Raw genomic sequence first — 69,234 nt, 5'->3', positions numbered from 1 at the left:
GGGTTTGCACCAGGAGATCCTGGGCCCTGAAGACAGTGACATTGACTTGTCCCCAACAGTACCCTGACTGTGACTCACTTAAGGTTATCTTCAGGATGTTCCCTGCCTTGGTAAGTGGGTCCTGGGGCTCTACCTGGAGGTTTGGGAAGAGTTGAAAGGTTTGTGGGAGTCTAGAGGGTGAGGTAGTGGTGGCAGAGGGAGTCCCAAGTGCGGGGGAATCCCAGGAAGAGACATCATTAGGGAAGAAAAACTCACCTGTTCTTCTTGACTGAGCATATTACCTGGACTCTGCCTTCATGGGTATTTTTATGCTCCCTATTTTTCAGATGAAGAAACTGAGTCTCTGAGGAGTTATGTGGGTTTTGTCTGGCTCTCTAAGGCATGAGAGGTGCTGGGGGTGAGGGAGAGGAATGCAGCATCCCAGGATTGAGTTGGTGTTCCACAGAATGTGGGCTGCAGAGCTGGACCAACTAGGGTTCAGCTCTTTTCTTCTCTACTCATTCCTGGTGTGAGTCTGGGCAAGTGTCTAAACCTCTCAGAGCCTCAGTTTCTATCTTTATAAAATGGGATTAATGATTGGTGGTCGAATTCCCTAGAGGGAAAGGGACAGGGCTTGGCAACAGAAGCTCTGGATTCTCACAGAACTTGAAGTTGGCAGTGGGTGGCCCTCAGCGCCCTTTGTGCCCGCGGGTGGGCATCTTGGTGCTCAAGCAGATGCTGTAGGAGGAGAGCCAGTGGATTATGAAGATATGCGCCCTTGGGAAGCTCCTGCTGAGTGCCAATGGCTCACCATTCGTCTGCTCGGACTCCAGGTGGTGAGGGCTGCACAGGGGCGCCCTGTCTTCCTGCTCCTTCCCTCCCCAGCCCTGCTTCGGTGGCCCTTAGGAAAGGGCTGCAGGGCTCTTCCCCAGTGCCGTGTGAGTGACAGAGCTGCAGAGGGCAGGAGGGAGCTGCACGTCTGGGCAGATCACAGGAAACCCCACAGAAAGCGGGGGTTGGGGGGGTTCACCTCAGAGCCTCTCTTTGCCTTGCCCCACCCTCTCTTGCAGGACCTGGTCCTCCAAGTCATGTGTATGGTTTATGGGTGCAAATTCATGGTCACCAGGGACATGTCAGTTTCCAGACCTACCTCCTGCTTTGCCCTTTTCTTGCCCAAGTCCCGGGAAGCTGGGACTTATGAGGAGCCACATGCCCTTCTGAACCTGCTGAGAAAGGGGGATCCCACTGCAGGGTATCAACACCTTAGGAATGCAGGGGCCCATCCTGATGCCACTCACAGGGTTTTATTGGGGTGGGGAGTTGGGCTTTGTGTCCTTCTGTGGCTTAAGAACATAGGCTTTGGTGCCTGACTGATCTGGGTCCAAATCCTGAGTTGCTGTGTGACATAGGCAGGGTACCACCCTTCTATGGGCCTCGGTGGCCTCATCTGTCAAGGGGGCAGGGGTGGGAGGAAGCAGAGCATCCACCTCCTGGAGCGGGAGCTAAGGCAGGTGACAGGCTTGCCATGTCACAGTGATGGCATCTCATCATTGTCAAGAGCTGGGCAGGGCAGCCGGGTTCCACCAACACCAACACCACACCTTTGCAGGCTGCCTGGTGCCAGGGATCCTTCTGGCTCGTGTCCTCAGTATGGAACTGGTGGTGTCACCATGAAGATTATCCAAGTGAGCCCCCTGGGCATGGGTGCCCGCTGACTCCCCGCCTGCTTGCGTGCAGGAGCTCGGGGCTGGCCCTGGCCTGAGGCACCTCGGTCCTCCTGGGTGAGAAGCACTCTGTGTCTCCAAAGGCCCTTCCTACCTCTCCTCAGGGGAAGCCAAAGGGCAGGAAGCGGCATGCCCGTCTGCAGGTGTGGTGACTGAGGCCCAGAGAGGGACGTGGCTGGACCCCAGGCTTCCCACTCTCCAGACCTTGTCTCCCACTTGTCCATTCGCGGTGAGAGCCCCTGTTCTCCAGGGAATGCTACTGGCGTGACCCTGACCCTAGACTTGGTCATGACCCTCAAGGGAGTGTCCCCTTGAGACTTGCCCATCCTTCGTGGGCCTCATGCGACATCCGTGCCCTATTACAAGTAAATGCCCCGAGTTGTTCCCTGATTCCCAGAATGGGAGGCTGGGCTGTCCCCAGGGCAGGGCAGTTCAGGGCGTCAGCCCCCCTCCCATGGGAGGTTCACTCCTCCCACTTTGTTTCCGGAGCCCCTGCTGTGTGCGAGGCTCCAGGGACACGGCGCGGAGAAGATGAACAGGCGTCCCACGCAGCAAACAAGAGAGAATAGTAAAAATGATCAAATAATGTAGAACCCAATAAAACAGGGGCTGGGAAAGACACGTGCGGTGGGAGGGGACAGAGAGTTCATCTGGGCGCGTGATCGGGGCAGCAACCTGCAGGCCCCAGGAGCCAGCTGGTGGACGTTCCGGGGAAGAACCTTCCAGGCGGGGCACCGCTGACACACTGCTGTGCTGTGGGAGTGAGGCCAGCAGCAGGCGGCAGCAGGAGGCTGATGCAGAGTGGGCCGGAGGGGCGAGGGGGGCAGCCCGGCGGCAGGGCCTTGCGGATCAGGAGAAGGAGGGTATTCCAAGTAGGAGGGGCTGGGAGCCGCATCTGGTCAGATTGGAGCAGAGCCACGGAGGAGGCTGCTAGGAGCAGCCAAGGTGGAGCCACTGTGCGGAGAGTGGGGGGTATTCGGGAGCTGGAGGCGGGTGGTACCCATGGGCAGGAGTGAAGGGTGGGGCAGGGAGGTGTCTCCCCCCCATCCCTGGTGTTTGTCCTGAGACCCTGTGCACTGCAAGCCCCACCGAACTCTCAGATAGGTAGGCGGTCTTTCCCCCATTTTAGAGAAGAGAGTAGAGGCTCAGAGAGGGAAAGTGACTTGCCGAGGACACCCAGCACAGAAGCCAGAGTGGGATTTGCACCCAGGCCAGGCCGACCCATGCTCGCATGGCACTCCTGGGTGCCTTCCTGGTTCTGCTGGCTAGGTGACCATGGGCCAGTGGCTAAATCTCTTTGAAACTCAACTGGAAAGTGAGGCAGCCCCTCCTGGTGATTCAAGTAAGAAACGCCAATATCCCAATGGGTGGTACTTGACAGGCAGTCCAGGGCGAGGACCCGTCAGGGAGGAGGAGGAAGGAACCCCCTCTAAAACCAGGGGTGAGAATCCACAGAGTTCTGGGCTCCCGAGTAAACCCACCTCACCTGGGCTTGCACACCGCCTGGGACAGGGGGATCAGGCCCTCAGAGTTGGACTGTTAGAAAGTCCTTCCTTGGGGGATCCATTTCTACCTCCTGCTCTGACCCAGCTCAGCCCAGGAGGGCGACGGGGGGTGGGGTGCTCCCTTAGTTTCACACAGGCGGCAGGAGAGACCTCGCCATGCTGGGTGTTGGGGGCCCCAGCACTGCCTGCCTCACCGTCCCTGTGGACCCACAGCCTCGGACCCCCTACCCCTACCATCCCTCCTTTCCCAGCCACCAGCAGCGACTCCAGAGCCAGACAGCCAGCCTTGAACTTGAACTCCAGCTCTGCAGTTCACAAGGGACCATATGGGGGCCACTTCTCCCTCAGTTCCTCCCATTGTACGTCCCTCATGCGGCTGGTGGGAGAAGTGGATGTGGGGGTATGCAGCAAGCGCCCAGCTCCAGGCCCCGCGGGTCCCGCCCTCCGTGGAGGGTGCTTGTTACTTGTCATTTGTATGTCTCACCCACCCTTGCAAAGCGCAGGGTCTCGGAGCCTCCTGGGATGACACCAAGCATATCTGTGCTAATTGGAAAGGACTATTTGGGAACTTCTGTCCTGTCCCAGGGAGCCTACTGGAGGTCAGGCCATCACTTGGGCACATGGCTGGCTGGTGGCATTGATGGTAGATAAGCTGGCAAGGAAAGAAAGGAGAGGTCACTGGGGAGCTTTGCTATTCTGAGTTCTGGCGAGGGACCAGGCCTCCCCCTCCTCCCCTTTCCCACCTCAGACCCACTGCAAAAGCCGAGGGCTCAGCGGACTCAGGGCTGTGTGTTGAGGGGCAGAAGCTCCCTGGATCTGGGGCGGGAGGCTGGCCTAGCCCCTCCTTCCCCTAGTCAGACCCCTCCTGGAGCCCAGCCCCGGGGAACCACCCCTGAGAACTGAACAGAGCTGGAGGTGTTTTGCCACCATGAGGATTGAGCAACTTCTGTGTGCCCGTAGACCAGGAAGGTGAAGGGATTCTGGGGGCCCCAGAGTCTAGGCCAGCCTTCCAGGCCACCCAGAGCTTCCCATAAGCCCTTGGGCCCCATGGGTGGGAAGAGGGGTAGATGGGGGTGCCTCCTTCTAGGTGCCCCGCCTGTGACCATGACGCATGGTGACTAGCAGCATCAGCTCCTCCTTTCTGGACCTAAGTCATCCCCAGAGCCCTGGGAGGGTGACAGTGACCTGAAAAATGGCCATTGTGGGATTTCCCACTGGCCTGCCCGCATGGGGGCTTGAAGCTGGATTTGACTCGAGGAAATAACGTGGTACTTCGCTCACTCTGTATGTGAGGGGTTCATACCCATCACCACAGTCAACAAGGACCTCTCACATCAGCGGTTTGGGGGCCTCAGTCCACCACTGGCTGGGAGGAGGTGAGGACTAGCATCTCCTGGGTGCATATGCGGAAATGGAGAGTGACTTCCTCTAGGTCACACAGTGAGGGAGCACCAGGCAGGGGTGGGGTCCAGGGTTTTGTCTTATCACTGGTCTGGGGGTCTCTGAGTCTCAGAGAGACCGAGGCCCCTCCCATCTGCCCTACCTAGCCTGGTGTCCAGGGATTAGTAGGATTGGCTCAAATCCTGGGGCTTGAGCTAGGCTTATCGGAGGCGCCACTCCGGGGCCTTAGGGGTGGTTTGGCCCTCGGTAGCTCCGGTCCGCCTTGGTCACCGCAGAGAGCTTACTCCCACCTTGGCCGGCCGCCCACTTCCCTGCTCCAGTCTCGTGGGTGGGCCGAGGGGTGGGCAGGCAGCCAGCCTTGTGCATTGTGCACCGGGGTGTGGGGTGGGGGGGACGGAGGCCTAGAGGTAGCCTTTGTTCTCCTGCAGGATGCTGCCACAGCAGGGAGCCCTCCCAAGGGAGGAACCGCCCCTGACCCCCTGCTGGGCTGAATAGGTTTCTGTTGTGGGTCTTGGATGAGACTGGGTCCCTCTCAGGGCCTGTCTCCTTATCTGTGCCGAGGACCATTCGCTGTGGCCTGTACCCCCCAACCCAGGGCCTATTGACCTTGGAGGATGGACTGTGAGGCAAGTGAAGGGGAGCCCCACGGTGAATGAAGGGAAGCCTGGTCATCCAGGCAGGGGCTGAGCGAACGAAGAACGAAACGCCCCAGGGATTGGACGCCCTATCTGTGCCGGCTGTGTGATTGTCTCCGGGGGCCTGAGGGGGATGAGGAGGTCAGGCTGCTCTCAGGGTCCAGCTGGGACAAAACCCAGGATTCCTGCCCTCTACTCATGGTTCCACAGTCAGTCCACCCGAACCTGCTGGAATTTGAAATGACTGTGGGAAGGTTGAAGGGAGAGCAAGCCCCCAGGGGCCTGCGGGGTGGGTTAACGTCGCAGCTCCGCTATAACCCACCGTGTGAGCTCAGGAAGTCTCTCTGCCTCTCCCGTGCCCGTCTCCTCATCTGTGGGGACGCCGTGGGGATGAGATGAGGTGGTGGCGATGAACACACTTGTGCATTACGGAATGCTTGTGGGTGACAGGAGCGTGCGTCTAGAACACTGGGGAGGATTTACTTGAGTCCTCCAGAGGGTGGGGACCATGGAGGGAAAAGTGCCACATAAGTGTCAAATAGCAGGGGTTTCCTCCACAGCTGCTCTAACCACAGAAAAACGTCACTGAGGGCGAAGATCCCATTTACAATCGCCCTACCACTGGTAAGAGATCCGGGATTAAATCTGATAAAAAAGTGCAGAATGCATATGAAGAAAGCAATGACACTTTACTGAAGCTGTTGAAGGAAAACTTGAAGACACAGAAAAAAGACTCCATGTTCCAGGAAGAGAAGAACTGACGTGGCCAAGAGATTTATTCTTCATACATGAATCCATAAATCCACTGCAAGTCCAACTGTTAAAAAATGCAGCTTGGTTGACACAAGCGGATGGGAAAGTTTGCCTGGCAGAGAAAGTGTATGGGAAGCAGAAATAAAGAGCGGGGTGCTCACCACGGCACACACCAACACATGCTCCAAAGCTAGAGTAACTCGAAGGATATGGTGTTGGTGCAGGATGAGGCAGGGGGCTCAATGAAGTGAGAAAGAGACCAGAAGCTGTGTGTTGACCCTGTTTCCAAGCTACAGAGGAAAGATGGTCTATTCAATAATGGTACTGTACTGCGGCCTTTGGGTAGTCACTTAATAAAAATTTAACTAGATCCCTACCTCACACCATGCACAAAAATAAATTCCAGATGCATTAAAGAGCTTTTATACATCTGAAGCGTGTGTGTGTGCACTAAAGAGCATATCCATCACCTATCACATATCTATCTATTCTTATATTTGTAACACGTATATAGATATGTAGATACAATAAAATCCGTAGAAATGTAGGAGCATATTGCTATAATCTTGGAACTGGGCAGGTCCTTCCTGAAATGCATACAACTTAGAATCTATAAAAGAAAAAATGATTTAACTACATAAAGTTTTCAAAAATATCTGCTGAACAAAATACACGTTCAACAAAGTTAAAAGACAAATTACTGGAAGAAAACATGTAGAACGGTTGAGTGAGGCTGGGAGGGGATTTGGGGGAGGAAGTGGGGTGTCTATGGCTCTGCTTTTCATCAAATCTCAGTACGGTGCGGCTTTTTAATCACAAGAATGGTTCTCACAAAATCTACGGAAATAGTGCTGGGCTGGCTACCAGGTCCACTGATTGCGGATAGCAGCCTGGGGGGTGGCAGGAGTACGAGGTGACCCCTTGAAGGCCATCCCACAGTGGAGACCATGGGAGGGCAGGTCCTGGGGCCAGGTGCTGGTGAGGAGCCTGGCGGATGGCCAGAGGAACGGATTCTGCAAGAGGACAGGTGCCAGTCCAGGGCGCCCTCCCAGGAGACTAACATATTTCTGATTTATCCATCCTAATGCCTAGCTGGACCCTTACTAGCCTCTGTACCTGCCTGCCCCTTCCTGTATGAATCCCCTCCTTTGTAGGCTCCATTCCCTGGGGTCTTTCCAGCTTGGCCAGCCTGTCCCCGCCTCTGGGGCCCTGCTTAGGGGCAATGATCCCCTCTCCCACCACCCCAGGACTGGGCCTCCTATCACCTGCCTGGGGATGGAGGTTGACAGTCACCTTGGTGATCATTTATCTAGCACCTACCATGTGCCACGTTCTGTGCTGAGAGCTCTGTGGATGGAGTCAGGGTAGATACTGACACTAGGTACTGTTTCTAGCACTTCCGTAAGCTCGTGAGTAAATACTAAACAGGTGGGACTCAGCTAAGGCAAAGGTTATGCATGCAAAATGAGCGACTGCTTTAGGGAAGAGAAACTTCAAAAAATTTACATCTGCCTTTCTAATAGTACACAGTAATGATGGAATGTGCTATTGTAATTTATAGGATTTTCTTACATTTCTAAAGTATCCCAAATTGTCTCCATGAAAGGATTTAAGGTATTTTATAGCTCTTTTTTTTTTTTTTTTGCAAATTTTTATTGTGGTAAAATACATATAACATAAAATTTACCATCTTAACTATTTTAAAGTTGGCAGTTCAGTGGTATTAACTATATTCATAATCATGTGCAACCATCACCACCCGCCATCTCCATAGCTCGTTCTGTTTTGTAGAACTGAAACTGTCTATAATTAAACCTTTAGCTCCCCATTCTCCCCTGCCCCCAGCCCTTGGTAACAAGTCTACTTCCTGTCTCTGAATTTGACCACCCTCAGAAGCTCATATAAGTGGAATCATACCGTGTTTGTCTTTCTGTGACTGCCTTATTTCATTTAGCATAATGTCCTCCAGGTTCATCCATGTTGGAGCCAATTGCAGAATTTCCTTCCTTTTCCAACTGAACAATATTCCATTGTGTGTCCATGTCATATTTTGTTCGTTTGTTCACCTGTTGTCAGACACGCGGGTTGCTTCCATGTTCTAGCTATTGCGAACAATGCCGCTGTGAACATGGGTGTTCCGATGCCTCTTTGAGACCCTGCTTTCAGTTCTTGTGGGCATGTACCCAGATGTGGGATTGCTGGATCGGACTGCAATTCTAGTTTTAATATTTTGAGGAACCACCATGCTATTTCCACTGTGGCTCTGTCATTTTATGTGCCCACCAGCAGTGCACAGGGTTCTGATTTCTCCACCTCCTCATCAACTCTTATTTTGTTTTTTTTTATAGTAGCCATCCTAATGGGTGTGAGGAGGTATCTCACTGGAGTTTTGATTTGCTTTTCTCTAGTGATCTTCACTGTGCTTACTGGCCATTTGTATATTTCTTTTTCTTAAATGTATTTGGCAACCACAGTTTGTTTTAAAAGATTCTATTTATTTGAAATAGAGAGAGAGGGCATGAGAGAGGGGCAGAGGGAGAGGGAGAAGCAGGCTCTCCACTGAGCAGGGAGCCTGACGTGGGGCTCGATCCCAGGACGCTGGGATCACGACCTGAGCCGAAAGCAGACGCTTAATGGACTGAGTGACCCAGGTGCCCCCATTTGTATATTTCTTAAGAGAAATGTCTATTCAAGTCTTTTGCCCATTTTTGAATTGTTTTTGTTGTGGTGGTGGGGGTTGAGTTTTAGGAGTCTTTATATATTCTGGTATGAATCCTTTATCAGATATATAATTTGCAAATATTTTCTCCCATTCTGTGGGTTGCCTTTTTACTTTGTTTACTTATCATTTTTGGAGGCACAACATGGAATAGATGTGTGATACCTGGAAAAAGTGAGGTCCAGAGAGGGTGTGTGTCCTGTCTAATGCCACACAGTCGATGGTCTGTGTGATGAAACACTGTGGTGGACAAGGTGGGACTTCTCATCCCCCACCTCATCTGATACCAGAGCCACAATCTTGTTCCGTTGTACAGAGGGGGACACTGAGGCCCTGGGCGGGCTGGGTCTTGCTCACGGTCACAGCTGGGTCAGGGCGGAGTGTGACCAGCAGCCAGGGCGATGGCTTACGTACAGGCGTGAGACTGCCTAGCTTTAACTCCTGGTGCAGCATTTGTGAGCTGTGACCTCTGGCGAGTTTTTGCTCGGAGACTTCACTGTCCCCATCTGTGACATGGGGCGTCGTGGGGCTATTGTGAGGGGGCCTGGACACTCGGGACATGGTGGAGAATTGCTAACCGTGGCCTCAGACATCACATGTTAGCCCACCCTCACTCTTTGGAGCCAAAAGACACTCAGACTTGGGCTGAGCTATGAAGAATAAACTTTAATCTCTCTTGGGGTAGGGGCTCTAGTTCGACTGCTCTCTAGGGCATTCTAGGTGGGGTCACAGAGCCGTGCACACGCACTCGGTACAGGCAAGTGAAGCGGGGGTTCCCCCAGTTGCTCGATATCTTCACCTTGACAGCCCCAAAAGCTCGGACAGGCTGGTTCTGCAAGAGACTCAGACATGGAGCCATTGGCTTCCACTCTGCCTTTCCAGAGGGGTGTTTGGGCGTGGAAAGGAAGCCTCCCATTTCACAGGTGGGAAAACTGAGGCTCAGATAGGAGAATGGACTGTCCTGAAGCCACACAAGAAATTGATACTCAGGGGCTGGGGTGGAAGGTGCTGAGGCCAGAAGGACGGATATACTGTGATTGAGAAAGTGTCCCAGCCTTGGGGCCCTGGTACATATGGCTGTGGGACCCCAGGGCAAATCACTGCCCCCCCTTGGGGCCTCAGTTTCCCCCCTCTGTAAGATGGGAGGGTTAATATCTGCTTCCCAGGTTTGCTGTGGGCATGAAACAAGATCCTGGAGCTAGCTGGCCTGCCACCTGGTAGATGTTCAGTGAGTGCTGCCTCCTCCCCTTTTTGCCCCCCAAGAGGGGATGGAGCCCAGTGCAAAAGCTGGGGCCTTGGCCTTTGAGATCTCACTGGATGCTTTGAACCTCCCAGGGAATTACAAAGGGGAACCTGAGGCCTAGAGAGGAAGGGAATGGCCCAAGATCACGCAGATTTGTGGGGTCGGGGTTTGGGTCAGTGTCAGCCTGAGTCTCAAGGCCATTCTACTAGCTACCCCTTGTGTCCCGCTTCTGTTCCCAACTTCTGCCCCTTTAGGTCTCCATTGGGTCAGGAGCTGATAACGGGGTCTCCCAGGATGGAGACGCTAAGTTGGAAGCCAGCAACCGCGGCCCAGCAGGCCCCTCCTGTGGGTGGCCTCCGGGGCAGGTCAGGGGAACGATGTATTGCTAGAAGCTGGATGCATCTCCTCGGGGTCCCACTTTTTGCCCTGGGCAGTGGCTTCATGCTCTGAGCCTCAGTTTCCTCACTTGTCGAGTGGGCTAGTGACAGTTTTACACACCCGAGGCTACTGGGGGGACGAAATGGGGTTCCCTGGGGAAAGCCCTGCCCATGCTGTACATTCAATATGTGCTCGACATGGGCAGCTTTTCTCCGGTACCTGGAGCTGGAACATCTGAATGATGTTTTCCGGCTGAAACTGAAACGCCCCCAGGAACACCTCCTCCCTGGGAGAGCCTTCCATGCCCTGTAGAATCAGAACCAAGGAGAAAGTATCAGGTATGGGTAGGGCCTTCAGAGGCTGCTGCCCCTCTCCAGCTGAGACTTGCATACCTCCTGGCATGGGGAACTTCCTACCTCTTTGGGCATCATTCCACTGCAGCACAGAATAATGGATAGGAAAGAGCACTCGACTGGGAATCAAAAGCCTGAGGGTCCTCTTCTAACTCTGTCACTGACTTGTAGGATTTGGGTGTTACCCTGACCCTTTTCTGGACCGCAGTTTCCTTGTCAATGGTCTCTGAAGACCAAACTGGGCTCTGAAAAGCTTGGCTTGAAATAAAGTAGCTGCTTATCTCCCATCCTCAACGGCTGTGATCAGCTCCGAACCTGGTCACCCTCAGCCTTCACAAAGCCTCAGCCAACCCCTCTAGCCTGGTGGCTTGTGCAGACGGAGTGCCCAGAGTCCCACCATATGAGGCTGTCCCCTTAGCCAAGCCTTGCTCCCTGCTGGGGCATGCTCACGTAAATGACGAAGTCCTTGGGAGCAGTGTCCAGGCTGCCCGACAGTGAGATGGTCTTGGGGATGTGCTGCAGTGTCAGGTTGGACAGGTAGACCTTCTGGGCCAGTCGGATGGTCACCTGACCTCGGTCCCCGGAGAAGGCCCAGCAGTTGCCAGGCGTCATGTTGGGCTGGAAGGGGCAGGTGCAATGGGGACCATGCTGGGTGGGTGGGTGAAGGTGAATTCCTCGTCCCACCCTGGCTCACCTAGCTCTCTTTGCCTCCTGGATGAGCCAGATCCTTCCATCTACAAAGCTTAGGTCAAGCACCACCAACTCCAGGAAGCTCCCCTGACTGCCGGCAGCAAGAATGAGCCTTCCGCTCAGCCCGGCACAGGGAGGACAGGAGCCTGCTTGGGGCCGTGAGGGTTCCTTGACCCTCAGGTCTTGAGGCGTGGGTGGCGGGCCCCTTCCAGTGCCGAAGCAGGCTGTCCCTTCCCTGCCCCTGCCCCGTCTCTGTCTCGTGTTCCTACCTCTCCCCCCACCCCAGGGACCCACCCCCTTTGCACACACCGCCAGTGTCCACTTCCAGGTCCTGCTCCCAGAACCCTGACCACACCCCTGCCCCCCTCTCCTCGTCCCCCCAGCACCCCTGCCTCGAGGATCACGTCCGGGGGCTGCGCATAGTTCCACAGCCGGATCCAGTTCCAGTAGGAGCGCGCCTTGTCGTGGTTGTACGTGGCTGACGTTTGCTCAAAGTCGATGGAGGCCCCTGTACGGGAGGGAGGGTCTGGGTGGGCGCTGACTGTGCGCCCCGTGAGCGCTTTGGGTGAGTCACTGGCCCTCTCTGGACTCCGGTGTTCTCTGGGAAATGGGACTAAGAAGAGCAGCAACAATAGGAATGCTAACATTCACCTCCTGGGGTTGCTGTGAGGAGCAAAGGAGTCCTTCCCTCAGAGCCTCATTGATGACAGCCTCCCCATTATTCCGATGGCTATTGTTAGGCCTATTGCACAGAGGAGGGCACTCCTGCCCTGAGAGCTTAAGCCAATGCCCTCTGACCCCACATGCCCTTGGGCCCGGGCCCGTCCACCCTGCCCGCCCTGCCTCGCCTCCTTCCCCCTGCCCCCCCACCCCGCGTGCTCCTGCTGCGTCTCCACAGGGGTACCTTCACTGGGGCTCCCCTGGGTCGGGAATACTTTTCCTTCCTGGCCAGGTCTCAACTCAAACGTCCTCCCGCACCCCCCTCTGCCTGGGTCCCCTCTCTCCCAGCCACCTGCTCTGGTTTTCCACAGCACTGATTCCCACCTGCAATTGTTCTCCCTGACATGGGGCAGGTGCGGCTCAGCTGGCCTCTGGGTCTGGAGGATGGTGAGTGGGTAGAGGGGTCATGGGGGGCCTTCTCTCCCTGCCTCAGCCCCCCTTTTGAGACAACAGAAAATTGTAGCAAGAGAACCATCTGGGGGGGCAGAGGTTAGCTCTGACCATGAACTTCCCGGCGGCAGAGAGTGCACCAGACCAGAACTGAAATCCATCCTCTGAAGAGTTTCTGGGGAAACTTGATGTGGGCAGATTGTTGCGGTGTGGGGGGCGGGGGGTGAGGGGGAGTCACTTACCTATAGATTTTAGGGCAAAGTCTGGCTTTTCAATAAAATCTCCTTGTATCATCTTCATTATTTTCTGGGCAATTTTTTCCTGAGGAGGCAGAAAACAGGCTGTGTGCTGATGTGTTCTGACAGGTCACGTCCACACGTGTGTTCACACCAAGTGACACGTGACTGCAGCAACTCTCTTGTCCTTAACTGTTTACCCCTGCCTGTGGAGACCGTGGCTGGTCCTGGCACAAGACCACCCAGTCACCCCACGGTGAGGAGGCCCAGGTGACACAGAGCCATACCTACCCCCCTCCCCACTGGGTTTCCTCAGTGCTTCCACGTGCACCGTGACAGGGTGTCCCACGTGGGACAGGACTCTTAGTGAAGTGAAGAGGCAGGGGGTCTGGAGTCAGACAAACTTTTACTGCTGTGGGGCTTTGGGCTAGTTACCGCCCCTCTGAATCTTGGCCTTCTTTTTTTTTTTTTTGAAGATTTTATTTATTTATTTGACAGAGACAGACAGCGAGAGAGGGAACACAAGCAGGGGGAGTGGGAGAGGGAGAAGCAGGCTTCCCACCGAGCAGGGAGCCCGAAGCAGGGCTCGATCCCAGGACCCTGGGATCATGACCCGAGCCGAAGGCAGATGCTCAATGACTGAGCCACCCGGGCGCCTCTGATTCTTGGCCTTCTTGTCTGTACCATGGGGACGATAATCATGTCCCCCTCTGGCTGCTGTGCGGATTAGAGCCAGGACTTGTAAGACTACTGTGTGCCAGGACCGTCCTCAGTGTTACGTATGTTCACTCTTTTCCCCTCACATCAACCCTAGGAGGCATGTGCTATGATCACCCCCATTTTAAAGATAAGAATATTAAGGCACAAAAGGTAACGTGTGCAAGGTCACACAGCTGGTAAGAGGCAGAGCCAGGCAGTTTGGTTCCAGTGTTTGGGCTCTTAGCTACTACACTCTCCTGCCAGATAAAGACTGCAAAGCACTTAGCACAGTTGGTACTCAGTAAATGCTGGCTATTATTTTTATTAGACTCTTCAAAACTGTGGCAGATTGTATTTCCCCAAAATGGCCATAACAAAGTCTCCTGTAACACACTTTTCTTTCAATATGACTTTGATACTCTGTTGAGAGGTGGGGCTAAAGTTCCCTCCCGTCAGTCTGGGTGGGCCTGTGGCTCTGGCAGAGGTGATGTCATGTGACTTCTGGGCTAAGCCTAAAAGGGGGTACAGCTCTACTTGGTTCTCTGGGGATGCTCACTCTTGGAAGCCAGCTACCATGCTGTGAGGAAGCCCACACAACACTGAGAACACATGTATGAGTGCTTTAGTCAACAGCCCTGAGTTCCCAGCTGATAACCAATATCAACTTCTAGACATGTGAGTGAAGATGCTTCCAGATGGGTCCAGATACAGTTGCCAAGTCACCCCAGCCTTCAAGTCTTCCCAGGTGAGGCCTCAGGTATTGTGGAGCAGTGACAAACCATCCCCACTGCATCCTATTTGAATCCCTGACCCACAGAATCTCTGAGCATAATAAAATGATTGTTTAGCACCACCAAGTTTTGGAGCAGTTTGCTGTGTGGCAGTAGTAACTAGACTAGCCACAGGGTTACAGGGCAGTGATTATGATTTGTTTTGTTGATGTGGAAACTCAGAAAGTTTGGTGACCTGCCTAAGCTCCAAAAGGTAAGAAAAGATATTGCATCCATAAAACAAGAATAGAAATCTATGAAAAGGAACACCCAGGGAGAAAAAAAGAAAATTCTTAGGAATTCAGAATATATTAACAAAAATGAAAAACCCAGTAGAAATTTTGGTAGATAAAGCTGAGATTATGTTCTCAATTTCAGAACAAACAAAGAGAAGAAAACAGGGAGAGATGGAAGAAAACAGAGGATGAGTTCAGGAATTTAACATCCAAATAAAAGGAGCTTCAAAAATGAGAATAAAACAAATATGGCTGGGGGGAAAACACCCATTTAATCACATGAGTAAAGAACACTTTTTAGGACTAAAGGACATGAGTTTCCAGATTGTAATGGCCCCAATGGTAGCCAGCCCATAGGCAAATTATTATGACATTTAAGATGTAAGGTGAGATGTAGGGCTTCCAGGTAAGATGTAGTAAGTTACAGAGGATCAATGCTCTGACTAAAAACAACTAGGAAAGGCCATATAGTTTACTAAATCATATTTTAAAGCCACCACTAAGCTATGGGAGAAATGAGGACCAGAGGGATTAAAATTATAGAGAGGAGAGAACCATTCTGAAATACGCTAACAATATTTTAATCCCTAGGGGCATTTGATAATTCTGGGCATGAGCTGAAGACGTGGGTTTAGGCTGAACAAGGGCTGCTACTGGTGAAAGAGAAAGCAACAAAGATTTTAATAGTCACACAGGACTAAAAAGATAAAATTGGAGACTTGATGAGCCTCAAACCTGAACAGTTTTCCCCATAAGATGTTAACTGAAACCCAGAACTATGGAAGGGGCTAAAGAGCTACCTTGAAAACTTCTGAAAGACAGAGTAAAACTTCCCAGTCTCACAACGCTTGGGAAACCAAGTCCCTTTCAGTGAGGGGACCTCAAAACAAAATAAGCAAGAGATAAAGCCCTACAAAAATCTTCTTAGTATATAACAGAATCATTTGGAGGGCTTGTTGAAACACAGATGGTTGGCTTCCATCTTCAGTAGGTCTGAGGAGGGCCCATTGATTTGAATTTCTAATATTTTCCCATGTAATGCTGATGCTGCTGATATGGGGGCCACACTCTGAAAACCACTGCCCTAGGAGGAGTGGTGAATCAATACTCAGAAGCTTTAGCTGCACCTGAGGGCACTAAACCAATTATGGGCACAATTAGAGGCTGAGAATCCAAGCTTGCCCCTGGCAGAGAAGGTTACCCCTGGGGTCAGAGATTTTGCATTGATGCAGGGCTGGAAGACAAAATTGGAGACTTGAGAAGCCTCAGACATATGGTCAGTCTTTCCCATGAAGACATCTACCAAAAGTTTGAAGCTGCATGGGCAGGACATTGAAGGGTTAAGCTGAAACCTCTGACTAAATCTTATACAAATTGCAATCCAGGTCTGAGCCAGCTCAATGAAGATCTACATAGAAGTGATCAGTGTATTCATCTTCCTTACAAAGAAAAGGGAGAACTCTCTCTAGTTGAAGTTATAATTATCTGGAGCATGCAGTTCTTTCGTATACAATGTCCAGAAAAACACTAAAAAATTTCTGGACAGGAAGAGACAAGACCATATGATTGATACTCCAAAGAAAACCAGATAATAGAAAAAGACCATAGATGATCCAAATATTGGATTTAGCAGACAAGGATTTAAAAATAACTATGACAAAATGTTAAATAAAAGAAAAAATGGACAACATAGATGAGATGTTGGAGAATTTCACCACAGAATTAAAATTTATGAAAAAGAATCAAATGTATATTATAGAACTAAACAAACAAAATCATTAGTGAACCTGAAGAAATGTGAATAGAAAACATCAAAAACTTAAGCACATAGAGAAAAAGAATGAAAATCAAACATACCAGGTAATAGCATAGGAATTATGTGGAACACACTCTAAAATTCTAGCATAGATGTAATTGGAGTCCCAGGAGAGGAGATAGATAATGGGAAGGAAACAATATTTTAAGAAATAATAGCTAAGGAATTTAAAAAACTATTGAAAAAATCAACCCATAGATCCAATAACCTCAGCAACCCCACCCCAAACAAGTTTAATATAGAACATCAGAAATAAAAAGAACATTCTACAAACTCCCAGAGATAGGAAAAAAAAAACCAAAACCAGATCATACTCAAAGGACCAATAATAACACTATTATACTTCTCAACAGCAACAGTATAACTAGAATACAATAGTGGAATTCTTTCGAAATTTTTAGGGGAAACTTTCCTATCTAGAATTCTATACCCAGCCCAACTATCAATCAAATGCAAGGGTAAAATAAAGATATTTTCAAATGTGCAAGTTCTAAGCAAATTAATAAGTCTCTTATTTCACTCTCTTCCAGGAAGTTGTTGGGGGATGTGCTCTAATAAAACTTAAGAAATAGGAAAAAAGGCATTAAACAAAGAGAGAAGTCAGATGTTTGGGAGCAGAATGGCCAGGATCTCACCTCGTCTGACATGGCTTCCATCAGCTGGAGCTTGGCAATGAGCTGGGTCATGTTACCTCGGAGGTCCTGGATTTCCCCAGTGTGAAGCCGCACCTTCTCCTGGTACATTCTTACAAGGAAGGAGTTAAAACATGGACCAACTGATTTGTGATGCTGCTATTGTCACCCTCAGCTTCTACTTTTGTCAGTCAGCCCACAAAGAATTAGCCTCAGATTTTCTCACTCTCCTGGGCCCATCTCTGGCCCTATCTAGCAGGTTCTTATCTCTAAAATATTACTCATGCTCTTCCTCTTACTTGGAATATTTTTAAATTCAACTTACTTCTTCCAAATATTCCTGAGTATTTTGTTTGAAATTAAGGATGCTGCCACCAGGTGGTATCTTGTTGGTTAAAATTTCTACTCAGCTACCATTTGCTGAGTGCTAAACTTAGGCCAGGAATTATTCAGGACAGTTTACGTCTTCTTTAATATTGATAATTACGCAGAGCAAGGTGGGTGTTATGCCTCGTCTCATAAATGAGAAGTCAAAGGCCCAGAGAGGTGAAGTAACTTGCAAAAGTTTAACCATGTAGGAAGTATGGGAGCTGGGATTTAAACCTAGGTTGGTCTGACAGCAGAACCCACATTCTTAGCCAATACATCACAGGACCTAGATATAATTCTGGTTTTTAGGTGATAATAAGACTATTTAGCAGATTCTTCTTACCTCAAGCTCTGCAGTGGACTATTTATGCTGTCATCCTGGTAGGGTATTGAGGAAAGCAAGGAATCTTTTTCAGATGCCCTAATCTGGGTCCAATAGAACTTTATCCATCCATTCTCCCACAATCATAAATCCATCCATTCATCCACCTTCCCATTTACTCTTCCATCCATTCACCCACCTACCATCTATCCAAAATCCAATATACCTTCCATTTTAAATCCATTCATCCACATCCATCTACCCTTCCACCCATCCACCATCCCATCCAACCACCCTTGCCCACTCATCTACTCTTCCATTTATCCAACCTTCTTTATCCATCCACCCTCCTATCCATCTAACTTACCTTATATATTGACCCTTTCACCAATCCTTTCACTTTCCCATCTATCCAACCTCTCAACCACCATCCATCCATCCATCCATCCATTTACCCACCCGTATATCCCATCTGCCCTCTCATCTGTCCATTTTCTCATCCATCCAATCTTCCATTCATCTGTCCATCTATCCCCCCAGCCATTTCCCTACATCCCTGCAACCATCACTTCCATTGCCCCATCTACTCTCCCTCCATTCCACATTTCCTTCTGATCATCCAGTCAACCAACACTGATAGTGACAACCCTGTGCCCAGCCCTGAGGTGGACATCGCTGGAGTGAATCAGACCTGGCTCTGTCTTCAAGAGCTCCCAATACAGTTGGGAAAATAGTCATGATTACAGAAGATTGCATTCATGATTACAGAAAATTGTGGGAGGAAAGGGGAATGTCATCACCTCCACCTGTAATTTCTGAGGGAAGTGACATTTTAGCTGGATCTTGAAGTTATGAAGGAGTCTAAAAGGAGAGAAGAGGAGAGGGAGGGACAAGCTCCTCAGATCCCCTTTCTCTTTAGCCCTTCTGAGACTCTTTGCTGTCCTCTGATAGGGATCTCTGGCCACTGATTTCCTCCTCCTTTCTCCCCAGGAACCACAAAGCAAATGGTCTCATTTCATTTGCGCAGAACAAATTGCCTTGCATAGAGAGAAAATTGTGTTCCATCCTCACTCTCCCACTTTAGGAGGAAGATTTGGCAAAGGAAAGATAGGTAACCTCTGGGAGTGAGTGACAGGAGAGTCCTTCTGTAAGAAGAAGGACGACTGCATCTGGTCTTTTAAAGTCACATTTTGGTGGGAGAGATGGGTTCCAGGTGGGTGGCATGGCAGAGGCAGAGATTTGGGGCTGGGATGAGTCAGGAACTGATCAGGGTCCAGATGTGGTGAGAGTGAGAGAAGCTGATGGAGGCAACATTGCCTAGTTGGGGTGAGGTTAGTCAGTGGTGGGGCCTGAAGAGCGCACACACTCACCTGCCAGACTTCCATTTTGGATGGTAAGTGCATAGAAAACATCCAGAATCCTGTGGGGCCAGGAGAATGAGAATAAGCCATGTAAGATGAAAGGTTAAAAGTTTAAGCTCTGGCATTAAGGTATCTGGATTCAAATCCCAGCTTTGGCACTAACATTGTGCAACTTTGGAAGAACTTATTTAATCTCTCTATACCTAAATTTCCTCCTCTGTAAAATGGGAATAACAGTAATATCCACTTCATGATCAAACGATATCATATATGCAAAGTGTCTCACATAAACCAAATAATCCATGTCCCGTCTCCCTCCTCATTCCACTGGGGAGAATTGATGAAGAGAAGAAAATGAGATGGTCTTCCCTGCATATTATGATCTCTGTGCTGCCTGAAACCCTACCATTCAAGCCATTATTAAAAGTCTTTAAAACCTATTCAACGTTCATGATAAAACAATCAACAACTAGGAATAGAATGGAACTCCCTCAATCTGATAAAGCCCATTTATGAAAAACCCACAGCCAATAACATACTTAATGATAAAAGACTGGATGCTTTCTTCCTAAGATAAGGAACAAGACAAGTATGTCTACTCTCGCTATTTCTTTTTTTTTTTTTAAGATTTTATTTATTTATTTGAAAGAGAGTGAGAGAGAGCACAAGTGGGGGAAAGGGAGAAGCAGGCTCCCTGCTTGGGGAGGGAGCCCAATGTGGGGTTCAATCCCAGGACCCTGGGATCATGACCTGAGCTGAAGGCAGATGCCTAACCAACTGAGCCACCGAGGCACCCTTACTCTTGCTATTTCTATTTAACATTGTCCTGAAGGTTTTAGCCAGGTCCATTAGTCAAGAAAAAGAAATAAAAGGCAGATGACATAACCTTGCACACAGAATCCTAAAGTATCTAAGACTGGGTGTCTTGCCCAGTGTCAGAAGTGATAAATGAATTTAGCGAGGTTGCAGGATACAAGATCAGTATATGAAGATCAATTATATTTCTAAACACAAGCAATAAACAACCTGAAAATGAAATTAAGAAAACAATTCCATTTACAATAGCATCTCAAAAAATAAAATACTTGGAATAAATTTAACAGAAGTCCAAACCTTGTACTCTGAAAAAACCAAAACATCATTGGAGGAAATTAAAGAAGACATAGGGATATATGTCAATAATGGAAAGACAACCCACGTTCATGGATTGGAAAACTTAATATTGTTAAGGTGACACTACTCCCCAAATTCATCTATGAATCAATGCAATCTCTCTCAAAATCCTAGTAGCCTTTTTTTAAGAAATGGAAAAATTGATCCTAAAATTCATTTGGAAATGTAAAGGACTATAACTGCCAAAATAATTTAAAAAGAACAAAGTTGGAGAACTCAAACTTCTGGATTTCAAAACTTACTACAAAGTTATAGCAATCAATCCAGGGTAGTACTGGCAAATAGCTAGACAGATAGATTGAGGGAATAAAATTAACAGTCCAGAAATAAACCCTCACATTTATGATCAATTGATTTTCAATAAAGATGCCAGACAATTCAATAAGGGAAAAAATAGTCTTTTCAATAAATGGAACAACTGGATATCTACATTCAAAAGAATGGAGTTAGACCCTTGCCTCACACCATATGCAAAAATTAACTAAAAAATGGATCATAAACCTAAATGTAAGGGCTAAAACTATACAAATCTTGGAAGAAAAAGTGGGAGTAAATCTTTATGGCTTTAGGTTAGGCAATAGTTTTTTGCATCTGACATTAAAGCACATATATGACAAAAGAAAATATAGATAAATTGGACTTCATCAAAATTAAAAAAATTTGGGACACCTGGGTGGCTCAGTCAGTTAAGTGTCTGCCTTCGGGCTCAGGTCATGATGCTAGGGTGCTGGGATTGAGTCCCCTATTGGGCTCTCCAGGGGGGAGTCTGCTTCTTCCTCTTCCTCTCCTCTTCCTCAGCTCGTGTGCTCTTTCTTTCTCTCTCTCTCTCTCACTCTCTCTCTCAAATAAATAAAATCTTTTTAAAAAAATTTAAAAATTTGTGTCACAAAGGAAACCATCAAGAAAGTGAAAAGACAACCCACAGAATGGGAGAAAATACTTGCAAATTGTATATCTGATAAGGGACTTGTATCCAGACTATATAAGAAACCCTTACAACTCAATAATAAAAAGACAAACCAATTTAAAAATGGGCCAAGATCTGAATAGACATTTCTCCAAAGAAGATCTACAAATGACCAATAAGCACATGAAAAGATGCTCAACATCATTAATCATTAGCAAAATGAAATAAAAACCACAGTGAGATACCATTTCACCCCCTCCCCAAATGGCTAAAATAAAAGATAATAACCAGTGTTGGTGAGGATGTGGAGAAATTGGATCTTCATACATGCTGGTGGGAACGTAAAATGGTGCAGCTACTTTGGGAAAAAAGTTTGGCAATTTCTCAGATAGTTAAGTATAGAGTTGCCTCATGACTCAGCAATTACGCTTCTAAATATAAACCCAAGAGAATTTCTTTCTTTATTTAAAGATTTTATGTATTTATTTGAGAGAGAGACAGCCAAGCAGGGGAAGTGGCAGGAAGAGGGAGAGGGAGAAGCAGACTCTCCCGCTGAGCAGGGAGCCCAATGGGGCACTCAATCCCAGCACCCTGGGATCATGACATGAGCCAAAGGCGGACGCTCAACTGACTGAGCCACCCAGGTGCCTCTACCCAAGAGAATTTAAAACACATGTCCACGCAAGTATTTTACAGGAAGATTCCCCGGAACATTATTAATGGTGGTCAAAAAGCAGAAACAACTGTAATATCCATCAAACAATAAATGGACAAACAAAATATGGCATATCCATACAATGGAATATTTTCAGCCATAAAAAAGGGTCGAATGTTCTATGCTACACCATGGGTGAACTTTGAGAACACAATGATGAGTGAAAGAAACCATCAAGACCCCATACTATTGTATGGTTCTATTTATATGAAATGTCCAGAATAGGCAAATCCATAGAGACAGAAAATGGATTAGTAGTTGGTCGCCTAGGTCTGGGGTGAGGGGGAACAGGAAACCGTGATAGGGACTGGGGAATTTCTTTGTGGGGGTAGTGAAAATACTGGAATTTGATAGTGGTGATGGGTGCATGACTTTGTGAACATACTAAAAACCACTGAATTATACATGTGAAAATGGTGATCTTTATGGTATGCGAATTATATTTCAATAAAGCCATTATTTTAAAAAATCTTATTTGTTGGGTTAAGTTTCCTAGGAATTTCTAATTTCCTAGGAAATTCTCCACACACACACCCCGCCCAACCCCACTTCTCTGGGCCAGTATGCTTGAGTGGAGGGAGGAGATCCCTTTGCCTGGGAAAGTAAAGCTGTGATGTGGGAGGTGGGTAGCAATGGTTGGAAGGAAGCCGTAGAAAACTAAGAAATGAGTAATAATGATCATACCGTGGTTGGGGGAGAACTTTACAGTTTTCAAGGCTTTTCTTAGCTTTCAAAAAATTTCCTTGGTCATCAGTTAATTTACTCCTCACAGCAACACTCATTAGACAGATGGGGAAACTGAGCCTCCTAGAAGGTCACTGTCTTGCCCAGGGTCACATAGTCAGTGTCAGAGCCTTCACTCTTTCCCTCCCCAGGTGGGGCGAGAGCTCAGGGATACCTCTACCTGGGGCAGGGCCCCGGAGACGTACCAAAAGCACAGAGGACCAGAACACCTGTCTTTTCCATGAGCTTCTGGAAGAACAGCTTGCATCTGGAAGAGAAGGAAGCAGCAGTCAAGGTGAAGAAAGGCTTTGCACAGGCTAGCAAATCCTGGCCTGGCCCTTGCCCTTTTCCCACCAGGAAGGTCAGGACCCACCCTGGGCAGTGAGACACCCCCTCCAAGATGCTGACTGAGTCCTGGGGCTGCACAGCATCACAGGGGGAAGAAAGCTCTTACTCCCGTATCTGGGGCTGTCAGAGATCCACTCACAGTGGTCACCCACATCCTCTTCACACCCTTTCTCCATCTATAAACTGTCTGTTCCCTCACTTCTGTCCTGGTGAGCACATCCTTCAGAGTTCAACACAGACGAACGTCCCCTCCTCCTACGACCTCCAGAGTCAAAACCGGCCTCCTCCCCTTACCACTGGTTTTGGTGTCTGCCTGCCTTCCCCTGACTGGGAGCTCAGGAGTGGTGAGGGTCAAGGCTGGGACCAGAGTAGGCATTGAGATGTTTAGAATGCAAACTCTAAGTGAATGAATGAGGTGGAAAGCTCTGCAGGAATTCGGAGTTTGCATGGACCAGAAGGGTGAAGGGAAAGGATGGGACAGGCATTCCAGGCAGGAAAAACAGCATGTGCCAAGGTACAGAGGCAGAAATAGGAATAGCAGGCCCAGGGGGTGAGAACCCTAGCCTTGCCGGCCCGATGGATCCACAGCAGGACGCATAATGAGGCAGCTCAGAAAGGAAGCATGGGACAGGATTCCAGAAGGCTGCAGGTGAAGGAGGAAGCCACAGTGGGTTCTGAGGTGAGAGATATGATAAAAGCCAGGTTTGGGATGGCTTCTTTGGTCTGGTGATCACGAGGAGGTTCAAACCCGTGAGGGGGCTGCCGTGGTAACCAGCTGCATGTTCCCTGCCCCCATCGGCCTCCCCTCGCCTGCCCCTGCTCACCTGCAGGTACTGAACAGAATCTGGTGAACCTGAGTCCTCAGGAAGCAGGCCAGGCAGGTGATCCAGGCTGCAGGGGAGGCAGGAGGGCGGTGAGCAGCTGCACCCTTGTTCTTACCCTACAAAGCCTTGCAGGGGGCGAGGCCCTCTTGCTGGGAGACCCTCTCAATTTTCTAATCGAGCCCAGGGTAACCCTGCTCTGCTTACGGGTGAGCGCCAGCTCAGAGGGAGGACGGGTCCTAGAGGTGAGCATGGCTTGCGACCGGCAGTTAATAGCTACCTAACAGTGACTCGGGAGCACAAAAAGTCTGGGATGTGCCTCTGCCCATTCCCAGACACTGGGAGTTTCTCAAGGGCAGGGTCCTTGTCTGGTTTATCCCTGTCGGCCTGGTGTTGCCCAGCAGGGAGCTAGATAAAAAGTTGGGATTCAGGAATAGATAAGTAGGTGGGAGGATACATGAATGGACAGAAGAATGATGAGACCACGGCTTGGAAGGTGGCTAAATAGGAAGACAGATGAGAGGATGGGCAGATGGAAGGCTAGCTAGAAGGATGGACGGGTGGATGACTGGGTGGGTGTGAATATTAGCAGATAAAGGAACGGGGGACCTGATGGTTGACTCCGTGAATGATTGACTGGCTGGCTGAAATAACGGGGCCCACGGATATGACAACAGATGGCTATGCAGACAGATGATCCGAGAAATGACTGAGTGATGAGTAAGTGGAGGGGCAGGTGGATGAACAGAGAAGTAGAAGACGGATCTTTACAGCGTGGTCAGACCACGTTCCCGAAGTGAGGGCGCATGGCATCAGACCGTTCCCGGGACTTCACCAGCGGCCTCCTGGCCCAGGGGCCGGGCTGGGGGTCGAGTAGGGGAGGGCCCGACAGTTAGCTCCTCCTCCAAACAGCGTGTCTCCCTCCTACTCCCTCTCTCCAGCCACCGAAGAGATCCTGGCTGGAATGACACCCCTGACACCCCCAGAGTTCCCTCCCTCCCCTGCAGCCTGGCAGAGGCCTTACCCCCCCAGGTCAGCCTGGCCTGCGGCTGGGCCCTCTTCCCAGGCCCACGCCGACGGCCAGGGCGGTTCTTCAGTACATACGTACACACACACGCCAGCAGGCACTGGGTCAGGCCGGCTGGGGCGCTGATGCGGACAGGCAGCACGAAGGCGTCACCTGCAGAGAGCGTGGGGCTGTCGTGTCAGTGCCAGCCTCGGGGACATGGTGCCTTGCAGACTCCAGGGGAGCACCCTGAGCTGGGGGTGGCCATCCTGCTTCCCACCCCACCCCCCGCTGGGTGACCCCGGGGTGCCCATCTGGGCATCTCTGAGCTCGGCCCCTTACTGTTCACGAAGACCCCGGGGCTCCCCCTCCCTGCCCTGCTCACTCGTGTTTGACAAAGTGTCCTCTGTTATCCTGCAGGTGTTCCGGCTTCTTGCGGCGGGCCTGGGGATAACAAGACTCAGAATCGCATTTTAGAATTTTCAAGAAACGCGGTTGTCCCCGTGTTGCAGATTGAGAGACTGAGGTGCAGAGAAGTTTGCCCGAGACCGCCAGCCTGTGAATCAGGGACACACCCAGGGCTGACTGACCCCAAAGCCAAGTCTCTTTCGAGGAAAGGACTCCGTCTGCTCTGGTAGTCACCGGTGGTTATCCGCCAAAAGCCAGTCCCTCCCCTCGCTGGCAGGAGACTGGTTTTGGTCCCTTGTCCCCTCCTACCCCGCCCGTGTGCTTTTGGATAATCCTGATTGCTCCAAGCCCGCTCTAGGACTCCCAGTGCCTTTGCTGTGGTTGGCTCGGTGGGGGCAGGTCCGCAGGGGTGAGGGGTGGGGGTGGGCTGGGTATTGGGGTCTGGCACTTGCGGAAAAGCCTTTCTCGTCGCTAAAATGAGACCCACGGGAAACAAGGCCCACTCTCCTTGCACCTAGACAGCCAAGCTTCTCCGGGCCCCTGGAACTGTGGTAGCCAGCTCTGACAGCGGGGAGGCCAACAGGAAGAGCAAAAAGATGGCGGGGACCTGGGTCTCAGGGGACATTGCAGACACGCAGCATTGACGTGCTCTGGAGCCATCCACCTCTTGGGACCTCTTGGTGCGTGAGATAACAAATTTTTATTTATTTCTTAAGACAATGGTCTCCAAACATTTATTATTATACCCTCCCCCAATGTATTTATGTTTATTCCTTAAGAAATTCTATATATAACACCACATATATATTATTTACTCTTTCAAACGTGCAAATTTATTTATACATTCTTGAGTAATAGAAATTAAAAGAGGGTGAGCTAAAAATATATACACTGGAGTTCTAATAAGTTCTCCCCTTCACCCCAGGGGATTGTTTTGGATACCCTCTTGGGATATACACCCCGTTTTGGGGGCCCAGCGGTAGGCAGGTAGATGGCAGAGGCGCGCGTTTCCCCACTTACCGCTGTCTCCCTCGCTAGCCTGGGACCTCCATGGGGGCAGGGAGCACACCCGCTGGGTGCAGCTTGAGTCCCCAGCACCCTGCCCAGTGCCCGCACACACTAGGTGCTCAATAAGCACGTGTTGGGGATGACTGCCCCTCCACTCCCTTGGCGGGGAGATTTTAGGAAATCCACCGTCAGACCTCCCCGACCTCAGCTGCTGCCTCCATGAAGGCCGTGGGTCATGCCCGCTCACCTCTGGGGGAGAGGGCAGAGGGCCAGCGTTTTGTAAACTGCAAAGAACCGGCAGAGGGAAGGGCTGCCATCCTCACCTCCTGGGCCTGACATCCTCGGGCGGGTCACACGGGTTCCCGGGGCTCCTTGAGGACCGTGGCATCGATTTTCTTCTCTAGGAAATCTGCGGGGGGCGGTGGTGCGGGGGCTCTCTGGGAGTCAGCGAGGGGGAAGCGGCTGCCGCCGCTGCCACTTCCTAGCGTTCCCTGGAAGGTGCCACGCGGGATCTCGCCGGGTCAAGCAGAGCTGTGGGCACTGTGACCTCATAGAGCAGGGGGCGGGGTCTCCGCCCAGTCTCCAGCTCGGCCCTGGAACTCCCCCTTGGACGGACCCATTGTGACCCACTTTCCACTTTCAAGAGGAGGAAATTGAGGCCCCAGGACAGGAAGGGCCATGCCAGGATCTCAGGGGCTGTGCAGCAGCCAGAGCAGAGGCTCCAAGGTCCAGGCCAGGCTTTTTCGTGCCCCCAGCTCCGTCCCTGCTCCAAGGTTCCCAGACTTGCCACCTGCCTCAGCACTTGCTTCGGCTGTACGTGAAGGCATCTTATATGTGGGTCTGCTCACTGGTGGACGGCTCGCATAACACAAAATGATGTATATGCTGTTGTTTTAATAAAGTTCTACATTTGCTGGAGACAAATAAAAGCATAACAGAGTGGAAATGTCTGGCTACGTTTTTTTCCTGTCAGCCCTGCCGATGGAGAGTTTATTCAGATTATGAAGCTAAAAGGAACTCCTTTTGCCCCTGGGTGGCAGTTTCTCAAATTGTAGGCTAAGTTCCAGTGGTAAGCTGAAGAATCGCCCCTCGGGAAGGCCTGCATACTAACACCTGAACGTGGGGCTGTGTTAGGTTACAGAACAAAGGTGATTTGGAGCTTGCAGATGGGATTAAGCTCACTAACCAGCTGACCTTGAGGTAGAAGAATATCCTAGCTTATCCAGGCGGGCCCGGTGTCATAAGGGTCTGGTAAATGGAAGAGGGAGGCAGCATGAGGAACCCTCAGCCCAACATGCTGGTTTGAAGGGGACGAGGCCTTAAGGCAGGCAGTGAAAGCAGCCTCTGGAAGCTGGAAAAGGCAGGGAAACGAATCCTCCCCTAGAGTTTCTAGAAAGGAACAAAGTCCTGCTGATACCTTGATTTCAGCCAAGCAACATCCATGTTGGACTTCTGACTTCCAGAAATAGCTTCCAAGATCAGATGAGATCGGGTGCGTTCAGGGTGGTATGGCCGTAGGCTGACTTCCAGAAATAGAATAAGTTTGTGTTTTAAGTCATTATGTTTGTAGCAATCTGTTATAGTAGCAAGAGGAAACTCATACAGTACCCCTGAGAATATTCGGTGAAGGGAAAGCCCTGAAATGCTGCCACTAGGATTGGTACAACGGTCTTTCAGTTGTTCATTCATTCATTCAACGGATATTTACTGAGCCCCTGGTATGTTCCAGGCACCAGCTCCAGAGGTGAATGGAACCAGCTCCTGTCCCGGGAGAGGAGGGCAGAGTGGCTGGGGGAGCACCTTGCCCGTAGCAGGTGCTCACCCAACCATGCTGGCTGCTGCTGTAGGGAGGAGGGGCTGGTGAGGATCTCCCTCCCGTGTGTCCACTGGCTGTCAGTCAATATGGCCTGCGCTGGGTATGTCGAGGAAGAGGAAGTGTTCATGCCAAGAGCAAACACTGAGAGTGGCTTTGGTCAATATTTGTGCCCCTTTCCACCGCGTCTGCTGTTTGCCCTGGTGACAGTGAGGGCCAGGGGGCCAGGAGTAGGATGTGAGGGAGTACCTGGCATATGAACGGGGCAGGGGGGCTCTGTGCTTTCAGGGGAGGGCTTGCTGGGGTCTGTGGTCCCGGGCAATGCTGTGGGCCCTAGTGGGGATCCAATACAGGGTGGGCTTGGGCTCTGGGCCTGGTATTGGGGCTGGTGTGGAGTTGGTGGGAGCCATGAAGGGCTCTGGAGTGGGGAAAGGCTCCAAGTCCCTTTGTGCCTATACTCCAGCTGAGCCATGCAGAGGAGCAGACAGTAAATGCCCAAACACATATAAATTCCGCCCCCACTCATGCCAAGAAACAGTCAGCTATTCACCCATAGCGTCCACACACGCACCTAAACCACACCCCCACAGACACGCTCCGTGTACCAAGCCCACATATGCATACTGTACACAAAACTCCCCTGCCTGCACTCATGTAGGTTCATGTACACGGGCAGGTAACATAAACCGAGATGCCAACATGCCCGCTTCACGTACACACTCACGCACACATATTTTCCTCTGATCCTAGTCATTAGTAGCTAATGCACATGTGTGTGATGACTGTACACACGCAACCACATACAGAGAAACACACACACCCCCTCCACACACATATACAAGCTGCTTCTTGTGCACACACAGCTCCTCGGGCGCAGAGAGCTAAGGCGGAGGCTGCAGTTGGTAATGCAGAAAGAGACGATGGGCTGCATCCACTGTGAGTGAAATAGGCATTTGGAGGGAGCCTGCGGTATGAAGTAGCAGGGCGGGGTCATCCACACGCCCTCTCGTCTGTTGCCCTTTGAGTCAGGGTTCAGTGTGTGATCAGGAGCAGGGCTCAGTCAGTGACTGGGGCTAGGGCTCAGGTAACCTCCTGCTCCTCCTAAAAGGGGTCATGTTTCTGAGAGAGCTGAGAGGTGCCAGGCCCCAGAGGTTAGCGAGTCAGCCCCCGACTTGGGGCATCCACGTCCTCCTGGGCCTGGCCAGGCCTGGCTGGGGTGATAAGGGGGTCCCCCTCAGAGCAGTCCTCTTTCCCGAGATCTCCTGGCCTAGGAGGCCCCGGAGCAGCCCATCCCCAGGGCCTTGTAGCTGTTGGCAGCAGCCTGGTTACGTGGCAGCCCCACCACACACATAGGATGAAACATTTTGGCAAAGGCCATGTTTGCAGGGAAAACACTCGCAACCACAAGCAAACCTGCCCTTCCCTGGGTCCCTTCACAGCCGGCCCTGCACCCACCGGGAGCCTCATAAAGCAGCTTCCGCACCTGCAAGGGGCTCAGGAGACCTTGGCTGGGGCTGAGAATCCACCTGTCCCCGGAAACCACCTGAGGTAGAAGTGGGGATAGGGCTGGCATTTCTCCAGGGTGGAGCCTCGACTTCCCCATCTATTCAATGGGAATACTACTTCCGACCGCCTTCTACAGAAGGGTCCATCCCCGGTCTTGTTTTGGGACTTTGGGCAAGTGCCACTTCTCTGGGCCTCTGTTAAGACCATCTCATCAGTGGGCCCTCATGCCTGAGTCAGACACAGATCTGTCCACTGGGCTGAGCTGGGTTGGGAGGGGTTGGGGGGCCATGCAGAGGCCTGCTTTTAGGACATTCCTCCCCTGGTACAGGATGAGATGAGGATGGGAGCCCCTCTGGATCCTCTGCTGGCAGGTTGGAACAGTGGGGACACTAGGATGGGCTGTCACATGGGCTGAACCCCTGGCATCAGGAAACACAGCCCTGGGCCTTGGGGTGATGGGCCTGGGCTCTCTCCTCGGGGCAGGAAGCGGCTCTCAGTCTCCCTACGCAGGAACCTCGCCCTCCTGCTCTGGCATGGCTTGGGTCCAACAGCCGGCCCTAGTTTGCTGTGTGGCCTAAGGCAAGGCCACGTCTTCTCTGGGTCTTGGGGCCTGCTTCCAGACCAAATCTCCCTGTGGTTCCTGAGGAAGTAAGCGGGGCAGGTGATCCTTCCCAATGCAGAGATGCAGCACTGATGTGTGGGGGTCCCGGGTAGGGCTGGGATCACCATGCAGGGCTTGCGACCTCCAGGCTGGGGTGGGGTTCCAGCAGCCCGGAGGGGGCGCGTTCTGGACAAGCTCTCTGATGCTTGTGCCCACCCCAGCCCACAGATCTTGGGGGCCAGTGGCCAGGACAGCGATGGCTCGGGCGTGCAGGCTGGGTCTGCTCTTAGCACTGCTGCTGCCTGTGGCCGGCACCTCCCTGCCGGGCACCGTGGTCAGACTCAACAAGGCCGTGCTGAGCTACGGTAAGAGACGCGCCCTGGCCTCTCCCATGGGTGTCTGCATGCGAGCACACGCACGGTCCCAAGTGTGGGACCCCAAAAGCCCCACGAGGACCTGGATTTTATCTCCTGTGCCTCTGTGTCCCTGGCCCCCAGACAAGGTCTGACAAAGTGCCGCTCGGCAAACACTTAAAAAGTGAATGCGTGCGTGGGAGCGTAGTCATGTCCACCATGCGTGCGTGCACGCGTGATTGTGCTCGCGTGCCCCCGTGGTGTGGGCATGGCTTGGTCTGAGTGACTACTTTTGCTTGCATGTGTCTGTGTAGAAGTCTGAAAATCCATGGAGATGTGCCCATGCGTGTCCTTGAGCGTCGGGGAGGGCATCTAACCACCTCCACCATGCGTGCGCCAGGTGTCACAGTGTGTGCCTGGGTGTGTGTACGGGTGCAGCTGCCCTCCCTGGGGGCACCCATGCAGGTGTGCATGGTAGGGGCCGGTGTGCGCACGTGCATGCTGGGGGAAGGGTCTAGCACAATACTGGAGGGAGTGTCCCGGAGCTAGATCTCTGTGGGGCACACGGTGAGAAGACCAGCCCTGCTCTGGGCCCCTCTCGGGCAAGGTCTCTATCCTATGACACTGCCCCATCCTTCTAAGACCTGCCCCATCCCCCGAGGAAGGCACGATGAGAAAGCCTAGGCCCAGGGAGGGACAAAAGTTCCCCTCAGTTGCTCCCAGGATCCCACCAAAGCTGCGTCAGGGGTGAGAAATCAGAAGCCATTTCCCCCAAGACCGGACCAAACTCAGATTACGGTGTGAGACACTCAGGTCAGGCCATAGAAGAGACTTTCCGTGGCCCAGGCCACGAAGCACCAAGGTAGCAGTGTCCCCGCGGCGCACACACAGCCTCCAGGACCTTGTATCCAGGCAGATAGGCAGGTGGTGAAAGGGGTCAGTGACCTGTGTTAGTCTGTGCCTGGCACATGGAGCCATTCATGGAAGCGACAGGCAGGGACATGAGGCCTGCTGCCTCCCGCTGGCCATCCTCCCTCTGCCCACCCTCTGTGAGGCTCCTTTGTCTCCAGAGAGCCATCCCAGGCTCACCGGCCTATGTTCTTGGTGGAAATCCAGCGGGAAGCCCGGGCCACACACGCCTCTTTCTAAGTTCCCACAGGGAGCCTGAGTGAAGTTCAGGCCTCTGGACTCTTCATTTGGTGCTCCCTTCCAGCCCCATCCGCTCTCGTCTTCATTCCACTCCATGTTGAATTGTTTAATTAGTACCTCCCTCGCCCAGCAGGACAGGTGCGTGAGGAGGTCCAGGGGCTTGGGAGCAGGCGCCTCAGCCAATCCAACTTCCCCTTCCCAGGTGTCTTCACCTCTCGGTAAACCGGGCACAGTGTAGCTACATCACTCAGAACCGTGTTTGGCCCAAAGGGAGACAGTCATTATTATTACCCAAATAAATAGCAACAGTAAGAGCTAACATTTACTGTGCACCGAGGCTTTACAAAGACACTACGGGACGGGTACCATCATAATCATTGCAAGTTTACAGAAGGGGAAACTGAGACACAGAGCAGCCACATCGATAGTGAGTAGCAGAGCTGGGATTGGTCCCCAGCAGTCCTCAACCTCCGTGGGCAAGGGTGACCCTTCCAGTCTCTGAGTCCTCTCTGCCCAAGATGTGGGGCGGAGGGTGGTGGGTCGTGTGGTCTTGCTCGGTGGCCCCGGAGGGCAGCCTGACTTTATCCTGCTCTGGCCCCCCAGTGTCGGAAATCGGGAAAGCCCCTCTTCAGCAGGCTCTGCAGGTCACAGTCCCGTATTTCTTGGACTGGAATGGCGAGGTGCATCAGCCCACCAGGTGAGTGCTCCCACCTACTGGGGAAAATGCTTTAGCCTGCCGGATGAATACCCCACGTATAGGTGAGTGTTTCCCACCAGCTGGATGAGTGCTTCCCTCACCAGGTTAGATATTCCCACCCTTTAAGTGAGTGGTCACAAGGTAATTGAGGAGGTAGGACCGAGGCGGAGACATGGCGGGGGGGGGGGGGGTTGGTGCCTCTGAATTAGTAGATTTCTGCCCCCAGGGGCCAAGCAGGACCTTTGGCTACTTTCTCCAAAAATGAGACACCGAGTTTAGACCCAAGTCTGAGCCTAAGCACCCCCACGCCCCTGTAATGAACAGAGACTCAAAAGCAGAGGGAGATGGGGGCCAGCTCAAACTCAGATCCAGGGGCCAGGCGAGTTGTCCCCAACCATGTGCGAACAGACTCACTATTGCTGGATCTCTGGATTCCCAAGAGATGTCATATATGTATTTAAAATCTATCAAGTTTTGAATGATGGCAACTAATTAAAAAACACTGGACAAACCAGCAGCTGGGGTGGAGGCCCCCAGTACGAGGCCCTGAGGGTAGGGCTGGGGTCCTGCCCTTGGCGGATGGTGAACTGGGAACAACGCAGACACACCCGACAGTGGAGGATTCCTCAGGGTTTAGGGTTGGCCCCACCTGGCTGTTGGCCGACAGCACTGAGTGTCCTTGTTTGCAGAAGTGGGAATACGTCCAAGGTGGTTGTCGAGTGAAAAGAAGCAGGTTCTCGGTCAGCCTGTGTCCCAGAGAGAGTCGCAGAAAGATGTCCGCTAAGTGCCAACAGGGAGAGTGTTTGAGGGTGGAGTTTTGATGTGACTTTTCAAATTTATATCGTTTTGTAGTGTCTGAATTCCCACCCCCAACACCGGCACAGGGGAAAAGATGACTCATTGAGGAAAAAAAGAGAAAATTAGTTAGAAAGTACTTAGCAGTCAGAATAGGCAGCTTTGAAGGGAATGAGTTTCCTGTCCCTGGAGGGCTACCAGCCAAAGCTGTAGACTAGAATGCTACAGAGAGGATTTCTGCCCTCTGTGCGTCCCACCTTCCAAGCTTTCCCAACCTCTGTCAGAAACTAAAATCCCTCCAAGACCAGAACAATCCTCTTCCTCAATTCCTGCCCCAGGCTGGGAATCCAGTCTGCACCCTTTCCCTGCCAGCTGGTTGTCCAACAATGGCTTGCATGCCCCCTAGGTTGGAGAACTCACTACCTCTTCCTCATTCCATGGTTCCAATAGTCAGAGTCCCTCTTCATAACATCAACAGTGTGGATATGGCTCATAACACCTGCCCCAGAGTTGATTCCAAGGTTTAATGGGAGCCACCCTGTCACCTCCATTCCCACCCTGCAGGATCCAGATTTCGAATGTCCATGTGCCCCAATTCAACCTGAAATTCATTGCCGATTTTGGGATACGCATGTTGGTAGCAGCCAATTTTACTTTCAAGGTCTTTCGGTGAGTGAATCTCCTGGCAGGGGTGTGCAGAAGGATTTTCAGGGAAGCTCCAAGGGGCAGAGTGAGGGGAGAGGGGCTAGCAACTCCCAGGTCCTGCACTCAAGCCTTCCACTCCCTGTCCAGTGCTCTTTCCCACCCTCCCGTGGGGGCATGAGACAGTGAGAATTTGAGCCCCTGGGCCCTGCTCCACACCCGTGTAACCAGGCAGCGGGTTCACCCTTGCAGCCCTCAGTCTCCCTCTCTGGGAAGTGGGAGGAAACTCTGCAGCACAGCTTTGGGGGAATGCAGCTTACGCTCCATGCTATAATTAAAATCACACCTCCCCTTTCACAGTGCGAGGCACAGAGTAGGTGCTCAGTAAATGTCGCTATTAGAATTATTTCTGTGTCCCAGTCACTTTGTATGTGTTTGATTTCCAAATGATCAGCCGGGCGTTCAGAGGGATCTCTTTGATTTGAACTCGTTTGTGCTGTCACTGTGTGAGTGCTCACTGGGGGCCAGGCTCCAGGCGGGGCGTTTCCACACGGCTGCCTCGCAGAAAGCTCAGCACGGCCCTGAGAGAGAGGTGTTGTCACTCTCATGTCTATTCGACAGAAGAGGAAAGGGAGGCTCAGGATGGGGGATGGGGAGTGACCGGCCCAGGGTCTCACAGGGAGAGGGCGTCGGGAGCCAGAGTTCACACCCCTCTGCTGCAATGTCCGTGACCCTGAGTGGAGTTTGGAGGGCCTTGAGCCTGCCCCCAGGGGGCCATCTCATGCCGAGTGGGGGTCCTGGTTGTGTCAAGTGGCAGGCAGGCTCAGGCCAGGGGGGTTTGCAGGGTAGGCTCTGCTGCGCGGTGCTGCCGGGGCTCAGGAACGGTGTCGCGCAGAGTCCCCGCGCCCCTGGAGCTGACGCTGCCCGTGGTCCTGCTGGCTGATGCCAACGTGGCTCAGGGCTCCATCAGGACTCCCGTGGTCAGCCTCTCTGCCTGCTTCCCGCTCTTCAACAACGCCGCGGTGTCTGAGGGCAGCGCCAGGTGAGTGCCTGGCAGGGGCGGGGCTGCAGGGTCCGACACCAAGGCTGTTCTGCCATTTCCTGAGCTTCCTACTCCAGCCTTCACCCAGCTGCCACAAGGGGCCTGAGAGAGCCCCAGGATCACACCTGTTTTATGGCTGAGGACACTGAGGCTCAGGGAAAGGGAGGGACTTGCCCAAAGTCACCCAGAGAGTGTGCAGCCAGAGGCCACGTCCCCTCTACTGCACGCCCAGCCCCCCCCCCCTCCACAGCCCATGACCATGCACGCCAGCCATTGCCGTAGTACTCAGGGAGGATGCTGGCCTGATGTGGCCACCATGGGCCTCAGGGGCTGTCCCTCCCTGCAGGGATGGGGATTCTGAGGTCCAGGGGCCTGGGACCCGTCGACCTCACTGTGAGTCAGGGCTGCCTCTAAAGCTGACCACAGCTCCCACCTCCGGAGCACGTGCTGTGTGCAGGGCAGATTCAAACCCTTTACTACATCACAGTAGCCCAGCCAGGAAGGCACCAGGATTCCCTCCATTTTACAAGAGAACAAATGGAGGCACAGAACGGTTAAGTGACTTGCCTAAGTTTACACTGCGGGCAAACGGTGGAGTGGGTTCGAACCCCTGTAGCCTGACTCACCTCCTGCATGATGTCTCCCTTCCCACATGTGAGCTGGGTGGGAACTTGGAACTGGCCTCTCTCCACAGAGGGGGCTGGACATCAGTCCATCCCTGCTCGTGTCCCATGACCCCCCGCCACCCTCACGGGCAGCAGCTGCTCACAGAAAGGAAAGCCCAGAAGTTAGTGGCATTAAAAACACAGCTGCCATCCCCCCACCTCCACTGAGATGCAGTCAGTGAGCTTGGGCTGCAGCTGGGATCGCCATTTATGAACGGATAAAGAAGACGTGATACACACACGTGCACGCACCATGGAAATTTACTCAGCCATGAAAAAGAATGAAATCTTATCATTTGCAACGACATGGACCGAGCTGGAGGGTGTAATGCTAAACGAAATAAGTCAGTCAGAGAAAGACAGACGCCATATGGCTTCACTCATATGTTGAATTTAAGAAACAAAACAAAGGAACAAAGGGGGGAAAAAGAGAGAGAGAGAGGCAAACCAAGAAACAGACTCTTCATTAACTGAAATTTAAACAAAAACTTAAAAGAAACCCCAAGGAACCATAGTTTCCTATGGATCCCTGCTGAGAAACCACTTAGACCCATCTCCCATTGTTCAGAGGGGAAACTGAGGCACAGAATGAGAAAGGGACTTTACTGGGTATGTCACACAGCATTGGAGCCCAAGCAGCAAGCACCCCCAGCTCACTGGGCTCAAAGCGGCCAGGAAGCCAGCTGGCCGGGAACGTGGCTGAGTCTGGCCTTTGCAGCGTCTTCTCTGTCTCCCCAAAGCCTGGCCTCATCATCACGTTTTGGCCACTTCCGGACCCCGGAACCAGTGACCTCTACTTTGAGGCTCGGTTTCCTCATCTGTGGGGACAATGGTGCTGGCACTGTGTTGGCACATGACAAGGTGCAGAATAGAACTCACTGGCCCCCTGGCTCGGGGGAGACACTGTCTCTCCGTGACCCGGAGCTCAGGAGCGCTGTCTCTCTCTCTTTCTCAGCGTGGCCCCTGGGCTGCTGGTCCCGGTGCAGAAGCACATCAAAGCTGTGCTGCGGAACAAGGTAAAGGACCAGCTGTCCCGGGACGGAGGGCCTCCTAACCTCAGAGGGCGTGTGGATGAACGGGGGATGGCACGCATGGGAGAGATGGGGATTCTTACTGCTTTTTTTAAATTTTTAGAAAAGATTTAATTGATTTATTTGACAAAGAGAGAGAGAGAGAGCACAAGCAGGGGGAGGGGCAGAGAGAGAGGGACAAGCAGACCCCCCCTGCTGAGTAGGGAGCCTGCTGTGGGGCTCGATCCCAGGACCCCCAGATCATGACCTTAACTGACTGAGCCACCCAGGTGTCCCTGTTATTGCTTTTTTTTTTTTTTTTTTAATAGAAGACCCTTCGTGGGGCTTCTCCGTTCTCCCAGGAGGGCAGGGAAGGGGCTGGGGTGAGGGTCCAGGGCAGTGATGGAGAAGCCCAAATAAGGGTGAGTTCGGCGGGGGGTGTCGCTGGGGAGGGAGGCTCAGGCTCTTGGGCCAGCCCCAGTTCCATGCTGGAGGGTGAGGAGGAGGCGGTGCATTCAGGGGCCACGTGGCTTGTGAAAAAGAGACAAAATGGAAGTGGACAAGAGCACGGGCACTGGAGCCAGGTGTGGCCTGGGTTTGAATCCTGGTCCCCTCCTTCCCGGCTGGGGCACCTGGACGAGTCACCTGACCTCCTTCTGCCCCCAATTCCACACCTGTCATGCAGAGAATAAACCTCCCCTGTGGGCTGGCTGGGGGGTTGAGCTCATTAATATCTGTGGGGAGTTTAGAACAGTTTGGCAGAGCGAGCGCCGTGGGTGGTGGAGGGAGGGCGGGACTCTAGGCCTCAGCTGGGACCCTAGACTCTCCCGGTCTTACCCAGGCAGCCCCAGCGCCTTCCTCACCAGCCTCCTCCTCTGTCTTGCCGTAGCTATGCCTGAGCATCTCCAACCTGGTGCAAGGCCTCAATGTCCACCTGGGCACTTTAATTGGTAAGACCTGGGAGCCCCGGGGGGGCGGGGCCTGGGGCCTCTGAGCTGCGCTGGGGCCCCCAAGACCCTTCAAAGATACCCCCTTAGTCAGGGCTGACCTCTGGGACATCAATCATAGGATGACTGAACTCAGGGAATTTGATGAATATTGATGAACTCAGGGAATCTCCGAATTCTATCTTTTTTTTTTTAAAGATTTTATTTATTTATTCATGAGAGACAGAGAGAGAGAGAGGCAGAGGGAGAAGCAGGCTCCCAAGGAGCAGAGAGCCCGATGCGGGACTCGATCCCAGGACCCTGGGATCATGACCTGATCCGAAGGCAGATGCTTAACCATCTGAGCCACCCAGGCGCCCTCTCCGAATTCTAGAATTGAGTTTTTGAACGTTTAGTATGTGCATGCAAGTGTGCAAATATGCGTGTGTGTGGGGGGGTGGGGAGAGTACATTCACTTTGCTGTTGTTTCCTCCCCTGCCTGGAGACTCAAAGACCCCAACCTCCCCCGGTTTTGCTCCCACCTGTCCCACAGTCTTTGGCGGACCCTCCCCCTGGCACTTTGGGGCTCAGGCCCTCACATTCCATTTCCTGCTGCACCCCTTCTCCTGGAGGCCTCACAGGCTCCTCTGACTCAGCATGTGCTCAACAGAACTCAGGCTCACCTGCTTGCAAGTGCCCTCACCCCCACTCCCCTTCTCGGGGGCCATCCACCCACCCAGAGGCAAGCCTCCCTCTCCTCTCCATCTGCCGTCTGGCTAGTCCGCCTCTGATTTTCCCGGGGGTCCTCCTATCCAGGGAGGACGAGGAGTATATTAGGAGAAAGCCCTGTAGGCTAACCCCCCCACAAGCAGACCCTGAGACAAGATGTGGGCGTAAGTGGCTGGGATGGGGTGGGTCTTAGGGGCACGGGTGGGGAAGGGGCGCAGCAACAGGGAAGGTGGGTGTGCTCGTGAGCAGGCACTGTGGTGGGCAACTGGGGTGCACTCCCACCTAGGGGCTCTTGGAGATTGAGGGGTCCGTGCCTGCATCCTCCCCGAGGGGCAGGAGCTGGGGCATATATATATCTGCCAACTCCCAGCACTCATCAGTCACCTCCCCACTGCCCCCCAGGCCTTCCTCCACGACCACAGGTGGCTCGCAGCCACCACGCATGGTCCACACAGAAGCGTGGCCACGGTGGTGGCCTAAACGAGGCTCAATCAGGACTTCCTCTCACAACATGAAGCTAAAGGTTATGAAAGCAGGCCAGCCTCGTCTTCTTTTCAGTAGTATTCATCAACATTAATAACGACACTGGTGATCCCCTGCTTGTCCCCAGACCAGCCAAAAATGCATCCTTTGTTGATTTAGGGGGTAGTATGTGCTCAGTGAGCCCTGAGCAAAATCCAGGGTTCCCTCTGTTTCCCCACACAGCTGTTTGAAGATGCTCCTATTGAAGCACCTTCTTCTATCTGACGGCTTTGCCTGGGATTCTAGCGCTTTCCCTAGGTCACCGTCACCGACTTTCTAAACTCCAGAGCTGTTGACTGTTGCCAGCTGGACTTTGCAATTGGTTGGCTTTGCTTTGAGTCAGGGGTTTACATCTAACGGTGACACAGCATGGGACAGGTGCGCGGGAGTGGGTGTGTGGGGACAGGAGCGGGGCGGCATGCTGCTGTTAGGCCAGGAGGCGTCTGTGGTGGGCTCTGTAGTGAATATTTTCATATCAAGCTAGCTTTGGCTTTCTTGTGCAAACTTTTTTTTTTTTTTTTAAGATTTTATTTATTTGACAGAGAGAGACACAGCGAGAGAGGGAACACAAGCAGGGGGAGTGGGAGAGGGAGAAGCAGGCTCCCCGCCGAGCAGGGAGCCCGAGGCGGGGCTCGATCCCAGGACCCCGAGATCATGATCTGAGCCGAAGGCAGACGCTTAACGACTGAGCCACCCAGGTGTCCTTCTTGTGCAAATATTAACAACAGTCCCATGAGGTGGCCTCAGTATCCCTGATACAGAGATGGGGAATTAGAGGCTCTGAGCCTAAAATCCTCAGTGTGGTGCGAGAGCCACCCATGAACGGACTCAGGCTGATTTTCTCCTCCTTACATGTCCAACCACTGCTCTGCCCAGACTTCATGGCCTGGCTCACAGTCCCCTCAGGGAACATTCCTTGATTACGCCCACTCCCCTCAGTGCCGCCCCCCGCCCCCCCATATTACCTTCACAGGAGGCACCAAGAGAGCAAGGAGACAGGACTTGGAATCAAAAGACATGAAGTTAAATTCTGGCCTTCTGGCTCCATTGCTGTGTGATCTTAGGGAAGTCGCTCCATCTCTCTGAGCCTATTTCAATCCAGAAAAACAGGGCTCAGAATTCCTGTTTCTCCCATGTGCTGCTACCAGAGAGCACAGGTTAAGAGCCTGGTGGACAAGAGGCTCAATAAATGTTCATCCCTCCCTTCTTCCTCAGTGGGGTGATCTCCATTGAGACGCCTTGTAATTGGGTTCATAGCAAAGACCAGCTCTTGCCCTTTTCTTTGAGGAATTAAAAACAATCTAGTAAAAGAAATCTAAGCATTCAGGCCTAGGGGACTGTTTACATGAGTCCTGGGTACCTACAGTGTGGGGTGAACTGAGCCACTAAAAAGCAGAGCTTAAAGGGCCTTCTTTCAATCACTTAGCAATACCTGGCAAAATACAGTATAGTGAAAGTTAATATTTACTGTAATATTATTAGCTCCATTTTACAGATGAAGAAACTGAGGCAGTCTGCCTTGAGAACTGTGCCCTTAACTAAGTTATATGGCACTCTATAAAGAAAACAGAGAAGGGCCTGAAGCGACACTTGGCTTCGCTGCAGCTTTACTGAGTGAGGGACAGATGGGGGGCCGTTTGTCTCTGCAGAAGAAAATACTGAAAAAAATAAAATTTGAGATTCTGGGCTATATTTTTTTTTCCATCCTCCAAAAAATGTCTATATGTCCACAGTGAATATGTATTATTTTAAAATTTTTCATGTTTTAATTCATTTTAAAAACAGAGTAATTTATTCTTTTTGGTGTCCTGTCCTCTGAGTCACAGTTGTGTGACCAGCACTAAACTCGAGATACAAGACATCTTGCCAGCCCCTCAAATCCCCCTGAGCTGCCCCCCTCCTGCTACCAGCCCAATCTTTGACGGCCACTGAGCTGTAGAAATGGAATCATACTATATTGCTTTTATGATCACAAGAAATTTCCAAAACATTAGAGGAAATAAAATTAAATCCAGAAGAGACATTAGAAAATCCGGCAGAAATCTGATGGACACACACATACACACATACACCTTGGTCATTCAGAGCCCTTGAGGACCTGTTGCTAAAAGCTGGGTTTTCCTGAGAGTGGGGTTGAGCCTCCACCTGCCATGCTGGCTCGCCTAGTCGTGTCCCGAAATGTGGTTCCCGCGAGTGACTCGCCCTCGGCAACCTCCCCAATCAGAATATTCTGAGCTTTGGGGGAAACTTGCCCTATAGGAACCGGACTCTCCTCTGTGCATCCTTGAAAGACTCCCTGAGGGTGTCTTGGGAGCCCCTGCTCTGTGCTCCCACACAGCGTGGCCCCGGGGCGCGTGCCTTTTGAGTTTCTGCAGGAGGCTGTGCGATTAGGTGGAGAGAGAACATAGCTTCAGAGTCAGACAGACCAGATATACAATCCTGGGCACAACTGAACATATCAGACTGCGCGTGCGTGTGCACGTGTATGCATGCGCATGCGTGTGTAAAATGGGCTCCTAATCCTACAGGATTGTGGTGGTGATTGAATGGGACAATGTAAGTCAAATGTCTGGACCTGGATAAACGTGACCTCTGTTCTTTTTCTGTGGTTCCCTCTTGCCTTTTGCAGGGGGAGTGTGACCCTTTTCCTTCCTTCTAATTCGGGGTCTGTCGTCTTCCACTGATCAGGAAAGCAGAAACCCAAACTCTTAGAACTATGTCTAAACGAAGAGTTAATAGGGCGTGAGTGGCTGAATCTTGGTTGTGTGTGTTTTGCAACTGAAGTTCACTTACTCAGAGACATTTTTTTCTTCCCTTTTCTGTTCCTTGGCCTGGGTCTGGCTAGCCAAAGTTGTCAGATAATTGAGTTTTCTGGATAGATGAGGCATTGGTGGATAAGGCTAAGTATACCATCTTTTCTTCTTCATCCTGCTTTTATTTAGACCTCAACCCTGTGGGTCCGGAGTCCCAGATTCGCTACTCCATGATTAACGTGCCCAATATCACTAAGGACTACATTTCCTTGGATATCAATGTAAGTGCTGCCTTGTCAGCCCAGAGCTGTGGGCTTGTTGTCTCTGGAGTCCTCGGGGTCCTGGGACATTCCTAGAGGAGCAGGGGTATTGAAGGGAGAGGGGCTGGAATGGCATTTAGAGGCGGGCACGGGTGTGAGGCCGAACAACGTGCGGCATGCTGGGTGGGTGGCATCTGAGAACCCAGGGTCTGGGACGGAGCCTCCACCCTACTGAGGCCCTGCTGCTTTTCTCCCTCTCACCGCCCACCAACCCCGTAGGCCATTCTCTTCCTCCTGGGCAAGCCCATCGTCCTGCCCGTGGAGGCCCCCCACTTTGTGCTGCCAGCTCACGTGGGTGCCAAGGGTGCCATGGCAACCGTGGGCCTCTCCCAGGACCTGTTTGACTCTGCCCTCCTGCTGCTGCAGAAGGCGGGTGCCCTCAACCTGGACATCACAGGGCAGCTGGTGAGGGTCGGACCTGCTGCCCCAAGCGCGGGGGAAAGGCGTGCCCTGCGGCCCAGCCTGGGGAGACCCCGCCGAGGCCAGACCATGGGTGGGGCCGCCCAAGCTTTGGGGCCGCAGGGTAGCTGTTGGAAAGGTGAAGAGGGGGCCGAGGGGAGTCAAGAGGTGGTGGGGCTTGAGGAGTGGCTGCCCTAAAGCCTGTCGGGACGTGGGGGTTAATTTCAGAAGTCGGAGGACAACCTGCTGAACACCTCCATGCTGGGCCAGCTCATCCCTGAGGTTGGTGACATTTTTGGTCATTTCAGGGACTTTGAGACCTGGGCCTGGGGTGGGAGATTCTCTGGCTGGGGGACCTCCACTGGCCCGGATCTGTCCCCCGTGGGCTTCAGCGTGTGTCCTTACCTCTGCACCTTCTCCACCTCAGGGTCAGAGATTATGCTATTACCCTCCTTCTATGCCTTTGTCCAAGTGCAACCCTCTGCCTGGAGGGCCTTTTCTGCTTCCTTTTCTCTTGTTCATCTTCAAGACCAAGCCCAGGGGTTCCCTCCTAAGGGAGGACCCAACCCCTAGTCTGGTCCAGGAGCCTCCTTGAGCACCCCCGTCCCTCCTGGCACAGATCACACAGGCTGCCCCTGACTTCATGCCTACCACCCCTTTCAGGCTGGGCATCCCCGAGGACGGGGGCAGGGGCCTGGGGGGATGCACCTCGGTGGCCTCATCTGAGGCATGATGGGTGGAGAGCCCACCCAGCCTTTGCTCCCAGGTGCCCTCCTCCCTCTCTCCCTCTCCACTCTCCCAGGTGGCCCGCCAGTTCCCTGAGCCCATGCCTGTGGCACTCAAGGTACGGCTGGGTGCCATGCCCGTGGCCACGCTTCGTACCAACAATGCCACAATTCAGCTGCGGCCCTTTGTGGAGGTCCACGCTGTGGCCTCCAACTCAGCTTTCCAGTCCCTCTTCTCCTTTGATGTGGTGAGTGAGGTGGGCTGGTGGGGCTGGCCGGGAGGGCGGCGACTCCCAAGAGCTCCCTTCCTGCCCCACATTCCTCACTTGCTCTGCTCTGTCCACACTAGTCTCCTTGCTGTTCCTTCTCTAGGCCATGACATTCCTGCCACAGGCCCTTTGCACGTGCTGTTGGACACTGTGCCTAGGACGCTCTTCCCCTAGTTTTTGGCATGGCTAGCTTCTCCTCATCTTCCAGGTCTCAGCTTAAATGTTGCAGCGTTTTTCAGGGCAGCCTTCTTGGACCACCCTGAGAAAGATGGTCACCATCAGCCCTCTCCATGCTACTACTCTGCCTTCCTGGCCCCGGCTACTAAGGATCCTGTGTGGTTACTTTGGTCATTGTACACCTCCTCCCCTGGCCTGTGAGGGTTCCCAAGGGCAGAGACCTGGTCTGTCTCGTTCACACTGTGCGGTGTGCAGGGCCTGGCACGCACAAGTGCTCCACGAACACCGGAATCAGCCAGGAAGTGGCTGGGAGCTGGTGGCCACCTGAAGACTCCTATGTGGCTCTGTGTTCTTTGACCTTGCTCTCCCTTCGTGCCCAGGTCGTGAACCTGAGCCTCCAGCTCTCCATGTCCAGGGTGAAGCTTCAGGGGACCACCTCTGTGCTGGGGTAAGCAAGGCCTCCTGGATTCAGCAGCCTCGGTGTGCTCCTCTGTGCAATGGGCCCGCAGCCACTTCTCGCAACGCCACCCGTCGCAGTGTCAGTCAGAGGAGCCTGGGAGGCCGCACGCATGGTATGGAGGGAGGGGGCACCTAGGCCCCAGCCCTAAGCCTCCTGCTTCCCTTTCAGGGATATCCAGCTCACCGTGGCCTCCTCCAATGTGGGCTTCATCGATGTGAGTGTGGGGCCGGGGTCTCCGGGGACCCCCTCGCTGGGTGGGGCAGGCCTTGAACCCGCATGCTGGCACACCGTGCCCCTGTGTACCACGGTGACCAAGCTTCCCCCCAGGGTCCCGGCGACAGTGGTCGGTCAGGGGGCCCACCCGTCACACAGGCTGTCTGTCTGCCGGTCAGCCGGTCGGTCAGCTTTGGTGCTTCAGTGGGGTGGCTCAGCTAGCCCGCCTGTCACTGCCCGGTGGGTGACGGCCGGCCAGTCCAAGCATCACGGAGTGCACTGGTAAATCCGCCAAGCCAGCGTCAGGCAGTGCTGGCTGCTCCTTCGGCCACGTCCTTAGCCACCAAGCAGCCCTTCGTTGGCTGGCCCGTCAGTCCGTCTGCCGTCAGTCCGTCATCCATCGGTCAGCACCGGCAAGGCGGCCAGCCACCTGTCGGCCACGTGGTGTCGGGCAGTCTGGTGATGGCCTTAGGCTCCTCTCAGAAGGCTGACCCGGCCCCCGGGGTAGCTGGACTCTGCTTGAGGCAGGACAGGGGTGACCTGTGCCTCTGCTTTTTGCGTGTGTGTCTGTGTCTGTCTGTGTGTTCACGTGTGGCCCATCTGTCCCTCTCTCCCGGCCCCTGCCCGGAGCGGGCCGAGGGTCCCCCATCTCCCTGACCACACGGCTGCAGGCAAATCAAGTGCGCCCACTCATGGACACCCTGTTCCGGAAGCCCCTGCTCGATCACCTCAATGGTGAGCCCTGCCCTCCACGCCGCTGCCCTCCACGGGGGGCCTCCGTGACCCCTGCCCTCCACGGGGGGCCTCCGTGACCCCCTCCTTGACCCACCCCTGCTCCACGCTCCCTCCCGGCCCCCTTGCCACCTGCCAGGCTCAGAGGTGAAGAGGGTGGGAGTTTTTCAGTTCTTTTCCCTCCCTAAGCCTCAGTTTTCCCTTTTGTAGAGTGAGTATAATAATAATGGCTCCCACTGCCTGGCCGTCTTCGGGGCTCAGGGTCCCAACGCACATGAGGACCTCAGCACAGCGCTGGCTCCCGGCGGTGCTCCGCTCCGACCTCCCAGCTGAGCTTGGTTTCTCTTTCCCCTCCTGCAGCTCTCTTGGGCATGGGGATCGCCCTCCCCAGTGTGGTCAACCTCCACTATGTCAACCCTGAGGTCTTTGTCTATGAGGTGAGAGCCTTTGGGTGTGACTACCTGGACTTCTGCCACCCTTGGGGGAAGGCTGGGCTCAGCAGGGCAGGGCTCTCTCTCACCTTCTCCCCTGCCCGTACCAACAGTAGGGTCGCAGGCTCAGCGAGGCCTGGGGGTGTGCCCTGTTCCTGCCAAGACCATGCCATGAATCGTTAGTGGTAGTGAGATGGAAAATATGGGATGTCCAGAGACACTGGTGCAAAGGTCTCGCCCACCCTTTAGTCCTCGTCAGATATCATGCCAGGCCACATTTGGGGGCTTCAGTTGTCCCATGATCTGTGCCCTGGGGTGGGCACAGCCTTCGGTGTCTGGGAACGATGACAGAGGAGTTTCTTCCAGCTTTGTACATGAACCCCTGCAGGCTGGTTGGGGGAAGGGGCGCTTCCCGACCCTTCTAAAATCACTTTTCCTGATGAGAAATTGTGGGCCCAGGGTGAAGTTCAATCACCACTGTCCCGGGTGAGACCCTACAACTTCTTTTTATTTCACCTGGGATAAAAAATGATAATATTCTTTCTATTCGCTCAACAAGACATGCGTAGGACAGAAAGCTTAGCTAAGGTCCCTCAAGCCCAACATCTGCATGTTATTCAGATCCCCTGAGAGGGACCCACTGATGTTTCTCTAGGGATGATGCCCTGGTTGCTTAAGAACTATGGTCCCAAGGCACTTGGGTGGTCCACGCTCCACCCTGCAAAAAAGGAACCATTGGCACATGTTGGAGCCTGGGCTGGTAGTGGGAATTTCCCTAAGACTGTCTGGAACAGGCACGTCAGTGGCTGACCCAGCCTGGTACCCACAGATCCAGCCAACTGGGTCCAAACCCAAAGGTCCCTAGACCAGCACTGTCCAAAACAATGTTCTGTGAGGATGGAAGTCTGCACTGTCCAACACAGTAGCCATGGTCAGCCGCTGGGCCCGGGTGGCTGTTGGGCACTTGAAACGTGGCTAGTGCAACTATGAAGCTGAATTGTAAATTTTATTTCATTTTAATTGGCTTTAATTTAATAATGGCTACTGTATTGGACCATGAGCTACGAGTGGGCAGGGACTGGGTCTGCCTTGTTCCTAGCATGTGGCCCGGGGCTTGGCTTAGAGCCGAGGCTCAGTGAAGATTTGTTGAATGAATGAATGAATGAATGAATGATCAGCAGGCCCTGAGCACGTTTCCGCAGTGCGGTGTAGAGAGCAGAGGATATATGGGAGGTTCCTGGCTCTGCTGGGGAGACTTGCACCTGGAGAAGATCCGTGGTGTTTGGACTCCCAGTCCTAACACAGTGTTGGTCCCAACCACGTGCACAAGCACACATCAAGCCCCAGGCCCACGGTGGGGGCTCTGCCCACGTGCTCTGGCTGCATCCTCACTGTAGGCTTGCAGGGAGGGTGCTGTTCCCACTCCCAAGGGACAGCAGGAAATTGAGGCCCAGAGAGGCAAAGGACTGTCCACAGGACATACCCAGCAAGAGTGGTAGACCGTGAGCTCAAAGCCAGGCTGATGGGGCAGCTGGGGGTCCTATTGGTCCTCGTGTGGCCTCTGACCCTGCCCATGGTTTTCTGTGCCCTCCAGGGCTACGTCGTGATATCCAGCGGACTCTTATACCAGCGCTGAGGTGGGACCATCAGAAGAGCTAAGAGGGGCCAGCTCCCTGCTTCAGGGACTCTCTTGCTTTAAGCCACTTGGGAAACTGAGGCAGAGCCACACTTAGCCAACACCAGCGAGCTAGATGATCCAGCCAGGCTGTTTAGTCTTCACTGAGCGCCTGAGCTCCCCTCCCTCCCCTAGAATCCTTTCCCTGCCCCCTTCCCTCCCCTCGTTTTCCCTCCCTCCCCCTTCCCTCCCCCTCCTTGTGATGCTAGCAGCAGGTCGCTCCTCCAGGCTGTACCAGCCTGTCCCCTCTCGCATTAAACATTTTCTCTTGAGCTGCAACTTCCAGCCAGGCCTGGTGAATTCTGCGCAAACCTGAGGCTAGTTGCCTACATCCAGTTCTTGGGTCCTGTTTGTCCCTGGAGCCACCAAAGCCACCTGGCAGAAGAAGAGGATGTGACCAGATCTCTGTTGACCAGATCTGTTAACCTTCCTCACTGCGTTGCCCAGGGAAGCTCAGATTTTGAAAGGGGACCTTGGAGAGCAGCAGGAGGGCTATGAGTTACCAATAGCACAGTGACACTTGACGCACTATGTCCTCAGCTGGTGGCGTCTCCCCTCTACAGTGTCACACCCCATCTTGTTCCTAGAACCTCAGAGGAGCCTTACAAGTCAGGCAGGCAGGCTTGTGGGGCTCCATTTGGCAGAGGTGAGGACTGAGGCCCAGCCAGGAGAGAAATGTGGCGGGTCTCAGAGCGGGATGCGGCAGCAGATGCCTAGGGCTGCGCCCTTCCTGGGCTCCAGGAATGAGATGTCCAGTTCCCTCTCCTGCTCACCAGCACCCCATCTGGGGCTTGTCCTTGGGTCACAAGCCTCAGGTGACAGGGAGTGCACTGCCTTCTCGGACAGCATCTCTACCTTGGGCTTACTCGGACCACAGGCAAGTGTCTGTAGGAAGGAGGGGGCCTGCCTCCTGGGCCTGTGGCCTCACAAACCAAGTCTCAGTCCTTTGCTGCTGAAAGTTCTCTGAATTCCGAGGCTCATGCACAACAAGATGGCCTAAGGAAGACCAAGGGACATGAATCCTGGCAAGCCAAAGCTGTGATTTCCTTCCCTTGATAAGCTAAGCTCTTAGCCAGACAGAGTGTTCCTTCCTGCCTAGATATACAGGATTCACGTTCTGTTTATGTTTCTCTGGGGGTAAAAGGTGCCTGAATTCCCACCCTCAGCCTTTGGTACAGTGTGACACTAGCCTCTTCCCGTCTAAGGGTTATGGGTTCACCCTGAAGTCTCAGTGTGACAGGCTGAGAGGCCTGGAGCAAACCCAGAGTCTGGGTGGTTGGTGGGGGTGGGGTGTGGGGGGTGTGTGAGCAGCTCTGAGGGCCCAGCTGTAACATCCAACCTTGTGACTGTATTCAGGACGGCACGATTTTTATTTCATTTGGTTGCTTAGTTCATTCATTCATTAATCCTACTTTTATTGGTACTTAATATAGGCTTAGCCTGAGGCTAGGTGATTTGGAATATGAGAAAGACAAAAATTTTAAGATACAGAGCCAGCCAGAAGAGAAAGGTAATAACTTAGGACCAGATTGTGAGCTCAGGATCCAGGATCCATCTAGTTAAGTGGTCAGTCCAGGGATCCAAACACCCGCTGCTGAGAAGGGTTAACATCACACTCACTCTGAAGGGAACGCACTGAATTCCCTCGTTTATCATAGGATGAGGGCACCTGGGTGGCTCAGATGGTTAAGCGTCTGCCTTCGGCTCAGGTCATGATCCCAGGGTCCTGGGATCGAGTCCCGAATCGGGCTCCCTGCTAGGTGGGGAGCCTGCTTCTCCCTCTGCCTCTGTCTCTCTCTCTCTCTCTCTGACTCTCATGAATAAATAAATGAAACATTAAAAAAATAAATAGTTTATCATAGGATGAGAGTGCAAGGATGCATTCAGAGAAGGGGGCAGTCACGGCTCTGGACACATGGGGTGGAGAAGGCAAGGCCCGCCTCCTCTCAGGTCTGGCCCCTTCACAGATTAGCCCCCTCCGCGCCCCACCTCCCCGCCCACCCCCATGCACGCACACCTTGCACACTTGCTCTCTAAGTCTTTGCCCTTGCTCTTTCTCCCCCAGGAAACCTTAACCTGAATCGGTTTGCCCCTGTCAACCAGCTCCAAAGCAGGCTCCCCTGGCCACGCCCACACCCCTCGACCCTGGTGACTCTGATGTCCTTCACTTTCAGACTACGGTTGATGGTATCTGTGGTTTCCCTCACGGAGCTCAGCACACGGCAAGTGCACATAAATGTGTGCTTAGTGAGCTGCTCACACGTGTAAATGCTGGCCCAGGCTTGCCCCAGTCCCCAGCCCCAGGAAGCCATGTGGAGACCCATTCCCATGGGTAGATGTGGGAGTCCCCTTTGTTGGGTCCCCAGAGCGTCTGCAGGGAAGGGGAAAGATGGCATTGAGCTTCAGGACTGGCCCCATCTTCAGTGTCAGAGAGGTAGGGGGAGGAAAGGGGTTAGGAGGGCTCCCTGGAGGAAGCAGCAACAGCGGGTCCTGGAGGATGGCTGAATTTGCAGCGCAGGTGGGGTGGGTGTTGTAGGGACCAGACAGGCAATGCTGGGGTGTGGGGAAGGGAGGTCAGGCTGTCAGGCAGGAGCCCTCTTGGGTGCGCTTTGGCAAGTCTTGGCTTGGGATCTGGAGTCCCTTAGATCCAGACTCAGCTCCTGGTTGTGCCATCACTTGTATGACCTTGACCCAGTGACTTGACCTTGAGCCTCAGTTTCTCTACCTGTAAAATGGAGAAAATTGTCAAAGTGTTCATCTCACAGGGTAGTCCTAAGGTTTAAATGCTCTAGTGCAGGTCAAACACTTAGCCCGAGGCCGGGCTCCGGTCACAGGCACAGGAAATGTGCCCTCGTGTCCCTACTACCGCCAGCAGAATGCTAGCTGGGTCAGAGTGCCGACAGCAGGTCCAGCCACAAGCGTGCTGGACCAGGCCTCCCCCGGGGACCCTGAAGCCGTGTGGTGACCCAAGGCCCCAGGAAAGACTGTTTCCTTACAGTAATTTTATTTTTAGGGAGCTTGCCTCCCCTCTGGCCATTAGAGCTTGGTTATGACCAACTGACTTTGAGCTTAGGGCAATAGGGGTTGGCGTGAATGTCCTTTTCCCTCTCAGAAAGCCTATTGTTATTCTCCTCCCTCATGACAGAGAGGATGAAACAGCATTTCAAGGTCACATAGCTTGTGAGGGCAGTGGCCAGCCCAGGGCCCCGAGCTCTGAACCTAGGCCAGGGGGTTTCTCCAGCCTCCCCACCATGTCCTTCCTGCCTCCCTGCTCTCCCCACAGTACCCAGGACGGCCCTGGGGGGGAGGCAGGGAGAGCCGGCTGACTTGAGGCACACTGGGGGAGATTTGCACTCGGGAGGAGGAGGTGAGGTTTGTCTGTCCCTCTGTCTGTCAGGGGCGGATCAGCAGCGATAAAACGATGCTATCTGTGGACTGGCTCCTCCAGCTCAGGGCTCAGATCAGGATAGAGACTGGCTGGGCCGACCTAGGACCTTCTCTCCTCCTGTCCCAACCTGGCTTCATTCCCGCTGACCTCAGGCAGGCCCTTGCCCCCTCTGGCCTCAGGGGCCCCAGTGTGCATCGGGCACAGTGGCTTCCTCCATCTTCCAGAGCTCTGAGCTCCCTGTGGGGCAGATGAGGAAAACCTCAGTCCTCCAGCAGCCCCTCGGGACTTGCCATCACCCCAGCCAGGCCTCCTAAGGCATCGTGGAAAGCACATGAGAGGCTGGACACCCAAGCCCGAGTTCCAGCCCCAGCTCCGTGGCCGGCTTGAGTGTGGCCCTGGGATCACCCTGCCCTCATTGTCCCAGATTCGGACCTTGAGAGAAGCTCACCTGCTATTTACCAGCTCCTGGCATTTCCTCTAGGAGGGTCCCTCTGAGGATCCCCCATGGGGCTGTTAGCCCCTGGTGCCCTGTGTGCATCTCAGGTGGTCCAGCGATGTCTGCCGGGCCTTTGCACTTGCCGGCACCAGCCTGAAACACCTCACGCCTCGGGCATCAGCTCCAACACCCTCTGCTCCAGGAATCTTCGGCTCTAACGTCAACCCCTTGCTTCCCTTCCTATCCTGTCCCTCTGGTTCAGCGGCTTCCACTACTCTTACCTCCCCAGGAATGACCTGGCTCTGTGACTGTTGATTTGTGGCACGTCCATCTCCCCCTGTAGGATCCAGGAGGAACCCCAACAGCCTTGCTCAATGCAGCACCCCTAGTGCCCTGCGCAGGCCCGGCACACAGTAGGTTCTCAATGAATGTGGAAGAAACAGATGAGTGCCAACTATGTGTCCAACCTGGTGGGAGGTGCTGCGTGCAGGGGAGGGGGCAGTGTGAGCCCTGAGGCAGGCTAAGGCGACTGCATCCTCCCCGCCCCAGTGCCCACCCTCGTGCAGCACCCAGGCTCCCCAGCCACTCTCCTCCTCTGTGTTATTGACATTGGAAGAGACTGAAGCATCACGTGAGCGTCGGGGCTCTGCTCTTTGGGTCGCTAGATAATGATCTGGGCCTTATTAAACCCTTAATTACCCAAACAGCTAATCAGGTTCCTGAATATAAGGACTTTCTCGTCCCAGGGTTAGGAGGCAGAGGTCAGTCATCTGCAAGACATCCCTGGGCTCAGCAAGGTAAGGACAGGCCCCATGCGTGGAACTCTCCCCAGATAGTGTCTTCTCCAGCCCTGTCATTTTACAGATGAGAACACTGAGGCCCAGAGAGGAGAAGGGACTTGCCTGAGATCACACAGCAAGTGAGTGGCAGGGTCAGGGCTTGGATCTATGTCCTGATCCCCGCCTGGGGCCCCCCACCTGATAGGAAACCACTGAAATCTTCAGATGCTGCAGGACTTAGGCAAGATGGAGACAGAAGATCTGAGGGGTCTCCTTGGGCTCCAACTGAGGCTGAGGGAAGACCATGGAGGTCCTGCTTCGCAGGAGCTCAGAGCTAAGCTGGGGCAACCGGGACAGGGAGTCGGCATCTAGGCATTTGCCAGGCAGAGAGAGGGAGGAAGGGACTTCAGGTGGAGGAAAACGTGTGAGCAAAGGATGGGGTGGAGACAGCAGGAGACAGTCATCTTGGGTGGGATGGATTAAGAATACAGTCAAGTTCAAGCTGTGATCTTTGAGACTGGGGGTAGTTGGGGATTGAGGGAGGCTTCCTGGTAGAGGAGGCAAAGGCTGAAATTAGGACTTGAGGGATGAGCAGGCTGTGGATGGGGGGGGCATTCTAAGAAGGAGCAACAGCCTAGGCAAAGGACAAGCAAAGCCAGAAACAAAACCTGGCATTGACTGTCCCAGAAACACTCACACGACCCTGTTACTCCAAGCTGCTTATCCCCTGAGTAGCCTTTTTTTTTTTTTTAAAAGATTTTCTTTATTTGAGAGGGAGAAAGCATGCACGAGAGAGAGCACAAGTGGAAGAGAGGGACAGAGGGAGAGGGAGAAACAGACACCCTGCTGAGCAGAGAGTCCAGTGAGGGACGCGATGTGAAACTCAATCCCAGGACCCTGGGATCATGACCCGAGCTGAAGGCAGATGCTTAACCAACTGAACCACCCAGGCGTCCCCTACCAGAGTAGCCCTAATACCTGGAAATAGCTCTGGCCTGGGCATGGGGAGACTGAGGTGGTGCTGTCTTGGGGCTGGGAGATAGGGCTGGAGCCGGAGGTGACCTTCACCAAGCCCCTCCCAGCTCTGTCACCCTGACACTGAACTTCACAGTACCTCTGGGGATTTTCAAAGAGGTTTGGCATTGGGCATGCATGTATCCCACACATGCCCATGGCACATGAGTGTGTGTGTATTTACAGAGGTCGAGGAAACACTAAAACTGATTATGTTTAAGCCCAAATAGATCTCTAAAAATTGAATGACAGAGAAAGAGATCACATTTTCATTTAGCAAATATTGATTGTAGGCCTGAATGGTCTTCCTGGCTTTTTAAAAGCTAGCTGCTTCTCATCCTTCAGATCTCAGCCTAAATATCTCCTTCTCAGAGGGTCCTTCTCTGACCACCCCAGCCCTCATGCCCCGGGTGAGCATGCAGGCGCGCGCGCGCACACACACACACACACACGCATGCACACACTCTATCCCATTCTATTGCTTCTCTTTAAGATTCAGGAGGAGCAGGACCATCTCTGCCATGTGTACCTTGTGGCCCGGTCTGCCTGACATATAGTAGGCACTCAGTAAATGTGAGGCGAATGAATGAATGCAAGTATGGGCTCTGGCCGGGGAGGCGGCCCCGGTAGGCACCCATCTCTGTTTGTGGGTCCGTGAAGCCCCCAGTGGCCGAGCCTGCTGTTAGCAGGAGTCCAGCTGGAACTCCCCCTCTCTGGGTGACACAGGCCAGGCCCCGTGGTCCCTCCTTAATTCTTTTCAGCCGCAGCTCAAACCTGAAATAAACCCTTGGCCTCTGCTCGGGAGAATTTCAGCTCTCGGTAAGTAAGAAGGAGGGATTTCTGGGGGTCCAGTTGGGGTGAGGCTTTTCTGGAAACCTTGAAGGGCCCGGGGAGGTCCTTATTCAGTTCTCTACTCACTGTCTATGAGACCTTGGTGTGCCTCAGTTTCCCTTCTGGTGTGATAATATCTCAAGGGGCCTTAAGGAGCTGTGAGCTGAGATTTCTGGAAGTGAGACTGAGCTGGAGGAAGTGGGGGATGCCATTGGCTGTAGTGTCAGGGTGGGGGGAGCAGAGGGCTCCCCCATTCCCAGTCCCCTCTGCGGCCCCAGCATTGCCTGGCACTGAGCTGCCCTTGAACTTATGGAAAACAGCAGCTGAACCTCCCACCAACCCCATAATGCCGGCTGGTCAGAACCCATCATGCTCACAGATGGGGAAACTGAGGCTTAGAAAAGGGAAGTGACCTTCCTGGGGTGCCCCCAAAGTCCTGTGTTTAATCTGGACACTCTTTGACCCCTCTGGAAGTTAGTAATGAGGTTTGCTGAACTGGCTGGAGTTCAAAGGCTCCCGGTCCCCCAAGACCATCCAGGGTGCCTGTTCTCTTCTGGAGCATGGGAGGTCCCCAGAGGAACCAGGGCCTAGGGGGGCTGCACCCAATTCTGGCCCCATGGCACAGGTGGAGTCATGCCGCGGATCCTGTTTCTGGCACTCTGCGGCCTGCTGACCTACACCCGAGCTGACCCCGGGGCACTGCTGCGGCTGGGCATGGACATCATGAACCGCGGTGAGCTGGCGGGCTCGGGCACGGGGCTGGGGGCAGGTGGTAGGTGGTGACCGCTCCTGTTTGCATGGCTTTGAGCACCCCATGATCCTCAAAATAAAGTTAGCAGCAATGATATTATTCCTCCGTTTTACAGAGGAGGAAACTGAGGCCCAGAGAAAATGGCGTGACTTGTCCAAGGTCCCTCCACAAGTTGGAGGCAGAGCTGGAAACCCTGCTTTCCCAGAGCCTCTCCTGACCCTGATAGCAGGCCTGGGGGCCATAAGCGGGTTGTGAGGAAGACAGACCGGAGCCAAATTCCAGCTCTGCTAACAATTTGCTGTGTGACCTCGGGCAAGGGCTTACTGCTCTGTGTTACAGTCCGCTCATCTGTCAATGTAAAATGTAAAGAAATGTGAAATAGGGCGGCCAGTCCTTACCATGAAATGCGAGATTACAATCTCCTGGAGGGCCTTTAGTAAAAGTTATTTGCCACCTCCTAGCTCCACGACTTTAGGGGAAATGAAGTCACGTGCTGGTGCAAAGGGCTGATGACAGTTCCTCGGGCTCGGTATTTGTCCCCTCTCTGGGAATCGGCCTATGACCGTTGTGCAGGTGTTTCTGGCACGGTGCCATTCAGGGGTGGGGCCTCTAGGCCCGGGGAACCAGCGGCATCTGCATCTTCAACAAGCTCTCAGAGCTCCCTAGTCACGCAGCTTTGAGAGTGGCTGGGCCACAAGATAAAGTCAGCACTCTAGCTTGGGGTTCGGACCCCCATGATATGCCCCCTGCAAACTGCTCCATCCCTGTCATGTCCCTCCCCACCCTCCAGCCCTGCTGAATTTCTCACTCTTGACTCTCCATGTAGCCTTCTTCCCTGCTTCTCCACTTTTGCATTTTTCGTGGACTAGCCTTCTTTACGTCTGTGCTTCCTGGTGAAAGTTCCTATCCCTCCTTCAAGGACCAACTGATATGCCGCCTCCTCCTGGAAGCCTTCCCTAGCTCTTCTCTTCCTGGCCCAAACCCCTCCTGTGGTTCCTCCAGCTGTCTGCGTATTATGGCTCTTGTCACCTGTTACTGTCAGTGCTGGTGACTGTCTCCCCCATGAGGCTGGAGGAGGGCAGGGGCCAGACGTGACTCCTCTCTGGGTCCCTGGCTCACCCAGCCCAGGGTGGGGCGCAGGGACTATGGGCACAGGGTGGTGCCACTTGTGAATGGCCTGTGCCTGGGATGCCTGAGAGGTGGCCCCGGGCAGGAAAGTAGTGGGGAGCCCAGCTAAGTATCTCTCTGGACACCACCACCCCCCTTCCAGAGGTGCAGAATGCCATGGATGAGAGCCACATCCTGGAAGAGATGGCAGCTGAGGCGGGCAAGAATCGGCCGGGGGTGAAACCCATCAAGGGCATCACCAAGTGAGCAGGAGAGGGGCCTCGGGGGTGGCAGGGCAGAGGGTGGTGGGGAATGCTGTGACCAGGACCTGAGAGGGCACGAGGGAGAGCTGGGGCAGGGCCTGGGGTCTCTTCCTGGCTTTGCTGTATGACCTCGGGTAGGTCACTGCTCCTGCCTGGACCTCACTCATCCACTGGAGACAATTGCTGAGTCTCATGAGCAGGGTCACTGGGTGGAGGAAGTGAGGTTGAGAAGTCAAACTCCAACTCCCGGCATGCAGCAGGGGCTCACTGAATGCACGCGAAAAGTTCTCAAATGACAGAGGCAGAAAGGTATCAGCCACCATCTAACGACGAGGCAAATTGGTTCCATTGCAAGTGCCCTATGGGCTTGATTGGTAGGGGCTGCCTGGAAGGATGTGCTGGGGAGGGTGGGCTCTGAGCACTCTGCACTGAGCGGGAAATAGACTGTGGTCAATTAGCAATACCTGCCGAGAGCTCAGGTCAGCAATGGGTGGGGGGTTGTTCGATATGCCACATCTCTGTTATCCTGGATCTCGACCGGTGGTTCTCAACAGTGGGTGATTTTGCCTCCAAGGGACATTTGGCAATGTCTGGAAACATTTTTGGTTATCACAGCTTGCTGGAGTGGGTGGACCGAGATGCGTCTTGTGCCTCTGGTGGGTAGAGGCCAGGGATGCTGCTAAACATCCTACGAGACACAGGACCGCCCCCCCCCAACAAAGATTATTCTGCCCAAAATGTCAACAGTGGCACCGTTAACAAACCCTGATCTAAGCAAACCTCCCCATTCTGCCAGTGGGGAAACTGAAGCCCCCAGAGGGGAAGGGTGCAGCCCAAGATCACACAGCCAAGTGTCCCAACTCACACATGACAAGTACTTCTGTGTACAAACTGATTTGTGTTCAGCCTTTGCATTTCACAATGGCCCCACGAGGCAGGCTTATCCCTGTGGCATGGGATGGGGGATTTACCCAAGAGTTCCCAGCAAGGTGGTGGAGGAATGGATTAAGGGCGCCTGGGTCTCAACTGTCCGGTTCTCATTGCTGTGGATGTCTGTCCCCTCCCAGTCTGAAAGTGAAGGATGTGCAGTTGCCTGTCATCACATTGAACTTCATCCCTGGGGTGGGCATTTTCCAGTGTGTGTCCACCGGCATGACCATCACTGGCAAGAGGTGAGTATGGCAGAGGAGGGGAGGGAGGGAGGAGGATGACCTTGTCTTACTCTTACGTGTCATTTATTGAGTATCTACTGTGAACCACCTGGGTGCTGTGCTCTGAGATGGTGCATATTTGGTTCCTACATTTGGTGGGAACCAGACCTGAGCACAGACAATCATGGACTGAGTGATTAGCCTAGGACAGAGGAAGCCCAACAGTGTGAGGGCAATCAGAAGAGGCTCTGGGGAGATAATGATGCTGAGAAGGGTTTTAAAGGATGTGTAGGAGTTCCCCAAAGCAAGAGGGAACAGGAAAGACTGGTTTTGGGACCTTGGGCAGGTCCCATCCTCTTTTCTGTCCTGTGGGGGCGGTGCCTCACCCTTTCCTCCTCCCCGAGCTGCTGAGACTGAGAGCACGGAGGAGCCAGGGATGGTGGCCACAGTGGCCAAGATGCCCATGATGCCTGCTTACCCGTCCCTCCAGCTTCATGGGTGGGAACATGGAGATCATCGTGGCTCTGAACATCACAGCCACCAACCGGCTTCTGCAGGATGAGGAAACGGGCCTCCCCATGTTTAAAAGCGAGGACTGTGAGATCATCCTGGTCAGCGTGAAGACCAACCTGCCCAGCAAGTGAGGGGCTCTATGGCTGGGGAGGTGGGTGGGGTCCACATCGCCACCCCTGCCCAGCATCCCACATCCTGAGCCCTTGCATTTCCTTTGTCGTGTCCCTGTATGTCCTGTGCCTACCTGCCTGCCATCTGTGCCCTGTCGCCATCCTCTGTGTCCAGCATGCTGCCTAAGGTTGTCAACAAGTTCCTGGACAGCACCCTGCACAAAGTTCTTCCGAGCCTGGTGAGTGCCCAGAGCAAACCTCCACCCGCATCTGCATCCGTGGCAGTGCTCAGACCAGGGCTGGCAAGAGCGTTTTCTCTCGGGTGTGACCCTGACTGACTGACCCCACAGCTGAGGAGGACTCCGAGGCTGTGGCTGGCTCAGGAGGAGAAAGTGCCTTGATCATTTAGTGATGTCTGCCACGAGCACAGAAGGAGGAATGATTACCATTTGCTGGGGAACGAGTCCCTGCTGATTTTGCAGGCTGTGGTCAGCAGCTCTGGATTCTAGTCCAGGTTCTGCCACTGACTTTCTGTGTGACTTGTGGCCTCGGTTTCCTCTCCAGTCCCTGTCCCTCCAGGGCTTTTGGGTCTCCCCATGGAGTACCATTCAGCTGTGAGGAGTGAGACCCTCCATGCAGCGGCCCCTCAGCCCAGCACCTTCTCTGCTTCCAGATGTGTCCAGCCATCGACGCAGTCCTGGTGTATGTGAACAGGAAGTGGGCCAACCTGAATGGTGAGTGGCCCCAGCCATGCCTCGCTCCCACATAGGACATCAGGATGGCTGGGTTTGGAAGCCTCCACTCCCCATTCAAGCGCCTGCTCCAAGCCCAGCCTTGGGACTGAGGAAGTCTAAGGTCGCCGTATCTGTCCAACCCCCAACTGTCCAGATGGGAAACCTGAGGCTCTGAGGGACTCTGGGGTTTTTGTCTTAGTCCTCCATCCAATGTTCTATACATGACCCCCAGACTCCAAGGACAGCAGCCTTGGTGGGCTCGTCTAGAAACCTTGCACCCTGAATAGTAATCCTATAGTGATGACACCTGACTCTTTCCTTTGTCAAGGGGATCTACTCCCTCTGTGATCTCGGGGTTCATAGGGTTTCCTAGTGGGGTGAGAGGAAAACCCAATGGCTGGGAATGAAGAAAACTGGCTCATGTGCTCAGCAGTGTGGCCTGGTTCACTTTACTCCTCTGAGCCTCAGTCTGTGCATCTGTAAAACAGAGCCAAGAATCCTGATCGCGCCAGTCTATTGTGGGAACTGAGCCACAACACCTCTCAGGAAACTCTCGAGCTCTGTGCCTGTAGAGTGATGTGAGGGAGTGGGATTTCCAGGCCAGCCACTGCTGCCTCCATTCTACAGATGAAATTACTGAGGCCCAGAGAGGCTAAGCAACTTACCTTGGGTCACACAGAGGGCCAGGTTTCCTGGCACCCCGGCCAGCTCAGGTAGCAGGTGGCTGGGGCCAGCATCTATGACCTGCCCCCAGTTGGCGGCTCTCTGAATAGAACCCCCTCTTGCACAGCCCCCATGCCCGTGGGTCAGATGGGCACAGTCAAATATGTCCTGACATCCATACCGACCACCACGGCCAGCTACATCCAAGTGGACTTCAGTGTAAGTGCCAGGGGGCCACCAGGGGACTGGGGTTCTCACGAGCCTGCTTCTGCCAGGGAGGTGGCTGGACTGGAGTGCGGAGGGTGGGAGGGTCCCTCAGGCCCTGGCAGACCAAGCCCACCATGAGAGTGTTCCCTGACACTGAAGCTTTCTTTCTCCTTCTGCTCTCAATATGAACCCTGAGTCCTAAGCTGACTTCCAGGACCGCTGACCCCACACTCACACCTTCGCCAAGGTTGTCTGCTTCTCCCAATGAGTGGCTCACCCAGTTGTACCGATGGGAACACTGGGGCCTGGGGGGAGGCAGGACTTGGCTAGGGTCTCACTGTGAGTTTGTGGTGGAGTTGGGTCCTCAGCCAGGTCTTCAGAACTCCAGGTGACAGGTGAGATGCCTCTTCCAGGAATGGGAAGAAAAATCCCACAACATCATCTCCCTGGGAAGTCTTCCTCCAGTATGGATCTTTCAGGCCCTGCATTGTTTGCCACTTACCTCCTTCTGAGAATAAACAGAACGCTGAGCTGCTCCAACTCTCAGTCAGATTAACTGGGGTTACTTAAGCAATCCCATGAGCAACCACCCATGGCTCAGTGACTGATTCCCTTAGCCTCACAGACCTCAGTTTACCCATCTATACACTGGGAGGATAGCCTGCTCTTGGCTCTACCATCGAATGACTTGCTGAGTTGGGGGCTGGTTTTGAGCGCCACTTAGTTTAGAGGACAGAGTCTTGTCTCCAGCCATGGCTGAGCTCACGGCCAAGGCTGAGCATCTCTCTCCCCACTGTCCCAAGCCTACGGTGCAGCAGCAAGAGGGCAACACCATCCAGCTTGCTGATGCTGGGGAGGCCTTCGAGTTCCCTGAGGGCTATGCTGAAGGCTCCTCACAGCTGCTGCTCTCGGCCGCCTTCCTCACTGCAGAGCTGGCCCTTCTACAGAAGTCCTTCGATGTGAATGTCCATGATATGAAGGTGAGCTGCCCTGTAATGACAGTCCCTGCTTGGTATGTCTGTTCTGAGAATTATCCTGGGGCTGTGGACAGCACCAAGACTGGAGATGCTGGGACTGATTTGGGTTTCTATCATCAGTTTGCCCCAGCACCCACCATCTCTCTGCCCATGTAACCACCATCTACTCATCCATCCATCCAACTGTCCATGCAACCAGGTATTTATCCATCAACCTACAAATCTCATGCACTGGCCATCCACCCATCTTTTTTTATCCAGTCATCAGCCACTTGTCTATCCATCTCGCTATCATGTATTCATGCCCTAGACTCTATCCTTCCAGCTACCATCCATCCACCCTTCATATTATCCACACCTAGAACAGGGTCTGGTACTATTGAATAAGTGAGTATATACATCCATCCTTCACCACCCAAACACCCATCTACCCACTCAACTCTCCATTATCCATCTTCCTACTCATCTGTCCATTCATCCATCCTTCCATGCATCACCACGGATCCATCCATTCATCCTCCTATCCATGCACCCACCATCCATCCATTTACCTTCTCATCCATCCTCCCACCTATCAATCCATTATTTATCCACTTTCCCATTCATTTATCAGACCATTCCATATCTTCTTACCCAGCCGTCCTCCCTTCCATCATTCCTTTCATCCCTCCACCCACCCCATCCACCTGCCCATCTGTTATTCATTCTCTTACATAAGTGCTCATCCATCCATCCACGTATCCATTCAGCACTCATTTGTTGATCCATTTCCCCAGTCATCTATCCACCCACAAATCCATCCACCCACCTTCCTCTCACCCATCACATCCATCCATTCTCCCATCTGCCTGCCACTTTTTCATCCAATATTTTCTCAGCATCTGACCTTATGCTAAGAGCCATGGACATTGGGTCATGTAAGCCACAGTCTGGGCTACCCAGGAGCTCCTTATCTATTTAATCACAGTGGTAATATTATGTTGGAGGGAACCTCAGAGGGCTTACCTTATAGAGTCAGAGGAGGTGTCTGTTAGGAAGGGCAGGGGAAGGCTTCAGTAATCCTAACCTTGCTTTTATTTTGTAGATTGGTCAGCTGCCCCCACAAACCACGAAGACACTGGCTGGCTTCATCCCTAAAGTGAGTGCCCTAACTGCCCATGATCTCCATATCTCCCCTGCCCTGTTCTCCAGTTGAAGGGACAAGGGATTGTCTGAACACAGCTTTTCAAGGTCACATTTTCCTTGTCTGATGTGGAATATCCCAACTTCTCCATAAAGTACTCTTTGGGACCAGCATAGAAACAGCTCAGCTTTTGTGAGTTGTACTTTCTATGTCCAATAAGAAAGAGCAGACTGCTTGTTTTGTTTCTTTTATTTCCTGATAGACACATCCCTGCCCTTGCATGTCATGTTTCCTGTGTCCAAGGGACCTATTTCATGATGGACTCCTGGTTTCAGCTGAAGCCACCCATCTGAGGGTGGGCCCTGAGGGGAATGTCCTGGTTTCTGTAGGTAGCTAAGGCCTATCCCAAGCCGAAGCCCTTGGTGACCCAGATCAGGATAAACAAGCCCCCCAAGGTCACCATGAAGACAGGCAATAGCCTGCTGCATCTCCATGGCACCCTGGAGATGTTTGCTGCTCGGCGGCGGGGCAAGGCTCCTGTATCCCTCTTTCTCCTGGAAAGTGTGAGTAGAATCTGTTTCCTATTTAAGCCCCACCTTATGGATATTCAAGGCTGGAGTGTAGGATTTTAGTTGATAGCCAAGTAATGGATTGAAAAATCCTTAATTAATCCCAATTATGTGATCCTAACCTCCTGGGAGCTGTCACCTGATGTCTGATCCTTGGCTCTGCCACTGAACCTTTGAATGGCTAGAAAGATCAACAAACTGAGGGTCAATAGTTGACTCCTTCCTTTCTCTCTTCTCCCTCCCTACCTTTCTTCTTCCCTCCTTCTCTACCTCCTTTCCTTCCTCCAACAGTCATTAGCATATACAAAGGCTGAGAAGGGCTCACCCAGGAGAATATGGGAGGCTAGAAAGATTTCAAATCTAGGTGAGGAAATAACAGAGGACTTCCCAGAGGAGGTGATGCCTGAGCTATGTTTTGAAGGTTGAGCAGGACTGGCCAGAGAAAGGGTTGATGCTGGTGATAGAGGGCATTCCAGGTAGAGATAACAGGATGTGCAAAGGCTGGAGCAATAACGTGGTGTGTGCAAGGACCTACAAATGTGCCAGGCATTTTTGAGAGTCCGGTCCTGGGGCAGGTACAGAGATGCTGAGGAACCTGGGCTGGGGGCATGGGGAGACTACTGGATTCAGTTCCGAAGGTGGAATGGGCAGAGAGGAAGACCCCTGCTTTGCTATGGCAATGGTACTGGGAAGGTGGTGGAGCCCCTGGTTTTACAAGCCCTTATGGGGCACCCACTGTCTTTTCCCTGCTTTTGTCCCCATTGCCACCTGCCAGCACTTCAACCTGAAAATCCAGTACTCAGTTCATGAGAATCGTCTGCAGATGGTCACCTCTCTGGACAGGTAGGAGTCTGATGCCCATGCTGGTGTCCCTGTTCCCCCACATGGGCATTACCAACAGCACTTGGTTTTCTGCTTCAGGGTCTCCCTCTGATCCATCCAGCATGGCCCACACTGCCAGGCTGTTCTGGTCACTATCCCTTTTCTAGAATCCTCAATAGCTCCCCATTATCTGCATGATCTTTTCTCAAATCTTAGCCTGGCATTCAAGGCCCTTCTCAAATTCTCCCACCACCGCTCCTGCTCTTCCACTAAGCTCTTGCACAGCGAGTCTGATCATGGGACCTTGTCCCCTTTTCCATTAATAAGCTTTTGTCCATGTCATCCAAATGCCACCTGCCACCCAGCACCCACCTCAAATGCCACCTTCTCCTGGAAGCCTGTCCTTCTACTAATAACAGCTAACATTTGTAGAGCTCCGTCTATGTGAGGCATTGGCTCCATACATTATACTCATTATCCTACTTCAATATCATACTTTTCCTCATTACCTTTTATGTTTGTCTTAATCTCTGATCTGACTTGTATTAGGCCAGGATTCTTTCAGTGCCAGAGACAATTCCAACTTAACTGGCTTAAGCCCAAAAGGGAATCTTTGGGCTCACATAATTGAAAACTCTAGGGGTAGATCTTAATTTCAAGCATGGCTGGATCTCAGGTGCACAAAATCCTCAGGATCTCCCTCCTCCCTTGGTCTTCGCTGTCCACTTTGTTGGTTAAATTCTCAGGCAGCCTGTCCCTAGGTGGTGGCATAGTGACCCCAACCCCCTCTTGTCCAATAGTTATCAATTACCAAGGCCACTTCTCATTGGTTTAGCATGGATCACATGACCAATTTGACACTGGTCCCTGATGCTAGAGATGGAACGTTCTGACTGGCCAGGTCTGGGTCATGTGCTCACCCTGGGACTCTGTATGCCTTGGAATGAGAGTGGAAAATGGGAGGTCTGCTACTGAATAGAGAATAGAACTTGGGAAGATAAAGCCACCAGATGACCATCACATGGCCTGTTTTGATGCCATCATGTATTAATGCTTACTGGAGGCTGTGCAGGGGAGGGGGTCACGTGAAGGGTCCTAATCCTGTGTCCTGCAAGGATTTGGGGCTGACTCGTTGGGCAGCAAACCTCTGCATGCCTGGCCTTGGGCAGGAGCATAGACATGGCTGGGGGTCCCAGAGGGAAAAGTCAGAACCAATGAGAAGAGGGAGTGGTTTGAGCTGTAGGAAACAAAATGGGCTGTAATGAAAGGTGAGGAGTGCCCCATCATAGGTAGCATCCAAGCAGGGACTTAAGAGCACCTGGTCTGAAGGCTGTGTAGGGACTTCTGCATCAGGGAGGGTTTGTAGGTGTTTGAGATCCCCTTTATCCATGGCCAGGGACAGTGGCTCTGACTGCCCTGCCCACACCTTGTCCCCCCCGCCCCAACCCCATGCAGATTACTGAGCCTGTCACGGGAGTCCTCATCGATTGGTGCTTTCAATGTAAGTGTCTCAAGTGCTTCTTTCTGGTCTGGTTTGAGGGCAAGACTGTGCCTATTCTCCCTTGACACTGCAGGGATGGCCCCTGAAATGGAGGCAGAGGGAAGAGAGCATCTTAACTGTGGGGCTTGGGGCAGCTGACTTGCTGTGTGACCTTGGGAAAGTCACTTAGCCTCTCTGAGTCCACCTCCTTTTCTGGATAGAATCTGGACATCTCCCTGGATTGATTTTAATAACACTGTCGTGCATAGCAGCAGCCTGGGCTGGCTTGGTTGACCCAGCTGTCTTTTTTATTAGTCTCTGTAGCTTCAAGGCCTAGGACAGAACCTGACCAGTAGGCACCAATAATAATAATAACAATAGTAGCACTTCCTGAGCACTTACGCTGTGCTCTGTGCTTTACCCAAACTCACTGAATCCCTGCGCATAGGTGCTGTTATATTCCACTTTCACAGATGGGGAAACTGAGGTACAGAGAGGTAGTGAATGAAAGACTGATCAAAACCACTGAGTTTCCTGTAGGAGCAAAATGGGGTCCACAGGTCACCTGCTGTGTCCTGAATTCCTCCGTGCCTGCCCCATGACCCAAGGCCCACACATCACTCAACAGGAACTAAGTGGAGGTGTAAGGCATCAGCCTACAGTCAAACAGGGTCCTGCCCAGTTTTGCTGCTAGGTGGACAATTTGATGTCTCTAATATTCATTCTTGTGGTCCCCAGACCCAGTTGAAGTGAGGGCTGCCAAAATCTGTTGAATTGAGTTGAATCGAATGATGGGATGTGGGTATTCTCTCCTTCTCTCTTAACCCCAGGAGAAGAAGTTGACTGGCTTCATTACTGATTATCTCCAAGAAGCGTACCTCCCAGTCATCAATGGTGAGGGCTCCAGGGGGCTTTGATTTTGCTGGTGTCAAGACGCACTATAAGCAGGAGGGGATGCCACCTGGGTGGTCTCAAAGCCCCTTCACCGGTCCCAGATAAGGGAGGCTAAGACGGAGTGGATAGCTATTGCCAGGTCTTTGAAGCTAATGTGGTCTTAATGTCACCTGCCTTGGGACAAAGGCCCCTTGCACAGTTTGGGACCCTTGGCTCTTGACCCCACACCATGAGTCAGATCTTGATCCAGACCTGGGATGTGAATACATGGTGATCAGGCTTATGTTCTCTATGCCCGTGCTGGCTGGCAGACGTCATGAGCCAGTCGCTGTGCTATTTCCCACTACTGTGCTCCAGGCGGCCAAGGAGGGGCTGTAAGGAGTAATCAATCAACTGCAGGGCAGTCAGCTAAAATGACTCTTACTGTGTTTCTCAGATGCGCTCCAAGTCGGGCTCCCACTTCCAGACTTTCTGGACATGGATTACAACCTGGCAGAGCTGGGCATAGTAGAGGTGAGGAAAGGAGCTCAGGAAAGTCATGTCAGTCAATACTTTTGGCCAATGAGTGATGAGCAAAAGCCTGCCTCTCTCAGCCTGGAGGGAGAAGGCTTGAGGAGGGCAGCGGCCATCAGTACAATCCTGCCACTCTCTTGAGCAAGACCCTGCCCCTCAGAACTTGGGCCTCCCTTGGCCAGGGGCTCCCCAGGAGGAAACTTGAATCCTGCTACTTTCCTTCTTTGGCATCTTGGGCAACTTACTTTACCTTTTTCTGTGGCTTAAAATAGGGATGATAATATGAGTGTATCCACCTCAGAGAGCTATTGAGATAATTCACCTAAAGGCATACGGTTAGTGTGTAATAAATATTAGCTTTACATTACATGCCAAGTATTGTGCTGAGAGCATTAAATGTACTTTTTTCTCATTTGATCTCTCCACTCTGGGAGGTAGGGACGCTGTTCCCACTTAACCACTGAGAAAACTGACACTTAGAGACGCGAAGGGCCACAGGCAGGTCTAGTTTATCCTCTGCTCCTACACACCACCCTGGTTTCCATTTCCTGGCCACTGGCCTGAACCATCCTGTACGATGGTCCCTCATCCCTACCTGGCCCTTTGCTTCCTTCCAGAATGCCCTGGTGCTGGACTTGAAGTTGAAATGACCAGGGCAGGATTGGCCTTCTGGCTGCCCGCATGCCACCACCCACCTGTGCCCTCTGGAGGAGCCCCCAACTGGAGCCGGTGGGCCAGGCCCTCCTACCACGACTGGCCACCTCCTTTGACAAGAAGTGAGCCGGGCAGGCCTGGGCTGGGCCTTGACAATAAACAGGAGAAAGATCCTCACGAACGTCTGATGGTTCGATGTCTTTATTTATAGTAAATTGATGTCTGCCTTTTCTTCCCCTTCAGTGGGTTTTAGAGTATAAGACCAGCGTGGGGTCTGAGGGACGTTGGTCACAGCCTTGGGGGGGAGGCATGGGCATATATGGAGTCCCTGCTGAATGCCATGCTTCAGGCTTTACTTGTACTATCTCATTTCATCCACCCAATAACCCACGCAAACATGGCCATTCCCACTTTATAGATGAGGAAGTTGAGGCACAGGGCCAACTCCCCTCACCAGGTCACACAGCTGAGCAAGTGGAAGAGCTCCTCTCAGCCCATCTCAGCTGCTTGCCCCAGATCTTGTGTTAAGGATGGCCCTATCCACAGGGAGCCTGCAGAAGCTCAGTGTGCTTCCAAGAGCTCTCCTGTGTCAGCCCCTGCAATCCTCACAACACGTGAGGGACGTGAGAACTGTACCCATTTCACAGATGAGACTGAGGCTCCGAGTAGAACGACTGGTCCAAGTCTACCTGGCAAGTCAGGGAGGGGACAGGGTTGGGATTGGAGTTTGGGCTCTTGGGCCAGTCTGCCTGGGTTCAAATCCTGGCTTTGCCTCCTTGCTGCTGTATGCCCTGGGCAGGTCACTTCACCTCTGTTTTCTCACCTGTAAAAGGGGAATGATGACAGTACCAACTTCTGCAGCGTTGTCCTGAAGTTTCAATAAATCAAATGATGAAAAGTGCTCATGAGCACTCTAAGTGCTCAATAAACGTTAACCACAGATGAGTTTTTGAGGCTGAGAGAGATGTGAACAGGTGTGTCTGGTTGGAGTTGGGGAGGGGGTGCTAATTGTGCAAGGCCAAGGGCCAGCTTGTGTGTTTGTGAGCACCTGTCAGTGTATAAACAGCCTATGGATCAGGGCAGTCTGGGGCATGTGGGTGGACAGGAGGGTCCAGTTGTAGAGGTCTGTGTGGGAAAAGACCTCTGGTGGCCATCCATGTGTGGGTGTCCGTGTGTTCCCGTGTACGGAGTCTGTACCAGGGGCTCACAGACAACGCTCGTGTGAGGATTGGCTCCCAGGATTTGTCGTATCTGCCCCATCACCTCTTCCGAGATTGCCACTGCTACTGTTCTCTAAATGGACTCCTTTTAAAAGTAAATGTTGTACACCTTCAATTTACACAAGGTTATATGCAAGTATATTTCAATTAAAAATAAAGAAATAAATAAAAAATAAAAAGTAAATGTATGTTTATACATAATAAAGTGAACAATGCATTTTAAGATAAGTCTACTCTACATGGACCCTAAAAATCAGTATCATTTGCTAGAATGTAAAAAAAAAAATCCATAACTTTGAAAAAAAGTGTACATCGGGGGTGATCAGTTGGTGCTCCAGCTCTGGAAATTACTGGGTTGGTAGCCATGGGTCTGAGTGTCTGGGTGTTGGTACATGTGTCTGTTAGGATGTCTTTGTCTTTGTATGTGGGGGGTCTGGGTGGGTCTGTGAAGGTGGGGGTTCCATGTCTGTGGGTAGTATGGTGTGGCCAGAGGTCTGGTCAGGAGGCCAGCACTCCCGGAGTCTCTGGGGCCCTGGCAGGTTGGCCCTGGCCCAGACTGGCCCAGACCCATGCCACAGAGGAGAGGAGGGAGCGCCCTCCCTTGCCTGTGGCCCGGATGCCAGGGCTGTCTCCTTGTCCCCTGCCGCAGGCCTAATCCCATCACCCATCATTTCCCCAACGCCAGGACAATGGCAGCATTGAGGCAGGCCTGGCAGATGCAGAGGCCTGGGTGATCCAGGGGTGGCTGATACCCTTCCCTGGGCATGCCAGAGACGCCCCTCCACTCCCCCAGTCCCGCCCTTGGATGTGCCTACCGTATACTCACGGCCACCTGAAGCCTCACTGCTCCCCTCCCCAGGCCAATGTTCAGATGGAGAAATCAAGGCACAAATCTGTGAGAGTCAGGAGGTCTGGGCTCACCCTATGGTATAACCAGGGGCACACTGTGTGGCCTTGGACAAACCACAGCTCCTCTCTGGACCTCAGTCTTCCCATCTGGGAAATGAGAAAGGGGTCAGATGCTCTAACCTCTAATCTGATTTCAACATTCTTTGAGTGGCCAGTTACCCCAGATTTACCCCGGGCAGAAATGGGGGCTGGGCTGGCCAGGGGAGCCCTGTGCTATGACCCCCACCTCCTTAGAAGGTAATGATGGAGGTTCTCTGCCCATGGCACTGCTCACCTTCCATTCTCCCCCCAGCCTTAGGTGAGGAAGTGGAAGCTCAGAGAGGTGAAGGGACCGGCCCAAGGGCACACGCTTGTGCAGATGGGACGTGAACCCTGTCTGTCTGAGTCTGAATCTCCTCCTTCCTCTGTCATGCCACACTTAGCAGTGGGATGCATCATTCTCCTATAAGGAAACCAAGGTCCAGAGAAGGTGTGTGATTGGCTCGAGGTCACAGAGTGAGAAAGAAGCAGGTCTTTGATTCAGGTTTCTGACCCTGGGCCCACAGTCATTGACTCAGGGGCCTGCCAGGCAGCCCAGCCCTGGGAAGATGAATACCACACAATGCTCCCCAAATCTGTGTCCACCCCAATCACCACCCACCCTGCCTTCTCCTGACCAAGCCCACTCTGAACTCTGGGAAGACTTCACAGGGATCTCGCCATCACCTGGAATTCTCAGCACCCTGGGCACCTTTCCTTAATGCCCTAAAGTCCATTGCCAGGATATTTGTCCTCATCGCCAGACCGCTCAGGTGAGGTGGGCACCTAATTTGCAGATCGGGCAATCCCAGCTCTGCAGGGAAAGTCACTCGACAGTAAGAGTCGGGTTTTGAACCCCAGAATTCTGTCTTCAGAGCCTTCACTCTAGGAGCTAATGCCTGGGGATATTTGTCCTCCTGACGTCCCTCCCCTGCTCTAATCCCTTCCTTGGCTCCCCATCACCCTCATCAGGGCTCTCAATATGGCTGCCCATCAGACTGTCCCCAGATGCTTGTTAAACCTGCCAGTTCCCAGGCCCCCCAGCCCTGGCCTGCTGGGTCACAGTGGCCAGGTGGGGCCTGGAGATATGTATTTCAATTCCCATGGGCAGGCCCAATCTCTGACTCGGCTTGGGTGCCTGAGGCAGCTTACAGGCGTCTGGGGTGTGGAGGGTGCTTGGAGTCTTCTTTGGGGAGGAGACTGGAAGGAATTGGGGGAAGATAAGGCAGGCCAGAAACGAGGTAGTATTGTCTTCCCTTCCAAGGGGCCAGGCTGGGCAGTGGTTAAAATGGGAGTGTTAGTCAGCTGGCCCGGCTGGACTCCTGTGTAAGCTCGGGCCCACGGCTCCCCCTCGCAGGGCTGCGGGTCCCCGCGTGTGGCACAGGGCAGTAACCATCACGCTGACCCCACCGGCCGCGGGGGTAACTTGATGGGTTCACACGTCCGTGTCTGTCCTGCCTCAAA

The 69,234-nt window shown here is 52.9% G+C and overlaps 3 protein-coding genes across 3 annotated transcripts; 2 read left to right on the top strand and 1 right to left on the bottom strand.

Annotated features, from left to right (window-relative positions):
• Positions 1 to 9,422: 9,422 nt before the first annotated feature.
• SUN5 (Sad1 and UNC84 domain containing 5) lies at positions 9,423 to 26,428 on the bottom strand. Its single transcript, XM_036093212.2, has 13 exons — positions 26,364 to 26,428; positions 25,010 to 25,068; positions 24,727 to 24,798; positions 23,622 to 23,688; positions 22,656 to 22,717; positions 18,941 to 18,990; positions 17,592 to 17,626; positions 16,883 to 16,991; positions 12,733 to 12,811; positions 11,773 to 11,888; positions 11,141 to 11,308; positions 10,557 to 10,643; positions 9,423 to 9,548 (listed from the first exon to the last, which is right to left on the bottom strand). The coding sequence occupies exons 1-13, from the start codon at positions 26,426 to 26,428 to the stop codon at positions 9,423 to 9,425; spliced, it is 1,095 nt and encodes a 364-aa protein (XP_035949105.2).
• Positions 26,429 to 30,216: 3,788 nt separating this feature from the next.
• On the top strand, positions 30,217 to 46,605 carry BPIFB2 (BPI fold containing family B member 2). Its single transcript, XM_036093211.2, has 15 exons — positions 30,217 to 30,325; positions 32,066 to 32,159; positions 33,519 to 33,623; positions 34,492 to 34,638; positions 36,259 to 36,319; positions 37,203 to 37,263; positions 41,433 to 41,524; positions 41,783 to 41,968; positions 42,191 to 42,244; positions 42,765 to 42,935; positions 43,514 to 43,581; positions 43,762 to 43,807; positions 44,478 to 44,541; positions 44,899 to 44,975; positions 46,564 to 46,605. Exons 1-15 carry the CDS (start codon positions 30,217 to 30,219, stop codon positions 46,603 to 46,605), a joined length of 1,377 nt encoding a protein of 458 aa, XP_035949104.2.
• Positions 46,606 to 53,725: 7,120 nt separating this feature from the next.
• On the top strand, positions 53,726 to 65,619 carry BPIFB6 (BPI fold containing family B member 6). Its single transcript, XM_036093199.2, has 15 exons — positions 53,726 to 53,825; positions 55,114 to 55,213; positions 56,281 to 56,385; positions 56,855 to 57,004; positions 57,163 to 57,226; positions 57,661 to 57,721; positions 58,512 to 58,603; positions 59,395 to 59,571; positions 60,653 to 60,706; positions 61,081 to 61,254; positions 62,036 to 62,103; positions 63,538 to 63,583; positions 64,393 to 64,456; positions 64,893 to 64,969; positions 65,587 to 65,619. Exons 1-15 carry the CDS (start codon positions 53,726 to 53,728, stop codon positions 65,617 to 65,619), a joined length of 1,365 nt encoding a protein of 454 aa, XP_035949092.2.
• Positions 65,620 to 69,234: the final 3,615 nt, after the last annotated feature.

The sequence above is a fragment of the Halichoerus grypus genome, chromosome 10 (assembly GCF_964656455.1).
Source record: "Halichoerus grypus chromosome 10, mHalGry1.hap1.1, whole genome shotgun sequence".
Lineage (NCBI taxonomy): Eukaryota > Metazoa > Chordata > Mammalia > Carnivora > Phocidae > Halichoerus > Halichoerus grypus.
This window is presented reverse-complemented; position numbering and strand designations above follow the sequence as displayed.

Bases quoted from the DNA above. Each gene is read 5' to 3' on its own strand.
- SUN5 (XM_036093212.2), bottom strand. From the start codon at position 26,428: ATGCCACGGTCCTCAAGGAGCCCCGGGAACCCGTGTGACCCGCCCGAG. The intron at 16,992-17,591 runs GTAAGAAGAATC...CTTCCTTGTAAG, and splicing joins AGTCCACTGCAGAGCTTGAG to AATGTACCAGGAGAAGGTGC. The intron at 12,812-16,882 runs GTGAGATCCTGG...CTGCCTCCTCAG, and splicing joins TGGAAGCCATGTCAGACGAG to GAAAAAATTGCCCAGAAAAT.
- BPIFB2 (XM_036093211.2), top strand. From the start codon at position 30,217: ATGGCTCGGGCGTGCAGGCTGGGTCTGCTCTTAGCACTGCTGCTGCCT. The intron at 36,320-37,202 runs GTAAAGGACCAG...GTCTTGCCGTAG, and splicing joins AAGCTGTGCTGCGGAACAAG to CTATGCCTGAGCATCTCCAA. The intron at 42,245-42,764 runs GTTGGTGACATT...CCACTCTCCCAG, and splicing joins TGGGCCAGCTCATCCCTGAG to GTGGCCCGCCAGTTCCCTGA.
- BPIFB6 (XM_036093199.2), top strand. From the start codon at position 53,726: ATGCCGCGGATCCTGTTTCTGGCACTCTGCGGCCTGCTGACCTACACC. The intron at 53,826-55,113 runs GTGAGCTGGCGG...CCCCCCTTCCAG, and splicing joins CATGGACATCATGAACCGCG to AGGTGCAGAATGCCATGGAT. The intron at 56,386-56,854 runs GTGAGTATGGCA...CCGTCCCTCCAG, and splicing joins ATGACCATCACTGGCAAGAG to CTTCATGGGTGGGAACATGG.